This window comes from Osmerus eperlanus, chromosome 20 (assembly GCF_963692335.1).
Source record: "Osmerus eperlanus chromosome 20, fOsmEpe2.1, whole genome shotgun sequence".
Taxonomy (NCBI): Eukaryota; Metazoa; Chordata; class Actinopteri; order Osmeriformes; family Osmeridae; genus Osmerus; species Osmerus eperlanus.
In genome coordinates, this window is record NC_085037.1 from 11,506,495 (window position 1) to 11,576,415 (window position 69,921).

A 69,921-nucleotide genomic window follows, 5' to 3' on the forward strand; every position below is an offset into this window, starting at 1 on the left:
GATGTGTGCGCCTTCTCTCTCTTTCCTCTCTCTGTCCCTCCCTCTCTCTCTCTCTCTCTCTCTCTCTCTTTCTCTCTTCATCTCTCTCTTCCTCTCTTCATCTCTCTCTCTCTTTCTCTCTCTCTTGTTGTCTCTCTCCTTTCTCTTTCTCCATGTTTACTGTGGGGTCTGTTAACTACTCCTGCAGTGACCTGTTTTGTTCTTCTACATTAATGTGGTTTAAAGAGCAGGTAGAGGAAGTAGGAGCAGGGACAGGGAAGTATCTAGTATCTAGTATCAAGTATCTAGATGTGTGTGTGTGTGTGTGTGTGTGTGTGTGTGTGTGTGCGCTTGACCTTTTCACCATGCTCTAATTTGTGAGCATACTGACTTTATTTATGGAGCTACGAACCATCGCTAATGGATTAAACCCGGTTTCATAGCCCCACTTGCACTCACCCACACACACTCACCCACATACACACAAGCTCTCACACACACACACACACACACACACACACACGGGTATGGATTACTACAAGGTGTATTTTCTCCTTTTCAAGCAGCAATACTCATGTACACTCAAACACCTTCTAGCGATAAGAAGGGATCTACCATTGAAGCAGCAGTACAGGCCCAAAGCATGCTGGGTAATGGGATGTGTCACGGATGACCTCCCTGAGTGGTCTCTTGGTACGTGACAGATCTCACTAAGTCTGGACCCACTCCAAACAGGAGAATCCCAATCTTTCCTACACCCTCAGTGACCAGAGAAGGGAACTAGGGTTGTGGTAAATGTGACCGTCTGGCCTCGACTCCATTGCCTCTAGGCGGGTCAAGCATTTGCCGGCGAGACTCTTGTGTTTCCAGCTCGAGTTCTCGTTGTAAGAGCTGGTGATAAGAAACAGCCTTGTGTTCAATGTCACAAGGGCAACTATTCATCCAACACACACACACACACACACACACAGGGGTTACAGTGGCAGAGATTAGCTCATTAAACACTCTGAAGGTCTTCTCAGTCCTCTGCGTCTACAGGTGCTAGGAACAGGCCTTGAAGGGAGGAGAGATGGGGGAGGCGTCTTACTGCACAGTGGTTAGGTCACACACACATCATCCATCGCTAACATGTATCTCTTGGAACGTTTGACTGTGTGTGTGTGTCTGAACCCTGGTAAGGTCATTCATACACGCACACACCATCAATCCCAAACATTTATCTCGGGGAACGTTCGATGCTGCGCTCTTTCCGAGCTCCTCTAGAAGCAGAGTGCTCGTGTCAGAGGGGTTGCCAGATGTTTTAAGTTACTTTTTTTCCCCTCCGAGCACACTCTTTCTTCATCGTTAGACATAGCTTCCCACATACACAACTCTCTCCCTCCCCCTCTCTCCCCCTCTCACCCCTCTCTCCCCCTTCTGTCTGATCTTGGACAGTTCTCTCAGTGTGGTTTAGTGTGAGTCATTCTCAGCAGGGCTTCCCTCGGTCATGGGACTCTAAGTGGGATCCACTGGAGATAATTTATTAGATTTTTGTGTCTTTATCTGAGGCAGACAATGACCGAGTAGACGACAATAAAAATAAATTAATCCTCGAGTTCCGTCTTTTTCTCGAATAAAATTGTGCCAAACGAAAGAGAGAGGTGGCACAAACGTTCTAGAGAAGGACTGCGAAAGAGAGAGAGGGTATGTGTGTGAGAAAGAGAGAGTGAGATATTCCATATTTCATTATTGCTGCGGGCTAACACTTCTCTGGGCCCTTTAAGTTCTGTGCGTGGAGCCAAGACTCTCTCATTGGCTCCCGTCACCTTCCTGCTTTGAAGACATCGTTGACAGAACTTTTCTCCGCTGTCAGTAACTCCCTACATAGATGGTGGTATCATGCCAGCTTTCTCTGTTCTCTCTCTCCTCTCTGCTTCCTGGTATCTCTCTCTCCTCTCTGCTTACTGGTATCTCTCTCTCCTCTCTGCTTCCTGGTATCTCTCTCTCCTCTCTGCTTCCTGGTATCTCTACGTATCTACTTTCTCTTTTCCTCCACACTTCTCTCACATCTTCCCTCTCTCCCCTTCCCTCCTCGTCCCTGTCTTCCCGCCTCTCTCCTGGTCTCTCTCCTGGCCTCTCTCCTGGCCTCTCTCCTGGCCTCTCTCCTGGCCTCTCTCCTGGTCTCTCTCCTGGCCTCTCTCCTGGCCTCTCTCCTGGTCTCTCTCCTGGCCTCTCTCCTGGCCTCTCTCCTGGTCTCTCTCCTGGCCTCTCTCCTGGCCTCTCTCCTGGTCTCTCTCCTGGCCTCTCTCCTGGCCTCTCTCCTGGCCTCTCTCCTGGCCTCTCTCCTGGTCTCTCTCCTGGTATCTCTCCTGGCCTCTCTCCTGGCCTCTCTCCTGGCCTCTCTCCTGGCCTCTCTCCTGGTGGAACTCGTCTGCATGAACAACCCCAGAGTGGAAACCCGGTGTGTTCTCTACTTTAAGAAACAAATATGTGAGTGGGCACGAGTTGAGCAGAGAGGAGAACAGAGAAGCCTAAAACAGAGTAAAGCAGAGCAGAGTACAATTAACAAGATGTTAATACGAGAGTCCTCATCATGTACTCAGTAATGATGCAAACCAATTTGTTTATTTTGTTTAAACCTTGTTTTCAAACCTTTAAAAAAAAATAGTTTTTCAACCTTTCAAAACTTAAAAAAAAACTTTTCTTTTGGATTCTTTAAATTAAAACAATTAAGTTAAACTCACAACCACTCACGACAGCTTTGGCATCACAGTTACCGAATCACATACAGTTGTGCTACTGAGGTAACAACTGTAACAACTTGAGGATTTAAGATGGCTAGATGACCTTTACCCAGCTCATCTCCTAACCCTTTCTCCTGCAACTCTGCATAAGGACCTCAGTGTTTATCCCAGAAGCAGGGTTCACTACTTCCTGCATTAGCCCTCAAATTGAGTTAAAGCCTTAAAGATGAGACATAAAGCTACAGTCAGCCCTCTTCAGATACATCTGCTGTTCAGTCTCCTGTGTGTTACACACAGACACACACACACACACACACATATACAATGGATTCATAGTTGTGGGACGAACTTTCGACGGTATGACACAATGCAACTTCTTGCTCGTTAGGCGTTGACGTGTGACTGAGTACAGTAGTGTTGTGTGCCCGCACTAATGAGAGAGTAGTGACTTTCCAAACTAAACGTGTCCCTTCGCCGTGCAGAGAACCGGCCAAGTCAAGTCACCATGAGAGGCAGTAGAAGAGGCAGAGACGTTTTGACTGATAGAGCCGAGGTAAAGATGTTCTTTTTAGGACAACTTTATTCTTAAATTTAACAGACCGTTTGCCCCCAAAAAACTAAATTTGCATTTGTGTTGTCTTTGCAAGGACAGGAGCTGTTTGTTTATTGAGAAGACTTAGGTCACTAACCGTGCCTAACAGGATTTCACTGGCAGAGACCATGTGTTTCTGCTAGATTTAGTTCAGGCTCAGAATGATGTGGCAGAGCTGAGATTTGGTGCTGCTCTCTTTGGGCACAGATGTACATACCCAGTGCTCACACACACACACACACACACACACACACACACACACACACACACACACACACACACACACACACACACACACACAAGCCATCCATCTCCAGCAGATGGACATTTAATGCATTTACAGTGCTGATTGACAAACATGATGCTTTCTATCCTAAGTATGTGTGTGTGTGTGTGTGTGTGTGTGTGTGTGTGTGTGTGTGTGTGTGTGTGTGTGTGTGTGTGTGTGACTATTCCCCAGAACATAGGCAACCTCTGTTCCGACGTAATGTGTTTGGTGTGATTCAGATGGCACAGAGTCAAATGAACTTACCAGTTAAATCAAGGACATGATGGTTTTATTTTATTTTTTTTGCCTTCCCCTGTACCTCACTCTGGGGTAAACACAATCCCGAGTTCCTGAACATGGAAGCACAGAGCACATCTCAACCCTAAAGCCTGCAAAAGAGTGTGCTTCTTTGTAAACCTCAGACATGTTAATGCCGTCTGTGCCTTCAAGCAGTCTGACTGATGACCACATGAAGACATTTAATACAGACACGTTCGACGTAGTCATCTTAACTCAGGTAAATAAGTTGTTGTCTGAAAGGCCAATCTCGATCTAGGGAAGTCAGGGTCTCTTAAAGAGAGACAATTTTCAACGTGATTTCCTTGAAGAAATAATAAAAAATAATTTAGGTCTGTGGAAATTCACATTGGACGCACTTGTCTTCTGTTCTGAAAACAGTGTCCTCTATGTGGTTACCATACATTACGATGTCTGTTCCGCCCTGACAAAACTTTTCCCTTTTAGACCACAGGAACACTTTCTTATCAATTCCCCTACTTTTTTTTTATGCGAATAACTCAATAACAAATGCTTGTGTAATTACAAGATAGAACGTTCTAGGGGTACGGTTTGTGACCCCTGGTTCACCTCAGCATTAAGGGTCATTGGAGGACAAGCAGGAATGACCCTAATCGAGAGTTGAATCAAGGATATCTACCTTGCAATCTTTCTCTTGTCAACTCATCTCTCCACATGACTGGGACTCCGCACTGTTGCAGGATGTGTATTAGTGTCACAATCAATCATAAGCACATCTGCCTGTTAAGGCTTTTTTCTCATGGGGCTCGATTCCTTTACTGCTTCGTCCAACTCCCTTTTCCTTCTGTGATCCTCAGTCCCGCCTCCAGCCTGCCCTCTGATTCGTGGGTTTGGCTACGAGTCTGGCGCCTTTTACATTTACATTTAGTCATTTAGCAGACGCTCTTATCCACAGCGACTTACAGTAAGTACAGGGACATCTCCCCAAGTAGGCAAGTAGGGTGAAGTGCCTTGCCCAAGGCCACAACGTCAGTTGTCATGACCGGGAATCAAACTGGCAACCTTCGGATTACTAGCCCGCTTCCCTCACCGCTCAGCCACCTGACTCCCTTTTAGGATCTGAGAGATCCATGAGAATGTCCTCTGCTGCCGTGGTAACAAACTGATTTATTGGTCTGTTTTGAAAGTCTGTGTGAATGTGCCGGTTCACACCGAACACTCGCAGTTTCTGCTGCTTCTCTCAGGATCGTGGTGTGTATTTCTTTGTGTCGTGTTCGTCGCTGCCTCTTAGTATGCTTGACAAGTCATGCCACGAAACGACAGGCATGGATCCCCGACTTTAATCGTGCTGAGAAACGTAGAGAGAGGGGGAGAAAGTGGGGGCGAGGGAGGATGAGACGGGGCACAAGAGAGGGGTGAAAAGAGCAAGCAAGAGAGGAGAAAGAGAGAGAGAAGGAAAGAGAGTCTATTTATATCTGTCCTGGGTTCTGCAGTAACTATGTATAGGTTTGTGTGGCAGTGTTGCAATCAAAGGTACTTTTGTTTCCCTACAGTCAGCCTGGGCTATCACCCTCATGACTACCTAGGGTGTGAGGCACCAGCACCTGGAGACAATCCCTCTCTCTCTCTCTGTCTCTCTCTCTCTCTCTCTCTCTGCCTCTCTCTCTCTCTGCCTCTCTCTGCCTCTCTCTCTCTCCCTCTCTCCTCTCTCTCTCTCTCTCTCTCTCTCTCTCTCTCTCTCTCTCTCTCTCTCTCTCTCTCTCTCTCTCCCTCACTCTCTCCCTCTCTCTGCCTCTCTCTCTCTCTCTCTCTCTCTCTCTCTCTCTCTCTCTCTCTCTCTCTCTATCTCTCCCTCTCCCTCTCTCAGTCTCTCGCTCTTTAACACATGATAGAAAACAAATCACCAACCCCAATGCAAAGATCAATTTTAAAAATCATTATTTATGATAAGTAACACGTTGCATGAGTGAGTATGTGTACATGTATGTATCTCTGGGTGACTTGAGAAGGGCTTGGCGTGAAATTGTAAGGACCTGAAAAGGGTTCTGAGTGGAATTGGAGTTGTTGGACATGATTCTACTGTGCACCCTTTGGTTCTAAGAATGAGGAAGAGTAAAGAATGATTTGCAGTATGATAAATCTGTGATTTAGGACTAGTAATTAATGAGGGAATGATTGAATCATCCCCTGCAGTGGGAAACAGTCAAACTGTCACAGCACAGCAACCAAACGGGTTCAAGTGTGACCAGCAATAAAAAAAACAGTGTCACATGCACACAAACACACACTACACATGCACACACTAAACACACACACACACACTACACATGCACACACACACACACACTACACATTAACACACACACACACACACTACACATTAACACACACACTACACACACACATACTGAGTCTCGTTAATTCATTGCCATTCCCCTGCTTCGTATTCCATGGCTGCCACAGTGGGGCTGAGTTACGAGGTCGCCATCCAAAGAGAGACCGCTGGAGTGTTAACCAGGAAAACACTAACCAGGGGTGGGGGGGAGGGGGAGAGGGGGGGGTGGGGTGGGGGGAGGTGGGGGGAGGGGTCAGGATTCGTTACAGTTCCACCAACATCAGCTCCTGCATTAGCTTCCTTGGAATTCCATATCCGAGACGATATCATGATGCTGAGGGGATTGATACAAATTGTTCTTTTACAAGGGAGTCAGGTGGCTGAGCGGTTAGGGAATTGGGCTAGTAATCAGAAGGTTGCTGGTTCGATTCCTGGCCGTGAAAAATGACGTTGTGTCCTTGGGCAAGGCACTTCACCCTACTTGCCTCGGGGGGAATGTCCCTGTACTAACTGTAAGTCGCTCTGGATAAGAGCGTCTGCTAAATGACTAAATGCAATGTAAATGTACTTCATAATTCTCTGGTAGGATCTTGGTGCTCAGACATACAGGGGCCTATGGGTTCAGCAGAATCAGGCTCACTACCAGAAGGGTAGGTGATGAATGATAATGGTGGCGATGGTGCTATTAAAAGCCTTCCTTGCGCTGGTGTTTAAACATCTACCTCCTGGGGGATGAAGATGAGGAGGAGTGAGGGTTGTAGAGGAGGAAGGAGGAGGGCTGTCAGGGACGCACATAAATCAGCTGACACGGTGACTGCCATCGCCCACAGATCACCTCTCTTTCTCTCTGTCTCTGTCTCTCTCGCTCTCTCTCTCGGATTTCTTTTGGGTATACAGCATTGACGGAAAGAGAGGAGAAAGAGAGAGGGAGAAAGAGAGGACATTAAACAGTTGGAGTTAAGGAGAAGTGGGGGATTTTGAAAGATGGAGAGGATCTCCAGATATACAAACACCGATGTGTAAAAGAAAGAGGGGTCTATCCAGTGAAAGAGAACTGGATGGGTTTGTTCCAGCATGATGTTCACCAGGGTTGTGATGGGGAGGGCAGAGTGTCCTGTGGATATCACAGATCTAGGTCATCCTCATGCTTTGACCTGACATCTCTCTAGATGTGTACACCGATACAAGGAAGAACATAACAATGACCAGTCCAAATAAACCTCTCAGAATTCACGCTTGATTTTAAAGAGGTTTTTATACTTGGAGCAGGAGTAACAGGTTTTAAAAAGATAATTGAAGAGACATCGAAGTGTGGGTATGTGTGTCTGTCAAGCAGTTTGGAACGCAGGCTGTAAATCTCCCAAGACTTCAACCTTGAGTGTTTATCTTTTTTCTCTCTTGGTCCTCCTCTCCTTCCATCTACCCCCCCTCCCCTCCCCCCCGCCCTGCCCCGCCCCCTCTTCAGCTCTCTCCTCTGGTGTGTCGGTGAGGGGGGTGAGGGGGGGGGGGGCAGGGCAGGTTGTAGAGTTGCCGTGTAAGACGATCGGGGACACAGGCAGGGGGATCGATCGTCTCCCCGGCCCTGCAGCAGTCAGCAGCAGCAGGCTGCGCTCACCAGACAGAGAGGCCGAACGTTCAGGAGACCGCTACTCTAACACGATGATTCGTGTCTAATCAACTCCTGTTCGTCTCGCGTCCTCGCCGTCATCCTGAAGTTTGGCTCTTCGTCTGCCTTCTGTAGCTCTCTTTCTATCGTCATCCAGTTATCTCTCTCTCTCTCTCTCTCTCTTCTCTCTCTCTCTCTCTCTCTCTCTCTCTCTCTCTCTCTCTCTCTCTCTCTCTCTCTCTCTCTCTCTCTCTCTCATCTCTCTCTCTGTCTCTCTCTCTCTCTCTCTCTCCCTCTCTCTCTCTCTCTCTCTCTCTCTCTGTCTGTCTCTCTGTCTCTCTCTCTCTCTCCCTCTCTCTCTCTCTCTGTCTCTCTCTGTCTCTCTCTCTCTGTCACACACACACACACACACACACTGCGTGCAGCAGGCAGGAAGGGAGTATCCAGGCATGAAGTGGAACCATTTCTTTGTTCCTCTCATGGTTCACTGATCTCTGTTCTCTACCTGTTCTCGATAGAGGTCACGACTTGGCCATAAGAGAGTGGTACTGCTGTCAACAAACAAACTCTCCTTTTCATCCTTCCCCTCCTCCCTTTCTTCAGAAACAACATAGAAGAGGGGTGAGGAAACGAGACAAGCAGATATGAAACTTGCACTGGTGGTGTGCTTGTGTGTGTGTGCACAGCAAATTTCGAAATGTTAATTCAACCCCAGGAGTTTGATATAGGTCAATTTCATAAGGGTGGACCTACAGAAACACTCAACAAGTCAAATCAACACTGCTTGTGTTAAATGAACCCACTGGTGTGGATCTGATCACTCAGCTGTCTTTTGGGTGTCATACAGTCGATATCCAGCTGTTTTTTGTATTTTTTCCAGCAACTCAACAACTGGTTGGTAGCCAGGACATTCCAGTGTTCAACAATTGTCCACTCTGCTGTCTCATCACAAAGCTGAGGGCTTTGAGCACAGCACTCCCTGGTGGCAGTTGGGACATATTGCGCAGTTGGTTAAAAAAAAAAAAAACTGTGATTTGTTTTTTGTGTCAATGATTGTATTTGAGGGTCTGTGAGTGTGTGTTTATGTGTGTGTGTGTGAGAGAGAGAGAGACAGCGAGAAGGAGTGTTTGTGAGTGTGAGTGACAGAAAAAGGGTGTGTGTGTGTGTCAGTGTGCGTGAGAGAGAGACAGAGAAAGAGAATGTATGATCTTGTGTGTGTGGCCGTATCTGAGCCCTCCGCCCTCTCGCCCCCCCCCCCCCCCCCTCCAGGCCAGCTGGTGTCTCTATAGGTCTGCTAATGAATATTAATATGAGGGGCCGTGGTGAACAACAGGGGGGGGAGGGGCTTAATACTTAGAGACCCTGAGATTTGGCACACTGGAAAGGTCTGTCGTCCATTGTCGTGGGTCTTTTAGGAGTTTGGAAGAGTGCTTTGAGTTGGTGTCGCATGACACTGGAGTACACATGCAGAAGAGTGACACTGAGCGTGTGTGTCTCTCAGAGAGAGAGAGCAAGGGGATGACGTAGGAGTGAGCGTGAAAGCTAAAGACTAATGACAGGTGAGAAGATGCTAGGTTAAGCCATGGGATTAGTTTCCTGGCAGTGTGCCGACATCCAAATCTCCTCCCCTGGAGGCCTGGACCAAGCCTCCCACTCGACTAGACTCTTTACCCCACTGCCAGCACCCCAGGTTGGGAAGGTCACGTTTGGGCGTTGGGTATAGATTAGGATTGGCTTCTGGAGACCTTAGCTTTTCCCCTACTCACCAGCTGTAGACCCGAAGTGTTCGAGTCCAGGCTGGGCGGAGCACACCCAGCTGATGAGGAGACAGAAACAAGATCATTGTTTTAGGTTGTTCATCCAGTCGGCCAGGATGTAGCAGCCAGCTGCAGCCCCCTACTGTGGTGTCTCATCGTGGATTCACACAGCCTGTGCAGGGCAGGGAAATCAAAGCCCTGGTTCTCTACAGGGGGAAGAGAATCAGATGGAATCAGCAGACCAACATGGAGTGATTATTGTTCTGTTGGCACACAGTCTGTCATTTGTTTCTATGGTAATGTCGAGTCACAAACACAACACTGTGTGTTTACCGAGGGTTGGTAGATGGAGGGAAATGATGGCTATTTTTAACTCAGCACAAGACCGCAGCACCCACTGGCTGTTTTGGGAGAAAAGAGGGAGCAAGGAGAATTTGAAAACATTATAAGTAAGCGGGGACACACACACACACACAGGCAGTACCGACATGTGATGGCCTCTAGCTCTTATGTCACAATTTTCTGGGAGAGGGGAGAGGGGGGTCATGCTAGGGTCCTTTAACCATTATTAAGATGAAAGGCTACTTCAATTAGTCTATTTTAGTCTCTCTTTCTCTCTCTAGACAATCTCTTTTCTCTTTTTTTTCGTGTCACAGGATGTCAAGCCTGATGGAGAGGGTGGGTGGAGAGAGAGGGTGAGGGTGGAGGAGAGAGAGGGTGAGGGTGGAGGAGAGAGAGGGTGAGGGTGGGTGGAGAGAGAGGGCGAGGGGCTGGGGAAGGGTGAGAGTGGGTGGAAAAGGGGGGTGCAGGTTTGGAGAGAGAGGGTGAAGGTGGAGAGGAGGGACGGTGGGGGGTAATGTAGGTTAACGGCTTGACAAAATGCTTTCACCTGCATGGTGATAGCAGTGGAACACTCGCTTCTTCCTCAAAAGTGAATAGAGAGTTGCCAGGGGTAAAGAAAAGAGTGACTTTTAGAGAGTGACTCACAGAAGAGGAGGGGTGAGGAGGGGTGAGGAGGGGAGGAGAAGGCAGAGCAGATGCTGTGTATTTGCAGTAGTTTCCAGTCTTTCATACAGGGTTTTTTTTTTTTTGTCTGATAAGTTTGTATGTTTTTTTGTTCCTGGCAAGTGTGGAACTATATCCCCCTCAGTTCAGGACTCAGCTGTAGACGTGTGTGTGTGTGTGTGTGTGTGTGTGTGTGTGTGTGTGTGTGTGTGTGTGTGTGTGTATGTGCTTAGGTCTGAGAGGGGTGTCTCAAGCCAAAACACTGACAGTCCTCTTGCTCTGGGAGTTGTCCTTATCTGACAATAGAGGGGGAGTTTCAAAAGAGGTGGGGGTGGAGTGAGAGAGAGAGAGAGAGAGAGAGAGAGAGAGAGAGAGAGAGAGAGAGAGAGAGAGAGCATGGGAGGGAGAGAGGGATGGAAAGAGTGACAAGGAAGGACAGATTGCAGCCCTGAACACAGGGCGGAGGCAGCTGGTATGGGCTTGGACTTGGACCGCTCAAAGCAGATTTCTTTCAGCTCCGCGACTTATCTTTCTCCAGTAGCTCTAACCGCTTGGCCAGGGGAGAGACCTAGCTGCCGTGAGTGTCCAGGTGCCCTGTAAAAGAACGCCTGCTGTCCAACTTGTCTAGACTGTTGTTGCTGCGTCTGCAGCAGTTTGTGTAGCTCTCTCCTCTGCCATGATGCCAGTCTAGACATGGTGGTCTAGACATGGTGGTCTACCTGAGGAAAAACATTCGCTCTCTCTTCTCTGTCTTCAAGAAGAAAGGTGAGTAGAGCAGAGACTCACCGGGGGGTGGGACGGCTAGCGACAGCATGCAGAAGTCTTGGAGTTGTGCGCCGGTGGTAAACGTCTCAGGTTGTGGTTACTTCTGACTGCTGGGTTTGTTTGAATTACGGAATATCTGTATCTCAGGGAACTTGAGGGATTAAGTTTCATCATCCTGATACGGAGAAAGGGTTCGATTTATATCTTCTATCTCTACATACAAAGAGGTTATATATGTGTGTTCTTTCTCTCTCATTTTGGAGAGGGAGGGGTTCTCTAACAGGGTTTGTTGCGTAGTATCTGTCACAGCAAGGTGTCACTATACATAATTGCATTACTGCTACACTAACACACTGCAGAGTAGCAGCTAATGGTAGTGTGTGATAGTTGGAGCCTGGTCCAGTCAGGGATCTTGATGGGATGAGCGGTATAGTTGATCTCCCAGCGGGGGAGTTAACCATCTTAATCAACCAGAGCCCTACAGCTTTTAGAGGGGGGAGTGGACTTCACGGTTACTGGTAAATTAACCCGTTTACCCAGTGCTAACCCTGTGTTCTCCCCATCCTGTGTTGAAGCACATAGACACTGTTTATGTCTATGTGTGCTGTGTGTCTTTGGAGCCTGGGCTCAGTCGTATATTTCCGTCTGAGAAGAACTCTTAGCATCAGTTCACCGCAGAAGGTAGCCTATGGCGTCAGTATTAGACAAAACCCACACACCAGGGGGCATTGTGTCTGGACAAGCTAAGGATGATGGACTTACCCGTGTGTGAGGGGATTGGACCTGACACATACACACGTTCACACGTACACGCACGCCACATGCACACGCATGCATGCGAACACACACACGCGCACAGGTGATTACATCACCAGGAAAGACTGAGAGACAGTGTTATGTGGGACAAAAAGGAAGAAACGTGACACCATTCTGTGACATTCAGTTAGTCAGGGGACCTGGGGGAGTGACGGTGAAGGGTCTAACCAGTTCCCAAATGTTCCCTCGTGAGGCCCCTCATCCCAGGATCGCTGCCTGTACTCCGACCCGACCCCTCCTCTCGCTGGTCTCTCGAACCTCTTTCTTTGACGTTCCCCTCCGTTGCACCCGTACACACGAGAGCGGTATCAGATCAGGGCGTTGCCATGGTAAACGAGGCTCACGGCCGCGCTTCTACGGAGGTGCTGTGGCATCTTAATCTGAGGCCGATCCAAGTGAAGCAATCCCATTTGGACTACCTGGGGTGAGATATGCTAGGGATTAGTCAATCCAGGTTTATCTAATGAGTGGCCGAGGCACCGACGTCTGCTCTGCCTGTCTGATCTCGTCAGATTAAGAGCATGAGCAGTGTCATCAGTACACAGAAAGACACATTTATTGTATAACATATATATATATCTTCAAATCTATATTCACTGATATGATACACAAATACAGATATGTACGCAAAACTGCATAGTGTTGACAGACTTCTTACGTTAGCTGATTACATTGGGTGCCAGGTGGAATTCAAACTGATTCAAGTACAGCTTGAGGGTTCACCTCACCTCACCAAAACTCAGCAGTGCATCTGATGTGAGCTCCCCTGGCCATCCTTAGATGTGTGTGTGTGTGTGTGCGTGTGTGTGTGTGTGTGTGTGTGTGTGATGAGAAGCCAGATAAGTGAGAGAGAGACATGTAGATTGAGCAGGGGGAGAGAGAGCAGGGTGTAAGCTGCTCCTGAATAGAAAGAATCTGCACCCCTACAAGCGTTGTTGTGGATATCTGAACCTCTCTGTCTCTCTCTCTCTCTCTCTCTCTCTCTCTCTCTCTCTCTCTCTCTCTCTCTCTCTCTCTCTCTCTCTCTCTCTCTCTCTCTCTCTCTCTCTCTCTCTCTCTCTCTCTCTCTCTCTCTCTCTCTCTGTCTCTCTGTCTCTCTGTCTCTCTCTCGTCAGGTCCCAAGGGACAGGACGAACAGAAGCGTCTGACAGTGCACTACACGGCCTCCCAGCACTACCAGGAGAATGTGTTCATTGAGGGCAGCCGGCCTCAGTACCTGGAGGCCCTGCACACGGAGGCCCAGGAGGGCCTCAAGATCCAGCAACAGGAAGGTGTGGCTCTGACCCAAAGCCCTGCAGCAAAGTAGCCAAAATACAGACTTGTATACATTTAGTCATTTAGCAGACGCTCTTGTCCAGAGCGACTTACAGTAAGTACAGGGACATTCCCCCGAGACAAGTACATTTACATTTACATTTATTCATTTGGCAGACGCTTTTATCCAAAGCGACTTCCAAGAGAGAGCTTTACAAAGTGCATAGGTCACTGATCATAACAACGAGATAGCCACAAAACATTGCGAGTAGCCAAAACATGAAGCACACATTGTGAACAACCAAAATAAGTGCCAAAGGGAAGAACCATAAGAGCATGTAGTTAAACAAGTTACAATTAAACAACATGAACTGCTATAAGTGCAAGTGTACCTGTGGAAAAAAAGCAAGCAACAATAATAAAACAATATATCACAGCGAGTACAAAAATTTAAGTCAGTTACCACTAACCACAAGAGCAACAAGTCTCTAAGCAAGAGTCATTGTGATCCTTGAGGAAACTAACATCGGGTCAAGCGAACCATTCCTATGTACCGTTGTACTCCCGGAACAAGTGCGTCTTGAGTAGGGTGAAGTGCCTTTGCCCAAGGACACAACGTCATTTGACACGGCCGGGAAACGAACTGGCAACCTTCAGATTACTAGCCTGATTCCCTAACCGCTCAGCCATCTGACTCCCGATACACACTGCGGTACAAAGTCTGTAGGAAATCCCATACTGTAGCGTGTGAACCACAGGTAAAAGCTGCCGGGTGGACGAGCATTAAATGGACGACAGCTTCACCTTCTGTACACACACTCCAAATTTGTTGCCGTAAACAACGAAATAAATTTGACTGGTAAAACGCCTTCCCACTCCACCACCTCTCCAGCCCCACCCATACGACCGCTCCGTAGAGGACATAAGTAGCTACTAGGAAGAACAGCTGAGCTTAGTGCCCGACACCACTGTGGTTCCATCACTGGCACTGAACCTTTGATTTTCTCTCGCAGAGCACTTGAATGGAGAAGAAGTCCAAGATGACCAGAGCATTGCCGTAAGTGTTTTGGTTTGTCGACCTCAGCGACTGAGCCTTATCACTAGCCTTCCCGAACCCTAACGAACGCTCCCTTCTCTCTCTCTGGGCCTGTCCGTGCAGTCCACAAGCACTCTCCAGACGACGTCGGAATCCTCCGGCCCCAAAGACAAGGACGGATCTCCGGAACCCGGGAACACGACCGGGAATTCTGTTGCCGCGGCAACCTCATCCGCGCCAGCGGCGGCGTCCGACAGGCCTGTGCTCACGCGGCAAGGTAGAGCGATCGGACGAAAAGTCCAGTCGAAAAAAAAACAACAAATGCTTTTGGTTTGTGTTTTTGACGATGACGTGTTTTGGTTGCGTGTGATTGTAAGCGTGGGATGAACGAGACGGAGCCAGTGAGCTCAAGCCTCAGGGTCCGTACAGTAGTTTGATCTTTGTTTACGTATGGTCTGTTTTATCTGGAGTGAGAGGTGGGTGTTTCACATGCATACCTGACTCCCAGCAGCATGCTGTCTATGCTGTGGTTCAATTATGTTTCATCAAAGCCAGAAGAGTTTTCTACAGCCCTCACTTACTCACACACACAGACAGAATTGGAATTTCTTTCATATCTAAGGCCAGTGCCTGGTATGTCACAGCTGGAAGGCAAAGCGTGCCTGTGTGTGTGTGTATGTGTGTATGTGTGAGTGTGCGGTGTGTGTGTATCTGCCCAAACCGCACACACACACCGACATTTGCAATCACCATCATTTCACTCCCACTCCCAATCTGATTGTTATTCTCATCCATTCCTACAGAGCGTAACAGATTCACATCAAGAGTGTCTACAATCCTAATGTAGCACAACCGACTCTCGGTTCCTAGGCGCCACTCTCATCACCCCATCTCTTTCAACTTTCAGCCCCTGATCCCTCTCTCATATATCTCGCTCCTTTTGAAATCCTTCTCAAACCATCTCATTCTCCAGGCTCTACGTTCAAGCCTCTGAACCCGGTGAAGAGATTCGACAAGAACCGCAAGCGAGGCAGAAGGACAACCATCACGGGCATACCCCAACAGGTCCAGAGGGAACTAGGTACGCCCAGCACACACCGCATCACCAACTTCCCAGGACCCGAACATCAGGCCATGTCTGCCTGAACGCGTCATATTTGTCGATACCTTATTCTCCATCGTCGTTTCAGCTTTGCACCGAGGGTCTATGTACCAGCAGGGGGCGTCCTCCCAGCTCCCCAACGGTGGCAGACTGGTCAGCGAGGGCGTTGTTGTCATTCCCACCATCGATGGTGAGACTGCCGTGGGCAGTCCCGAGGGAGCGAGGGTGCACCTGTTAGATCTTGAGGTGAGATTTTCAGAAAAGAGTCACTTCTACCTCGAATTCCCTCTCTCTCTCGTTTCTTCCTTTTTCTAAAATAGAAGTTTACTTTTTCCGTTTCCTCTGCTGTGGTCTGAGCAGACGTCGAGAGAGGAGCAGCTACTGTGCCATCACCTCCAGGTGGTGTATAAGGACGAGCAGGACTTCAGCCACCATCGTTTTGGCTCCAGGCTCTCTCCTGCTTCCTCGAAGAGGCCCAAATCCCTGGCCGTTCCAGGCATGACATCGCCCTCCTCCTCCAACAGCTTCCCCTTCCTCCATGAGCCCTATGTATGTCCAGTAGGATGCACATTATATTGTACTATATATATATATATTATACTATATAGAACTTTACACTTGTTTTCTGTTACTCCATCTTATGTATTTTCTTCTGTATTGATGGATTTGTTATAATACATTTACCGTGAAAAAAACTTTTGTAATTGTAATTGCAGGGTCCAGTGATGTCCATCTCACCCCAGGCCACCTACCTTTCCAAGATCATCCCTAACGCCATCCTCCCAGCCTCCATTGACGTGATACAGATCGACCGCAGCAACATCCGAAACCGTGGCAACAGCGTCAACCACGGTGGATGCGGACGCGCAGTCAGCCGGAGCAGCCTGGGGTCTGGCGGGTCCTCCGCCAGCCCCGCATCATCACGGAGGCTGGGCGGCGATGGTTCCAACGCAGACAGTTTCCACAGCAACCCCACAGCGGCCCAACCTGCAGCCTCCGGTTCCAACTGGAACCAATCGCAATCCTCTGACACTATCATTTCAAACTCCTCCACCATCTCCTCTAAGGGGAGTCCCGGCAGGGGCAAGGCCCAGATGATGAGCCATGTCAGGGAAAGGAGTCAGTCCAAACTGACTGCCGGAGACCAGGACCTGGTGAGCCTTCAGAGCTCAGCTAGTTGGGTTAGTGGTACCAGCAGCATTGGCGGAAGTGGTCAGGGCTCGGAGCATGGTATATCAGGGTCTGCGAGTGCTGGGGAGAACTTAGGGGGGGACAGTGTTAGGAACAGCCGGTCTTTTACTCGCAGCCTGTCCATTATGAAGACCAAGTTACCCCCGGCTCCACCTCGTAGGACCAACTCACTGCATCATGACACGGTGATTAAGAGTCGGTCCGGAGAGCTGGCGGATGTCAAAGACCTCAGTGATTCTTTGTCTGGAGAGGTGGAGGCTGGGACACACAGTCCGGTCAGGGAAGAAAATCGCGTGGCATTGGATACGTCGCAGTGTCCGGCCCAAGTTTCGGACTCTCCGGATTCTAGATCTCTGGAGGAATCCAGGTCTTCAGCCTCGTCTGGTCTGAGCCCAACACAGACCTCCCCTGGAGCTGGGGAAGCACCAGAGCCCCGGGCTGTCTCCAGCAACTCCTCCCCAAAGAACACACCCTGCGAAGGGGGGAAATTTGAAAGGACCATGTCCCCTTCCAGTGGTTACTCCAGTCAGAGTGGCACCCCTACACTTTCCCCCAAAGGGATCTGCCCCACATCTCCCTGCCCAGGCAAGCAGAAGAAGAAGCCGGTGAAACCAGAGAGATCTGCTTCCAGAGCCTCCTCTGCGGCCTCGGCGTCGTCCTCTCTCACCTCGTTATCCTCCTCCACCTCTGAACCTGTCAATCACGAGGCACAGGCCAATAGTCCCAGTCCGCCTCAGCAGGAATCCCCGCCCCCTGTGGCTATGACAACCAAGAAGGCGATGGTGTCGAACCAGGCCCCTTCGCCTGGAACAGCAGTGATCCGAGAGCTGTTCAACATTCCACCACCCCCCAAGGTCAACGCCCCCTCCCCCCCTCCTCCAGACACCTGGGCACACAACAGACGGACTTTTGAGCTGTTGTGCGGTCCTTGCCCAAACGCCACCAGGCTAGCCCAGCTACAGACACAACACCAGTTGAAAGACACCAAAACAAAGGCAACGACTCAGACTGAAGTTAGCAACAAGTCCCAAGGTCCTCCAGCTGAACAGCGTTTAGTAGAGGAAGCTGTTTTGCCTTCATCGGAGAAAGCTGAACTACAGTTGGTGAAGGATCCCGAGCGTGTCAGTCAGGAAGGTAAAAGTGCTGAATGTCTGAGTAAAGAGCAAAGAAGTCTATCGGTATCTGAAAAAGACGAAGCAAGGGAGGTGATCCAGAGACAGGAGGACTGTAGCGGTCCAGTTAAGGAGAGTGAGAGACTAGAATGTTTGGCTGTAGCAAAGAAAGAACCTCCTCCTGTCATGAAGAAAAGTACCCAAATGTTGCTAAGAAAAGAACACGTTAAGTCCGCTGAGTGTCAACAACAGAAACAGGTTGACAACGTCACAACAACTGTGACTGTGCAGTCACCTGCAGGGAACGGATCTGCCTTAGTCCCTAAGGTCGAAGCAGATTGCAAGTGTAAGGAGGGTGAAGTGAATACTGAAAACACTCAAGAGAATCCTCCTGTATCTCGGCTAACCATGCAAACTCTGTCTGTGGATCCTCCTAAAACGGACAAGATCTCCCCTCCACCATCTCCACCTCCAGCCCACCACCCACCCCCTCCTCCCCTCAAAAAGACCCCTCCATCTTCAGTGTCCTCTTGCCCATCTGAAGAGAGTGTGGTGGTTGAGGAGGAGGGAGTCTCCATGATGGAAACCAGCTGGCCTCCTCCACCTCCGCCTTTGGACGCTGTCTTCGATGGACCAGAAGAGATGGATTTCCCACCTCCACCTCCTCCGTTAACGACGGAGTGCTTGCCAGATGTGGTGGAGAGTTGCTCCTCAATCATGACGGTCCCTGACGATGCCACTCAAGCTATAGATGAGGTTGGAGCCACAATGAACGGGGAATGTACAGATGTGTCCTCCATCGCGGTTCAGATTGGTATGGAACAGTCTAGACCGGAAGTAGCTGGTCAATCGAAGACTGCTACCATCATCTCTGAGGTCAGAGAATCAGACCATCAACTAACTTCACCAGGTTCACCAATTGTTGACTCAATTCTCAACAATGAGAGAGAGGAAGGTGTCACCAAAGAGCTAATGACAAACCAAGAAGAGACCGATCTCTTAATCAATACTTGCCATTTACAACATTTCCCACCACCTCCACCACTTGAGGCACCTCCCCCACCACCAACAATATCAGTGAAGGAGTTTTCTGGAAGTTATCCCCTGGTACCTCCACTTAGCATCCCCCTACCTCCCCCTATACCATTTGAAGATCAACCTCCCTCTCATCCTCCTGTGAGTGCTCCATGTCCTCCCCCGATCAATGTTCTGTCTCCGCCCCCTCTACCAGCCGAGAACCAATCAGGCCCCGGAGTGACTTTCAGGAGGCAGCCCAGTCTGATGAACCGGGAGACCAAGAACAAAGAGCTTCTGTCACAACACAAAAGTTCGCCCATCCCAAAAGAGGACGCCAACATTCCCCTGGTCACCCCCTCCCTGCTCCAGATGGTACGGCTCAGATCTGTCAATGTTGGAGAGGAGCAGGCCAACGTCCAATCAGAGGGCAGTTCGAGCAACGGATCGAGTCAGGAACAGAGTTTAAAGTCAACCCCAGGAGCCCAAATCATGCCTCAGAAACCCATTAGGAAGTCTCTGTCACTCAAATCCCCTCATCCATCACTAAAGTCTCCGTCTGTGATGCTTAACGCCCCATCCACGCGACTGCAGGAGGCTATCCGTATGAAAACAGCCGCCATGTCTTCCAGAAACGGCCTCCCTAGCCGCCTGAGAATGCATTCCTCCACATCATCCACTACCAGCAGCAGCGCTGGCGAACCTGGGGTGCAATCCCTGAAGTCACCTGAAGGGGGAGGGGACATACACAAGTCCCCTGCCTCCACCGCAAGCTTCATCTTCTCCAGGAGCGCAACCAAGGTAATCATTGAAACGCCAACTGCCTCTTCCCCAGAAGCTCAGGCAAGCCTCAGGCAAAGCCTGGCCGCCGAGCTCATGCAGGTCTCAGAACAGGCCACAGCTCCAGCCTCCAACGGTGTCAGCCAGAAATCTCAATTGTTACGAAAGCCTGGCAAAGTTCCGCCACCTGTTGCCAGGAAACCGTCCCCCGGAACCACCAACATGCAGGAGATGCCTGCGTGTTCTGAAGGGGAAGTGAAGATTGGAGCAGAAGCTACCAGAAGCACAGACGCTGTGCAGCCTGCTAGCCAGCTGGCGTCTCCAAACCAGCAGACAGAGTGTAAGAATCAAACCAATACTAACAACACTTCTTTCACCATGATATAATGTATAGAATGTATGCTTTCGAAGATGCACATTGAAAGAGGCATGTTACCTCAGATCAATAGCCATCATGTCTCACTGTTGAGTCATGAAATGGAAGAATGCAGGTGCTAGCACTATACCCAGATGCTGAGTAATGTACCTCTACATGGTTGACAGGACAGCACAATATTCTTAAGAGGCAGCACAAATGCCCCCCCTCTTCTCAGCAGTCCTGTCTCTCTGTTAATAGGGGGGAAATGATAGGCCTGCCTGCCTGCTTGTCTTATGTCCCAAGTCGAATTAACTAGCATGTGCTTCAAGATGCACTAACATAGTTAAGATCAGGATCACGTGGCACTGATTAAATTAGCTCTGAACACAGAACGCTGTAGTCCTTTCTGATACTGTAACTGAATGTAGAGAGGCCATCCAAGCCTTGTCTAACCTCCCCCCCCTCCTCCCCCCCCCTCCTCCCCCCCCCTCCTCCCCCCCCCCCCCCCCCCACCCTCAGGTAATGCAGAGGCTTCAGACTGTTGACTATTGCCATTTTGAGACATACGCTTATGTGGACTGAGCTGAAGCCAGAAGGATGAAGCCAAGACTAGGAATGACCGGATCCTTAATGAAAGAGAGAGAGACGAGAGGGAACTTCCAACATCCGAGTTTTGCAATGTGTCTACACAGTCTTCTGCACACCACAAGCCTTAGCCTATGACGGCCTATATTTATGCAACAACAACACAAAAATCGGTCTCCATTTATTTGATGTTATAGCTTTATTCTGGAGTATTTTTCTAGACTTTCATGTCTTCCAGTCCGCTCTGGCATTGTCCCTCCAGCACAACGGAAGTATTGCAGCAGGAGGTTTTGTAAATAAGGCAATCTAACGTAATGTTTAGGGAAGAGCGCCCTCTAAGGGCCGGAGTAGGTAGAAGTCACTGCAACCAGTTACTTCTCTGTTGTTATATTATCATTCAAAGCTGTCTGATTTTACTTTTACTGAACTAGGATTTCTTGGAAAAAAAATAAAACATGCATTTTTCTCATTTTGACTCCAACAATAGGCCACAACTACGATTGATATTCAAATTTCAAATATGATTGTATCCTTTGGATTCTTGTTGATCATTAGATTCTGAGAAGACAAATGATTCACTTCAATATAATTTGGTATAATTTTGTTGAAAAAGGTGTTTGTTGGTAAATGAGAAAAAGGGATGCTTAAAAAACCTTAGATTAAAGACCACTTTTCAGTTGTTAAGCACTTTTTGAGTCACATACAGTGAGATGTTGAAGGCTAAGTACAACAGTATTTCCAAAGTAACCATGGTAGTCTTTCTGGAAGCAATGTTAAAACAACAATAGTCGCTTCCAAGTTCTTGACCTCCAAATTTGGAGGGGCACAATATTTTTCTAGACTAGACTGCTTACACATTTAAATACACTATTTATGGACTCAATTCAGTTTTTTTTTTATTTATGTTTTCTTGTATTAGATCACATTCTTTGTCTATAAGCAATGTCCATTTCTGTAAAACGCATATTGTGGTTATGAATGCCATTGTTACAAAATATTGTAGATTTACATTTAGGAATGCAAATTTTATATTTTATTATCACACATTAAAATATTGATTGACACACTGGATTAAGGAAATCAATTGCGACAGCAGAAGTTGTCCTTGTTAAAACTACTTACATACCTTACCTGAATCATATTATCTACACCTCAGCCCTTTGTGGAACCATTTGCTCAACTTTGTACAATTTAATGCTACCCACGCACCCATCAAAGTTCCCTTAAATATTTTCTTTTGACTCTACCCACAAGTCTTAATGCCATGTATAAGTGATGATTTTAAATCATTTAGAATAATGTACAGCTGTTTCTTTGTTATGAAAAGAGTATACATGATTAAAGTGTATTACAAATCCCACCTTTTCCCTTGTGTGGTGTGTGGTTGAACACCTGGCCAGGTTGGTTTACGTCACACTGAGAGCAGGTGCGCCTTATGCACCCTACACACCAAACCCAGTCTCATACTTCTGCGTATCTATGACACGGGTTTACACTTTTATTTTACGTGCCATATATTCGTCAAATCCCTGTTTTACGTGCAGTTTATACGCAAATTCCTCCCGTTCATTTCTATCAACAGAAAACGCGGCTCTATCACACGCAGAACGTCATCAACTCTTTATCGATTATACGTCATCATCCAGACTCGGATTTTACGGAGATTCACAATCTCGAAGCTTCCAAATGTATACTTTTTTTAAATACTTTTTTGGAGGGGAGGAATTTTCACCTCAAACACCTTCAAATAACAAACGTAAATTATTACTTGCCACCAACATCAAGCAGCATTCTTGTAAATAAAAATAAGAAAAAAGATATAACACACACAGGCAACATAGGCCTATAGGCTTATACAGGCCCGGTTCTTGCCAGCTCTGGAAGGGCGGGCTGGCAGATATCTTGAGGGGGCAATTATGGTGATAAATTATCCAGAAATTAAACCAGTTCCAGTGGTGAAGCAATAAACCAAAATAGGGTGTAGTATTTGTCTTTGATACAACACCCCCCCCCCCCAAGCAGTGGCGCAAAAAGTGGGTATGGGCTATATGCTGCGCATAGGGCACCATGGGGCCGCCAAAGCGATGGTAAAACATAATACATTTAAAAATATAAAACATTATTTTGGGGGTATTTTCTATATGTACCTGCTGTTGTGCATTTCTGCATTTCCTCTATGTTATAAAACATTTTAGAGGAGTAACAGGTTAGAGTAGGCACCCTATCTCATAAGATTCCATCATAGAATTTTTGCCATCTCTGCTCATCTTTTCTTTGAGACAATGACATCATCAACCATGATCACAGCATGATCAGCTTTCAGCATCAGACACACTCGTGAGAGTGCACAATCCCAGAGTTTAACCAGCGTTTATTCATGTACAGATGACTCAATATTGTGTGACAGTTGACACGCTGACAGTGAGGCTAATTGTTTGTTTAAGAAGGTAAGAACCAAATGGAAAGATTTGATGGCATTGTAGTCTGATTTCCTTTACAGTGCACCTGATGCTAGATACAACCGTTAACTTGATCACTTGTTAAATAACACAAGACAACATCCTACTCAATCACAAAATGTTCCAGATCCTCAAGAATTTGCATATGCAACATCAACCTTCCTCAGTTTCCTGATATATCAAGAACAACCTTGACATTTACACAGGAAACAACCGACAGAGCTTCATTCCACTCCACATGAAAACACATTAGAGAATGCAGACTGTCAAGTGCTGTTCCCATGGTGACAAGTTTGTGGGGTTGTAACTTGGAGCAGCAAAGTAGGACAGTGTGTGGGTATGGAGAGAGCGTATTTGAGAGCACGAGAGAGAGAGAATGTGTGATTAGCTGATGTTTCCCCCCTTCAGTGTTTTGCAGGTGATCTGTCCTAGTTTTGTCATCAGGTTCTTGTCTTGCCACTGGGCCACACACTCCCCGGACACCTTCAGGTCAACCTGCAAAGGACAAACACACAAGTTCACCCGTCGTGTCACATATATAAGCTGTTTGTTCTTTATTCGTTTAATACATATAAATACACAACACATGAAAGACATATGGGTGGAGGGTGTGGTCGAAATTTATAAAATGGCATATAAAAATAAAATACTAGTGTTCCATATACATACATATAAAATACGTGTAGAAGTATAGTAAAATAACTGACAGGAATTAGGAAGTTGTCATACCTGGAGTTTCTCCCACACTTTCTTTTTCGGGTTCAGTTTGTCGCCTGGCTTGCCTGCCTCGTACCCTTCCACGAAGACCTGTTCCCCTGGCGACGACCCCTCCGGGGGGTCAAGAGGCTCCACCTTCCTGGGTTCTCCCTCACTGAGCACAGCCAATCAAAACAGCGAGAGCCACCAGCGAATCAGGATACAATGCACAGGGATTCGACTTTGCTGAGACAGTGTATGTACGTGTGTGAGCGAGTGTGTGAACGTGTGAGAGTGTGTGTGTGTGCGCGAGTGTGTGTGTTTGTTTGAGAGAGAAAGCCGACTCACATGGAGGCACAGAGCAGCATGGCTTGAGACTCCACCCCTCTCATCTTCTGTGGTTTTAGGTTGCACAGCAGCAACACCAGCCGGTCCTGCAGTGCCTCCTGGGAAACGTAGGCCACCAGCCCGCTCACCACCGTCCTGGGCTCCGCCTCCCCCACGTCGATCTTCTCCAGGTACAGCGAGTCAGCGTCTGGGTGCTGAGACGTGAAAGCAAGCCGGTCGGGTCAGGAACTACCAGTGAAATCTCATGACCAGGAGTGACAGGGACCACAATGATGAGTATCTGTCTACTGCCTTAAATCTTTTTTGAGGTACATGCAGATGATCCACCATCCTACCTTCTCCACGCTGATGATCTTCCCCACCCGGATGTCTAGTCTAGAGGGGACTAGGTCATCATCCTCCCCCCCTGCCTTGGGGTTCCCCTTGCCTGCGGCCTCTGGAGAGACACACACACACACACACACACACACGGGAGTTCAGGGTGAGGGGGATATAGCAGTGTGGTAGAGGGGAGTGTGTGAGAGGGGTGAGATAGGGGTGAGATAGGGGTTAGATAGAGGTGAGAGAGGGGTGAGAGGGGTGAGAGAGGGGTGAGAGAGGGGTGAGAGAGGGGTGAGAGAGGGGTGAGAGAGGGGTGAGAGGGGGGCGAGAGAGGGGTGAGAGAGGGGTGAGACAGAGTCTGATACTCACTGGTTTTGGAGGGGTCTGGGTAGGCCGTGTTGGTGAGTTTACGGAGCTCAGGAGACTCAAACTTCTTCCTGATGGGGTCCAGCAGCTTGTTGAGGGCCACTTCCACCGAGGCCTTCAGGTCACCAGGGTGGATCAGCTGACAGGTCAGAGGTGAGCGTGGGGTCACGACAAGGCATTGTGGGACAGTGAAGCATTTAGGCCAAAAATGCAGGAAAAAAAGTTTACAAAATAAAGGATTTCTACACTGTACCTCCGCTGCAAAGTCCTTCTCCACTTCCTCAAATACTGTGAAGACTTGATCTCCTCCAAACTTGGGATCTCTTTTAATGGTGAACTCTAAAATAAAAACACAATGACATTAGTTGACGTCACAAGATGGTTCTTTGGGGGGGAGAGGTGAGGCGGAGGAGAGGAAGAGGGGGGTGAAAGCTCACCTCCGTGCAGGGGGAAGAGGACGTGTTTAACGAAGGAAAGGACTCCGTTGTTTTGGATGTTCCCGGGCTCACAGAAGGCCTTCTTCAGCTTCTTCTTCACGTCTTCCTTCCTGTCCAACAGGTCAATCTTAGACTCCTGCAGGAACAGGAAATCGTTTGTAAGTGGTATCACTCGGCACAAGAAAAACTGGATGGATGGATGTTTGGATGGATGGATGGATGGAGGGTTCCTCACCTCTTCAGAGGAGCTCATTTTGCTGCCTGTCAGGCCTGGCACCATGGGGTTCATCAGATGAGCACGCTTGGCAAACCCCAGGGAGGGCAGGTACTGCAGAGAGACAGAGATAGAGAGTCGCACAGATAAACGATTAAAACGCCTTTCAAATGATAAAACACTTCACCCACAACCCCTTCTGAATGACAGCACAAAGTGGGATGGATCAGGAATAGGCGGGTTGAAGGTACCTTCTCAGCCAGGGTGAAGATCTTCCGCTGGTCCACTCCCCCAAACTGGGCATCCACCTTCAGATACTCCTCATCCAGGGCCTGGGAGACACAGACACCAACAGAGTCATCCAGGCGCTCACTTCATGCATCAGATCTAAGGCCCAGGTCCTGAGCGTGGTCGTACCTGCAGGCCGGGGTAGAGCAGGCCGCTCAGCAGGGGGTGCTCCACCTGCTTCACCACCTCCGCACCTGCCTTCTTAGCGTCGTGCTCCGTCACCATGGACGACAAGCGGTACACATCCAGAGTGTACTCCCTGAGAGAGAGAGAGAGAGAGAGAGAGAGAGAGAGAGAGAGAGAGAGAGAGAGAGAGAGAGAGAGAGAGAGAGAGAGAGAGAGAGAGAGAGATCAGCAATAGTTGCACACAAGAACACTACTTCATTGCAAGCAGATAAGTATGGTTTACAGAATTGCTCAAATAAATATATTGAAAGTAATCTATTGTATTATCGACATGATTTAAAAGTTGCGAAGTATGTATTGATATACGAAAGTATAAGGAAAATCAATGAAGCAGACAGATTTGTTTCAATCTGAACTTTTTGCTTTGTTATCTGTGCTGTTGTATCTGTTTTGAGTGGGTGAATTGTTTGGGCAGCAAGTAGAAGCAGACAAAGACAAATATAGCAAAGCTGCAAAAAATATATATTTTTTATACACATAACAATTGAATCACAGTAATTAAGCCTTTATACTTCATACCACTGACACTGGAAGCAAGTTCAGCAAATGTTACCGTGACTACCCGTCTTCTCAACACAGGACTTACAGTAACGGTCTTAACAGCACACCTCTGTGAATACACCTCTACTGGGAGAGCACACCACTCAGACTAGTGTGTACTGTGCGTGTGTGTGCGAGGCTGACCTGCTGAGCTGGAAGTCTGTCCCCTTGACAAACTTGAGCTTGTCCAGCGGCACCCCGATGCTCTCCAGCATGGCCTTGATCACCTGCTCGTAGTAGCGCACCCGGAGCTCCAGCAGCTCCCAGGGAGCCTTCATGTTGTCCAGGTACGCGTGCAGGTCTGCAAACAGGATGGTCACCTGAGGGAAACGGAGGAGGGAGGAGAGGGGTGAGGGAGGAGAGGGGTGAGGGATGCCCTTATGGGTAGGGAAACACACACAAATATTCAGACACACGCATGTCACATACACACACAGACACACACCAACACACACACACAAGTGGAGACGGACACAAGCCTTGTCTCTGTATGCCCACAGACAGAATGATCTCCTCACCTCACAGCCAGCCTTGAGGAAGTCCGCAATCTTGGACATGGGTACGAAGTAGGCTACATGGGGTTTCCCTGTTGTGGCTGTTCCCCAGTACACCTTCAGCTCTCTCTCCTGAAGAACCTGCTTAAGCTTATCCTCACCAAGAACCTCCTGCACATATCACAGACACCCACACGTATTAGGACAACAGTACAATGGGGGTCAGATGGCTGAGCGGTTAGGGAATCGGGCTACCAATCAGAAGGTTGCCGGTGTGATTCCCGGCCATGCCAATTGACGTTGTGTCCTTGGGCAAGGCACTTCACCCTACTTGCCTCGGGGGGAATACCCCTGTACTTTACTGTAAGTCGCTCTGGATAAGAGTGTTTGCTAAATGACTTAATGTCATGTAAATGTAATGTACAATAACCAATGTAGGCCTTGTGTTTGTGTGTGTGTGTATGTGTGTTGCTGTGACCCACCTGCAGGTTCCTGGTGATAAGGTGAAACTTGTCATCTGGGCTGAGCTGGTCTCCCATGGTGGTCTCCCAAATGTGTAGCCTGGAGACAGAAGGAATAGATGGACAACTTGTATTAAGACGTGCAATATATACACCCGTGGGGAGTCAGGTGGCTGAGCGGTGAGGGAATCGGGCTAGTAATCCGAAGGTTGCCAGTTCGATTCCCGGTCATGCCAACTGACATTGTGCCTTGGGCAAGGCACTTCACCCTACTTGCCTCGGGGGAATGTCCCTGTACTTACTGTAAGTCGCTCTGGATAAGAGCGTCTGCTAAATGACTAAATGTAAATACACCCACCAAAAGGAAGGAGCGCTGCTATCCGTCAACTAGCCCACGTTAGCTGACTTGCAAAATACAAAAGATCAGAACCAACTTCAGATAACTTAGCAACGAGCTACCTAACCGAATAATACTTGGTCGGTGTGACAGCAATCGTGTAACGTTTGTCAGGCAAGCTAAATCAGCTCGCCATTTAGATAACGGTACATGACTAACAACTCAGTTGTGTAAGAAAATTAAGAGCAGGGTGGGCAAATAAGACTATTCAACTTCAGCCCAAAAGTTATATACATAGTGCCGTGAATGGGTTTAACTTGCTAGCTAGTTGCCATATGGGTCACAGCTAGCACATCGAGGTTTATTAAATGAACCATCCCAACAGCAATTGCTAGCGAGTAGTGCCTAACTAACCATGTGTCACATTCGGTCTTGCTGTAATGTACTCCTACGGTTCTGCTGGTTAAACACTTCATGTAATGATTTTGTTTATAGGTACAGTAGTACACGAATGGCTTCTTACCTTACCTTGCGGAAACTGGTTTTAACTGATAAATGAAAGAAGCCGGATGGACCTGTCAATGTGTTGCATCAGCGCTGATTTTGCTCGTGCTGTGATCTACTCGTACACCTTACCATCGAGTCGTGAGGGAAAAGCAATCGAGTTTAGGATTGGTTGAACTCGGTTCAACTGCCATCGTTGACCGCTTGATGGCGAACTTACACCACTCTGGCACATACTAGGTCTGGCAGTAGCCATTATAAGTTCCGAACCTACGCTTACGATGCGTTATAACTTCACGCAAGAGCAGTTCCATGCTGTTTAAAATCAATGACATCCCCCTCACACATTTTATTTTCATGGTTGATTAATCAAAATATTGTCTCCGTGGTTTTGATCCTACTCCTCTTCACGTTATTTTATGTCATAGTAATGTGGGAAATGTTTGTCGAAGTGTGATAAAAACGAAAAACTCTGAAAAGCCACATTACAATATGAATTAGTATTTATTAACAAAATTCAAACACTTTAATCCTCAACATCTTGTTTAAATAACTAGCCTACATCGACGTACATAAGTACATAACATCACCTGCTTCACAAATAAAGATATTTACAAGTTTACATACAATATATACATATGCACAATAGTTTACAAGGCTAGAGTGAGTCAGAAGAGAACACGTCTCAAACACATTTATAACGACAAGATAAAAATGACACGTCACCATTAGATTATCATGTGTAGCCTATACCTTTTTTTTCTTTTAGAAACTTGGCATCGATCTTGTCGTCTCAAATTACTTTCTCGGGACAGTAACATGACATGGTTTAATGAAAATAGAAACTATCTGTTCAAACACAATACATGTCCCCCTACAACTTGGACACCTTGTCAACACATTTAGGAGATAACGGCATGTGTTACATATGGCACTGTATGAATATATTCCATATCTGGATCAGATATAAAATGCACATAGACTTTCTGTGGCACTATAATAGATATCCAGGTATAATCAAATGTTTCAATTTTCTTCACATCACTTTTCAATACACTTTTCAACCCATTGCGGTTTGTCACCATCCTCAAAATACTTTTTGGATCGTTTTGTGCTTTCCCTTTTCTGAACAGTGTTGGGGTGATATAATACCTACAAGCAAAGACATGCAACAAAATTCAGGACTTACACACAAACCGCTTCAAAACTGACTTTGATTCAAACCATTTGTCGATACACTCGTTTACTGACATTAGTCTTTTGAAAAAAAAAAAACATACTTCATTCATTGAACATCAACAGTGTTAAATCCTTAATGAGATAAATAACCAAGCATGACGATTCAGCAACCGTACACCCACTACCATTAAAACGAATAAATATGTAAATAAGAATCCATGCATGTCACTAGAAAGGTGTCATTATACCCAAGGTAGAGTCAAAGACTGAATTGTAAGGAAGACACTTTCTGTGGACACTTGTGGCTATGACAGCTTGTTAGCTAGCATGTATTTTTAGTGGTTCATGGAGGTTCGCAGGGGAACTAAGCATAAGGTCTTGGACCAATTAATGAAATACGATTACATTTCGTGAGAACATGGAAGCCTCTACAACGTTAAAACAAAAGACGTTTGACCAGTGGATGCGATTGAGGCAATGAACATAAAGTTCAGACAGAAATCAATTGTCAGCATAAAGTTGGTAGAAATATTCAAGTTGACAAAACATCTAAGCGTCTATGCTACTGTTCAGCTGTTGTGGTTTTGAAACCCTCCAGAAAAGTAAAGAAACACAGGTGTGATACCCTTTAAGGGTCATTCAAGTTTCTGATGACAGACACACACACACACACACCGCGGTGGGTTAGAGTGGAGACCAAGTGCAGTATACTAGATTAAAGGCCATTCAAGTCTGTCTATTGCAGCATATCTAACAGTTCTATTTCAGTATGAAGCACCCAAAGTTGGCAATAACCCAACAGGTACTACTGCACCAATCACATTTCTAGGGTTTTTTTTGTGCAACTTCAATAAAGACCAGAGTCTTCATCTCAAATGACCCACTTTCCCTCCTAACACAATGCCCTACTTTGTCTAAAAAGTAGCACACTATATAGAATAGTAGGATTCACTAGAGATTTAACCCAAAACACAATAACAACAACACAATGGGGTAAACTGGTCCATCGCACTTAAAGGCAAAACTTCAGCCAAGGAAGGTCTTGGTGTGTTCTTGGTCGTTGCCGTGGCGTTCGAGAACGTCGACGATGACCCTCGCCGTCGTCAGAGACGGGGGTCTGAGGAGAAGGAGCGGCAGCAGCCTCGTGATTGGACGCCAGGGTTCCCGTTAGGTTCAGTCTTTGTTGGTCCCACCCCTGGCATAAGCAGCCATCCAGCCCCCCGATTGGTCCCAGAGCTTTGCGCGACCTAAGCCAGGTTCGCCAGCTCAGTGGAGTCTGTTTCAGAGTCCGAGTTGTCCCTGAGAGAGGAGAAAGAGAGAGAGAGCACACACACACACACACAGGTCAGACTGACAGCGTAGGCCACTCGACACATGCCACTTCTTACTCAAACAAGCTCGTTGTCGCTTCAAACCTCGGTTCATTAGCTCTTACCGTTGCTCCTGCAGCAACTTGCGATTGCCCTGCCTCCTCTCCTCGTCGATTGGATAAAAGTAAAAGATGACCAGGCCAACCATGATGAGCGCTATGGGTGCCGCGGAGACCAGCAGCTTCAGGGTTAAATCTACCGCTGCTGGTTGGGTGCAGCCTCGAGTGATGTAGCCTGCAAAACTAAAGGAGGGAGCAGAATAAATCTAAATCAATCATCTACTTAAACTATCCTCTATTGGTCCAATGAACAGGATGCTTAATAATGATGAATGATTTCTCCAATCAATTTAAACCAGGGCAAAGTCAAAATGTACACCCATCATAAAATCTCATGTGATACACACACACACACACACATAATGGATAACTGGATCAGATAACAAGGTGCCATAATCTAACCCTTTGAAATGGGATTTGGCTTTGATATCTGATGAGATTATATTGTGCAGCAAGACTCACGGGAGTGAGTGAGTGCGTTCTGAACACTTACTCTAGACTGAGCGTGGAGACGCCCAGAGACATGCCGGATGCAAACTTGGTGAAGAAAACGTAAAAGGAGTAGAAGATGGCCTCATGGCCGTGGGAGTCGGGGTTCTGCACTTGGAAATCATCCACCACATCCGGGAGCATGGACCTAAACACACACACACACAGATACAGAGATAAGATACCAAAAGACCAATTGAAAGAGCAGGAGATTGAGGGTGAGAGGTGCCCGTGGATAAGAGTTGTTGTCGTCTGATATCGACAGTGTGTGTGTGTGTGTGTGTGTATGTGTGTGAGAGACTCACCAGGGCAGCAGAAAGGCAGCTGCAACTCCCACTCCGGCAGCAAAGGACACAACATAGCTGACAACCAGATTACTCTTCACACACACCACCAGGATCATGAAGGGAACCACCGACTGCCGGAGGGAAACACACACATTAGCCCAAACCATCACACACACACACACACACACACGACTTCAAAACCATCACACGAAACACACAACTTCTGTGATTCAGAGAGCAGCCAGAGGGTGGCGCTATATCTGATACCATAACTGTCTGCATCAATCTGTCGGCAAAATCTCACCGAGGTTCCAAAATACACTGCTGTCTTCTTTCCAAACTTGGTCAGGAACCACTGCCAGAAGGGAATAGCCAGGGTGGCTGCAAGCTGAAGGAGACAAAATACATGAGTTAATTATGTAAAGTCTATCCAGAAGTGTAGCCAAAAACATCCGTTCTGGAAGTTTGTTCAGGATTCATGGATGCAGGGAGAAAATCTTGTTCAATCAAAGTGTGTCTGCATGCAAAACACAAAAGCCTTGCTTCCTTGCAGCTGCAGCGCACACAATAACCCCTAACAGTTTCCTCTGAACCACAAAGCTGTCGATGAAAACTCACCCAAAGACAACAGGTCAAGTCCGGATAGCACATCAATGCTACACAGACAAACTCCCACAAACACCCACCTTGCTACAATCCAGCCCCCCCCCCCCCCCCCCCCCCCCCACACACACACACTTTCCCCTTGAAACTCCAGCCAGGAAAAACAACGTTCCTCCCCAACATACAAAACACAACAAGTCTCTGAGAGAACAGGCAAGGTTCTTTTTATTTGTTGCCATTCGATGGACTACCCGCTGTTCTCGGATACTGTTTCGTTTGTCCAGGTTCTGGACGCCCTATCCGTCCCCCCGTTGTTTAATCCACTGTAGCGATGATAACAAAGGCTCCTGTTACTCTGACCCCACCCCTGGCAGTCACACCTGACCTGGACACACAGAGCTGGGGTCAGACTGGAGACTTGCCTCTGTTGGTTGAGGCAAGTCTGGATGGTTCAAACTAGGGCTTGTTAAAGTTCCACTGAGACGATTCTACAGTGATTCTACGACCTCGAACCCTAATCCGAGTTTGTCTGACTTGGCTTCAAGCAAAGTTAATTTAAGTCAGTGAAACCATTAATGTAATTCCACAAGCTTGTTGGCTGTAATCCCTTGCGTAAAGTAAAGGATTTGAGCGTAATCTTTCCTCACTCGCTTGGAGAAACCAGGATTTGCCAGTTCTATACTGTACAGTGAAGATTTCACCACCAACCCCGACTCATGATGAAGACCAACCGAAATTCCTGGCTGGATTTTAAGTATTAGCATAATGACACATGACTTCTTCCTGACATTAAAGACCCCTCCACTGTCTGAATGTAGTCTTAAAGGGAGCATGAGGAGGAGAGAAGGAGAGCCATTTCTCTAGGACATGTATTACTGGTGACGGACAGAGAAGGAAGGGGGTGACCATGGGAACGGGCTGGCCTTTAGCGAGGCAGAGAGCCCGTCCACAGATAACAGCAACGATCAGTCTGAACGAGACATGAGGTCTCGCTGGGAGCGGCCAGCTCCTGAGAGTGGGAGATTTACGCCCTCTCACGGAGCCAGCAGTCTTTTGTGAGCTGAGGTATGGTAGGTCAAGATCGGACTTGTGAAAAATACTTATTTAAATCTCTATGGGAAAAGGTGTCTCATAAAGAACTGGTTGTATAAGAAACATTGGATAGCACTGTGTGTGTGTCCTCACCATAATGACTAGTAGAATGTTCTGGAAGTCGTTTCTGAAGCCCAGGGTGTAGCAGCAGAACAGGGCGAAATTCCCTTCCAGAAGCTGCAGAAAGAAGCAAACAGAAAAAAATTGAGGAAAAACTCACACACACACAGCAAGTTGAAAGCTCAGCAGTGTATATAGCTGCGCTACGGTTACTTTATTGTTGTAGTTAACGGCGTTACCGTGAGAAAACCCCTGAGGTTTGGGCACCCGTGTTCCACTCACCATGAAGGCCAGGGAGGTGAACAGGAAGCCCATCACCAGCTTGGCGTAGGGTCCGTGGCCCATCACCAGCCTGATGCCCTGGAAAAAGGACATGGGCTCTGACCTGGGACGACATGAGTCTGGGGGAGAGAGAGAGAGAGAGAGAGAGAGGGTGTAAAAAACTGTCTGGAGGTCCCATATGCCATCGGCTGTTTCCTACCATCTCTAAACCCTCTGAGTAGGCAGGTCTGAAGCGTGTTTCAGCCCCAGGTCTGCCCAGCTCAGGCAGGACAGACAGATAAACAAAGATCTTACCTTTCTTCTCTCTCACCCCGAGAGCAAGCACGATGGCGCAGAGGACGTAGATGCCACAGATGATGCCAGAAGCGATCATGTAGGCGGTTTTCTACAGCGGGAGAAGACAGAACAGGCAGCAGGGTCAGCGATACAGGATCTCAAAAGACCGCAAACGAGTGTGTGTGCACGTGTGGCCCAAAGAGAGGGAGAGAAAGAGAAAAGGAGTGAGTGTGCGTGTGTGCCCTACCGTGTGGTCCAGAGAGATGACGGGGTGAGTGACGTTGACCTCTGACCCCGTCAGAAGGGACGTGGCGTTGGAATCGTTTCCGTTTAGGGTGACATCACCAAGTACGGGGACGCAGGGCGCGTTAGCCATGCCCACGATCTGCCCCTGGATGGCTGTACCAATCACAGTGCCCAGAACCTCCACAGTCATCCCTGATTGGACGAAAAGCAGGAAAATCTATCAAACCTAAAAACAACAGCCCTTCCCCCCTTCATGCAAAAACATCCATTGCATCCCAGTGTCGACCGTGCCATCCTAATAAAGTTGGGTGGGTTTGGATGGGAGCGGGGCTTACGGTATGCTGTGGCGGAATCCCTCTCCTTCTGTTCGTCGCTGATGAACATGGTGAGGGCCGAGTAGGGAACGTGGAAACACTGCAGGGGAACAGCAAGGAAACAGGGTGAGAACAGACCTCATGCACAGCTGGTTGGTCAGCATCTGCACTGTGTGCGGTACTCACTGTCTGCATGGTCTGGAAGAGGCAGTAGAAGACCAGGTACCAGATGACCTTGCCATCTTCAAACGGGGGCACGTACCAGATGAGGAAGTAGCACAGGACAGCCAGGGGGGTGGAGAACAGGATCCTGGGAGGGAGGGAGGGAGGGACAGGTCAGTCTGTGAAAACATGAGGGTACTCAAGCGAGTAACTACACAGAACAACAACAACAACAACAACAACATCATCATCATCAACAACGTGTTTTGCTTCACTCCTGGCAAGAGATGATTCATTAATGAAGTTCACTAAAGTGCCTTTGTCTGCCGCGTCACCCTCCGTCACCCGGCTAATGCCGACTTTGTGCCAGGCGACAACTGCAGCCGGGCCAAAACAGGGACAGCAATTATTATGTTCCTTCCAGGGAGCCAAAAGCGGCCTCAAACAGCAGGGAACTGCCTGTCCTGGACCAGGATTGGAACATTTGTCATCGTTTCCCTCTCTCTCTCTCCTCGTCATTGTCATTGTCTCTCTCTCTCTCTCCTCGTCATTGTCTCTCTCTCTCCTTGCTCAAGTCTAAGGAATGCTGCTTCACAGGAGCAGTTTTCCGCCTCCATCTAAGGAGAGTATTATGATGATACAGGTTTAGTAGCTGTGAAAGGAAAGCCTGTCAGGAGTTATGCAAAAGTGCTCCTGTCTATATGACGCATGAGACAGTCCGATACTCCTTTTTGACTGAAGCACTTGAAGCTTTCTCCACCAGGACATAGTCACACCTTAACTACCCCCCCCCCCCCTCAAACCCAAACGCAACACAACCATCACAGGAAAAAGGAGTGGCATATACTAAATTACACTAATTTCTAAACTGGGGAATGTCTTTGGTCACTTCCTGTCCAGATACCATCCCCAAACGCCACCCACAAAACGAGGAAGAGTGTTCTTTCCCAGACAGGAAGCAGCCACTATGCTGCCAGTCATTGGTGAAACAGGAAAGAATATCAGGTGATCTTGCAGAACCCTCCAGATCAGGATATGATGATGTCATAAAACGACATCACCCGTACCTCTGAAGACCACTGCACATGGCTTCCTATTAGCTCACTCCACAAATACTAATTTACTTGCACAATGACTCAATCCCAGCATCTCTCTGCTGTATACATGACTCACCCAGATCGTCAGAACGATGTAATGTGTTACTATACTTTTGATCAAATAGGTCAACCACTTCCTGGCCACATTCATTCGCAGTTACTTTGACAATGCAGAAAAAAAGACAACTTGCAGATCCCTTACAACAGAGAGCTGCTTTAATCTAACGGTATCGAGGAGACGAGAAAAAAGAGAGGAGGGGAGGGAGAAGATGGGAGGGAGGGAGAGAGAAGATGGGAGGGAGGGAGAGAAGAAGGGAGAGAGGGAGGGAGAGAGAGAGGGGGGGAGGGAAAGAGAGAGAGCGGGGGAGAGAGAGAGAGAGGGGCGGAGAGAGAGAGAGAAAGAGAGGGGAAGGGAGAGAAAGAGAGGGGGAGAGAGAGAGAAAGGGAGAGAAAGGAGAGGGGAAGGGAGAGAAGCGTGAGATGACTGCTGGCTTCCTCCTGCGAATGAGGTGACTTTGGGGGAGGGGGGGGAGTGATCCGGAGCCAGAAGGTGTCACGATGGCATGTTCCCACGAACCCTGGCCTGCTTTGATGAGCGTTTCGAGCGAAGCTTCAGGAATGCTGCAGCCATGCCCATATGAACATGGGGTTGGTCAAACACTGGTCACCTCAGCCCGTCCACTTATGATCAGACTTTAAACCTTTTGTCTCATGTAACAGGCAAACACACACTCTCGCCCAGGTTCCATAGAAGAGAACACGCACACGGCGCAAAGGTTGCGTGTGTGTGTGTGTGTGTGTGTGTGCCGAACTGCACGTCGCCAAATACAGACTGCAATCAGATGTGATAGGTTCCCACCCTGCTGCCTGCCCTGAGCCATCCCAGCTCTGCTAGGCAACCCTGTAGCACCACACTGAGACTGTAAACCAGCAGCATGTGACTGACAAGGCCCAGCCTGAAATATCGTATTACAGCGTCCTCTAAAATAGCTATGCTAACTGGTAGCCTACTTGAAAAGGAAAAAAAAGAAACAGGGCATGTCGTGACAGGTTGAGAGAGAGAGAGAGAGAGAGAGAGAGAGAGAGAGAGAGAGAGAAGATTGAATAGGAAATGAGTAAAGCAGATAACATGATGGTGGCCATTTTGTCCTCCAATGCACCCATTGTGGGTCTGTATACACAAAAACAATGCAAACCCAGCCTATATTTGTGCTGTCTTAAGCCTAGCCTGTATACACCTCTTCAGACGCTAATATGCATCATGTCACAATGTCTTACAACCCCATTGACAAGTTAAGTCTGTTTATTTTTTGAGTGAATGTGGCTGGTGGGATAAACCTGACGGAGTAGACTTTTGCAAATTCAATGAACATTAACTTTAAGACAGGTTCTCCAATCCTGGCCCTCGAGGGCCGCTGTCCTGCATGTTTTAGATGTTTCTCTGCTCCAGCACACCTGATTCAAATGAATGATCGTTACCTGGCTTCCACAGAGCTTGATAACAACCCATTCATTTGAATCAGGTGTGCTGGAGCAGAGAAACATCTAAAACATGCAGGACAGCGGCCCTCGAGGGCCAGGATTGGAGAATCCTGCAAAGATAACGATTTATATCCAAAGCAATACATGCAAAAAGAATGAACAGCCAACAAAAGTTTTAAAAAAAAAATCAAAATTTTACATGGTTTAAAAAGCAACTAGAGTGAAATTTACAACACAAACACACCATTAGTATTACTAGTTACTCAAAGCAACAGTCAGGCCTTTTCTCACCACCACACATCTCTTGAACTATAGTAACCTCCCGGATTCCTCAGTCAGCCTTCAAAAATGTCTATACAGTCACGCAGCCGCTCTGCCATTGGCTGCAGCAGGTGGTGTGTTTTGGGCTGGACCAATGGGGGCCTCTCTCCTGCTCCACCCCTCCCCCCACCCTTAGGCATCCCCATAACACGCTAGACCGGAATCTGAAACAGGCCGCCCCCTTTTCCTTTATTTTCTGCCTGCACAAGTTGAATTGAGATATCAAGTTGACACTTGTCTGATCTACGTCACTAAATTCTATAATTCAGATCATTCGGATCTAGATACGGTATAGGCTGAAAGCAGAGCACAATTAGAAGATGCTGGTGTTTTAAATTCCGACAGTCGACCATAGCTGCACTATTGACAGAAACTCTGCCAATAGATTATTAATACGCACCACAATGCTTGTTTAAAAGCTCCCATCCTACCTCCAGACTTCCTGGAGGAATTTTCAGACAATGTGCTTGATTGAAGGTTTTGCTAGTTGTTAAATCTCATACAGTAAGGTGCTTTGTGTGATGAAACAGGCCACACAATACCAGGAAAAGGAAAAAACACCCACTGGTCAAAGCATTTCCTCCATTACGTCTCTCCATTTGGACATGACATTAAAAGCACATCCACTGAGAGTGGAATCAATAATTCAGCTCATTTAGGTGCGCGCTCACTGTAATTGTCCACAGGGAAACAAATAAAGGAACTGATCATGCCAGAACCACCATGGTCCTTGTGCTGCCATGGTTTATACCCAGCCCCCCCTCACCCTGTCACCCTCCTTCCCCCTGACTCACCCTGTCACCCTCCTTCCCCCTGTCACCCTCCTTCCCCCTGTCACCCTCCTTCCCCCTGTCACCCTCCCTCACCCTGTCACCCTCCTTCACCCTGTCACCCTCCCTCACCCTGTCACCCTCCTTCCCCCTGTCACCCTCCTTCCCCCTGTCACCCTCCCTCACCCTGTCACCCTCCCTCACCCTGTCACCCTCCTTCCCCCTGTCACCCTCCCTCCCCCTGTCACCCTCCCTCACCCTGTCACCCTCCCTCACCCTGTCACCCTCCTTCCCCCTGTCACCCTCCCTCACCCTGTCACCCTCCCTCACCCTGTCACCCTTCCATGGTCCTTCTCAGAGGACTGTACCAGACAAATGCCAAAACCCCCCCCGCCTCCTACTCTGTTCTAGATACCACTACCTTCAACCACAGATATTTTAATATGCAAACACACACACACAAACACGCACACACACACGTGTCTTTTCCAGCCTTCTCACCCTCCCTCGACTGACCCAAGCCTAGTCAGCATCTGGTTTGTACACCCATCACGCCCACCCTAGTTTCTTCTCCCTCCTGTCAATCTCCACCTCAGGTTTCCCCAGCAGGTCTGGCAAGGAGCAGAGGGCGCGAGTCCCTCCGTCTCTGAGTACAGCCTCTGTGGAAGGTACACCAGCCACTTACGCAACTCCCAAAACACTCTGTGCTGTACCTCCCTCACAGAGGGGGCCATTGAGGCCCACAGCCCGGCCGTCAGGCTCGGCCCGTGGGGAGCTTGCTTAGCATGGGCTCGTGGCTGACAGGGTCAACTGCGAACTGAAACGCGTCTGATTTGTACATGCGTAGAAAACGGAATGATTAGGATTAAGTTGAGTGCTCGATTGGCGAGAGAGAGAGAGAGAGAGAGAGAGAGAGAGAGAGAGAGGTGTGTGTGAGGGGCGCTAGGTGACTGGGTCATCGGCCGTGACAAGCAATCCTTTGCAGCATCGGGATTGTGTCCTTCACACTCTTCCAGGGACACGGAGAATGAGGCTGTGTGAGGCTGTCACTGTCGATCTGGGGACTGTGTTTGGAAACATGAACACATGTGTTGCCCCACCCGGCCATAGTAAATGAGTGGTTTCCGCAGTCAGAGGTCAAAAAATAAGATTGCTTCAACACAGACCCGGGGGGGAGGGGGTTACGAGAAGCCCACATTAACGACATGAAGGACTTTTCCAATGTACATGGCATGCAAGACTGGGCCTCCTAGCAGCCATCAGTTATATTTACCAAGAACATGCCAGCAGTTCTTGTAAGAAACTGCATGTCAGGTAAAACATTTTTTTTTTTAATACCTTAATCACCTGACTTTCTCTACTTTTCAATCCTTCTTAATCTTATTTTGGTCCAAAAATGGAAAATAAAAGTGTGTTTTTAATCCAGAAGCAATAAAAAAAACTTTATAGTCTTCCATTTGAACGTTGAACTATAGTAACCCTACGCACCCAACCCTCTGCTTCGAGCAACATGCAAGCAATCACACCACCAGACTCCACCCCACTTAAGCTGTGAGTCACTGACTCCACCCCACTTAAGCTGTGAGTCGCTCAATGAAACCTTCATGCTTTAGCTTGCGACCAAACTTGTGGAGAGCTAAGCTAACCACTGTTAGCTGACAGGAAGTGGACCTACCAGGGTAGCATGCGTCCGAAGCGAGTCCAGGGGCTCCGGGAGACCAGGAATCCCACCGTGGGGTCAGTCACCGCGTCCCAGGCCCGGCCCACAAACAGGATGATGGAGGCGTAGAAGGGGTCCAGCTGAAGAGGAGAAACAGAACCGGATGTGTTAAGACCTGGGCTGCGTTTCCAGATAACGATGGATCGTATCAACGATCGAGCCAAAAAACGAAACCATCGATATTTCTTACGTGCGTTTCCCAAATACGCTCGTAAGGAGTAGGCTAATCTATGCGCTTTCAATAGCTACGAATTTTAAAGAGACACTTTAGCTACGGTGTCTTTGGGAAAGGCCCGTAAAACTACGATTTGTCGTACGGTGGATTGGGCTTACGACGCTTTCGGGAAACGCAGCCCTGGTCGGCCCCGTCAACAATGACCTAGTGTTTGGTTGAAATCACGTGGCCTGATCATTTCTGGGGATGCCCTTGTCCAGTCATCTGTCCGTCCCCGTAGAATACCACACATACAAGCACTAAGCCACGAGAACAACCCCTGCTTTCGGAGAATTACTTTGCAACACTGAGATCACCGAGACTGTGGCTGATGTTCAGATAGCTACAAAGAGATTACTGTATAAATCCTAGCCCCTTAGAGTAGGCAGCCTACATAATATGTAAACCCATATATTTCAACGCAAACAGACAGCCATTCGATTTTTGTTAAAAAGATCACATGATTATACGTCTGTATAACGGTTAAGGACTCTAGCATTTACATTTACATTTAGTCATTTAGCAGACGCCCTTATCCAGAGCGACTTAAAGTAAGTACAGGGACATTCCCCCCAAAGCAAGTAAGGTGAAGTGCCTTGCCCAAGGACACAACATCATTTGTCACGGCTGGGAATCGAACTGGCAACCTTCAGGTTACTATCCCGACTCCCTCACCGCTCAGCCATCTGACTCTAGCAGAGGTGACACAGCAAAATCCCACAGCGGACAAATGAGTCTGAACTGTCCGACCGTGGTCTTGGCCTGTGGCCCCCACGCTGTGCCGGCTGGACGCTGTGCCGGCTGCATGACTCTTAGCAACAGAACAAAGCCGGCCCTGGGAAGCTGTCCACTTGCGCACCATCTTACAAGATAAACGTCAAAACCCATTAAAGCCAGACCCTCGGCCTCCTCTCTCCTCTGCCCTGGTTGGGATAAGCCTCAGTTAGCTTTCTGGCGATACAGTGGCCCCCCCAGAGTGGCCCCCACAGAGTTAATTACACACACAAAAAAAAAAGAAAATAAATGTTTCAACCTCTTCATTTTCCTGAACAATGGTTCCATTCTTGGCGAGCAATGGAGTCACTCAGCACACAGTTCCTGTGTGTGTGGCGAGAGGAGGGGGGATCATTCAGTGCCCCGAGCCCAAGAACCATGCATACCAGCCAATACATAATAAATGCCGATGTGCAGGTCACACTGCTATGGGGTCTTCTAGGGATAGGTGCAAGGTTCCATCAGGTCTTAAAGTAATCAAGTGTGGATGGTCAGGTGATTCCCCACAGAAGGCTGTGAGGGTTTGAAACGGGACCAGGCCGATGACTCACCTGGGCCACGTCCAGAAGGTAGATCTGGAGGAAGAAGCCGAGAGCGCATCCTGTGATCTGGTAGGGGGCTCCGCCGACAGCGTAGCACAACTTGTTGCACACCGACAACCGGTTCCTCGTCTCATGCTGGGAAGGAGGGAGAAGAGTTACATTTAGTCATTTAGCAGACACTCTTATCCAGAGCGACTTACAGTAAGTACAGGGACATTCCCCCCTGAGGAAAGTAGGGTGAAGTGCCTTGCCCAAGGATACAACGTCATTTTGCACGGCTGGGAATCGAACCGGCAACCTTTTGATTAATAGCCCGATTCCCTAACCACTCCAGCCATCTGACTCCCACAGAACGGCAGGGAAAGGGTCAAAATTCTGTCTTATCCAGGAACATGTGATATCGTTAAAAACCCCATCTGGGAGAACTTTGGAGGTTCGGTTTGCAAGGGCTGATCCGTTTTCAGTCTGGGGCCTTTTTGCGGGCTAGCTAATAGCTGAAGGCATTTTACGCCATCCGCAGGCTTACCCCAGTTCTTGAAATGACTACTCTGAAACCACATCTCACATTTGCTAGCCTGTGCTGACCTAAACTTACACCAAGGTTCTCACCTCAGTCTTCTACAAACAACACTAACGTGAAGCAATGTTGAGAAAAGAGAGAAACTGAGAAAAACGACTGGGTTTCATGGAAAAGAACAGATCAGTCCTGTTAAAACCACAATCAGAAATGGCTTCAAACCAGCAGTACAAGCTATTGATAATGAATATTGATTAAGCTGATTATCTTTGCCATTGATTATCTTTGCCAGCAAGGCAAGCCCATGCCAGGGCCCAAGTTACCACAGAACAATCACTGCCTGTCCTCTAACAGAGCAGTTACACACAAACACACACCTGTTGGCCGGGGAAGTTCTCACTCGGATGTTGTTTCCCCTCACAGGTACGGCTTGTAACCGACAGTTTGAGAACTCAATACGGCTTACCGGCCAATGGGTGGTCAGGGGCAAACACTCACACCTTCCCTCCACGGCCAATCAAAATGCTGTTTTCCGACAAACAACAAATCAGACTGTCACTTAGGGTACATGTTTAATCCTAGAAGTGGATGCATAAAGGATAAAGTACTAACTAACGCTACGGAACGATGGCGTTCGGATCTAGGCTACGTTGAGTGTTGACGCTAGGCCACAGACAGAGTCCAATGCTGCCGTGTCACCTACTGATGGAGCCTGAGATGCAGAACACCTATATGATTATCACATCAGGTGATATATATGATTATCACATCAGGTGATATATATGATTATCACATCAGGTGATATATATGATTATCACATCAGGTGATATATATGATTATCACATCAGGTGATGACAGGACACATCGCCGTCACTTGGTCTAATGATACGACCCACTGTTCCCTGAACGTTTGTTCGACATGAAACACGGTCCCCTTTATAACCCTGGTAGAGAAGGACATATTCAATGTACAGATTGACCTTGACAATAGTGAACCCTGGTCTGTGGTATAACCCTGGTCATAGGGAAGGGTGGAAGACAGGTCTGGACGAGGACTTAATGTAAAGCATTTCTTCCATAGACTGGTATCTAAAAAACGTAAGTCAATGGCAAGAAAATGTGTCTGTCAAGCTTGACTTGTCAGGCAGCTGATCCAGGGTGAGCAATAAATAAAGTGTGCAAGTGACAGGAAGATTTTCCAATCATATTCACCTTTCAAACACCCTCATTCCAAAACGTCGCCCCCTAAAGAATAGGACACCAACTCAAGCTGTCGTCCCATATAGCCTAGTCTAAAAATAAATAAGCCACACGTGCCTTTTTACATATAAGAAACTAATATGTGTTTAAGTGATTAAGTCTTACTGAATTTATGACCCCAGACAAAATGTATAATGTTTTTATATTTGGTTATTGACGATCAAAATTGGAAGGGCAACTGATAGATTACACTTTTTAGCTCACTATGGCGCTCGTGACGCCGTCTGAATGACACGTAGCTCTACCGGCAACACAAGCATCCCCCAACCAGAGATCCCGAGGAAAAAATAGAAGAAATGTACATCAAAGAAAAAAAAGAAAACAAAATGCCATAAAAAATACTATTTCAATGAGAATTTTAAATCCATGTAAAAAAAAACGTATGTATGAAGTTAATGTGAAAAACGATGAAATGATAGGGCGGGGTAACAGCCAACCATGAATGTTACAGCGTTATATCACTGAAAAGAAATGATGATGATACGTCGCACATAAACGATGTTCTACAACAACATAGAACGATACTCATTTGTTGCTGTTGTTGTTTTGGAAACTAATCCTTAGTTGGAGAAGAGTGATTCAGAGCTATAGTACATCAGCTAACGTTGCCGTTCCAGTTCCATGCATTTGCATTCTCCACCCCATTTCAGTGGGTCTTTTACGATATAACTACTACTACTACCACCACCAGTAGCCTACACACGCCCACGAGACGTGAACTCGCCGGTTAGATGACACGTTCTCTATTCAGTATTTACTTTCACACGTTTCCCCCCCTGTAATATCATGGTGGATCAAATGCAACAATATTTTAATTCATTGACAACAAAATGAATAAAGAATGAATGAGCGTACCTTGCCGGCTAGTTTAATGCCATCTGGACTGCCAGGTTTGCTCAGCAGACTCGCGTTGGAATAGTGCTCCGCACCTTCGCCTTTGGCCATATCAGTAAACAAATAAATAGTCTCAGAAAATGCTTTCAAACTGAAATAATAATCTTCGACAAGAGATCCGCGCAACACACAATAAATTTCTCTACTGACGATGAGAGAACTGCCATTCAAATATGTACTTGGACATGCTCCCGCCCCTTTTTAACGGACCATCGTCTACCAATTGCTTACCCCGCCCTTTTTGGGCGGGCTTGGCTAGAACAACGGAAAGCACGGTGTCCTATAGTATAGTTTATTTTGAAATTGAATAGCATACAAACATTTCTGCTAGAAGTGTTTGTGTCTGTCTGTCTGTGTGTGTGAAAGAGAAAAATAAGGTATTTAATCACAATCATTGTTGTCACCGTGTTGCAGTATATGTCCTCTAAATCATTATCATGCTATACAATAATAACAAATATAACAACAAGTCGCTGCACAGTATTTCTCATAAAGATTTGCGATGAACAATGAAGCTAAAAAATCTTCATTTTAGCTGCAGTCTCCACTGACATTTTTCACTTGCAGTCAAGCACACAGAAGGGCCAATGTCTCTTGTAATGGTTCTAGGTAGGCCCATAGGTCTGGGAAATGTGTTTGCTGAGTGGCTTACAGTGTGTGGGTATGAACGTATGTTCCAGTTGAGCTGTGTAGCAAAGTATGTACAGCACACAGATGGACAGCATGGACCCTGAATACCTGTCTGTGTGTGTGAAGGTTGTGGAGATTGCCACGTGGAGACTTGCATGCACACACACATTTTCCACCTCAGAAAGGGACTCTCCCACTTACCAAAAAACTAAACTCTGAAACCTCTAGTGTCACAGTGTCAAGTTCAGACTGTCAGACCACACACACATACACACACATATACACACATGCACACACATGTACACACATTGGGGCAATACACACACAGATCAATGAGGGTCAAATGTAGATAAGATAAAACTTTACTGCTAGTGTTAGTAAATAAAGCTTTATCTCTGCTACTAGGCCAAACCAGAGGACACACAGGTCAATTTAGAAGGTGACATCAACTTTGATCGCTCCATTTTAAGGATGAATTAATCAACGCATTCAATTATATGCAATGAATCACCCAAATGTCAATCCGTCTGTTGTCTCAGCTTCAACAACCTTGTTGAGTGTCATCAGAGTTTAGGATGTGAAGCAAGCGATGCCTTGTGCATGTTGAAATCTAGCGTTTACCGTCATTGCCAATGCTGATAGCTGTAACCTTGTACGCAAACTGAACATCTTTGTAAGGTAATTCTAGGTATTCCTTCTTTCTAGACAGTGCAAGGCCAATAATGTGTCTGTCTGTCTAAACGAGCAGACACACTAAGAGGAATCGGATGTGTGTTGCTTGAGTGCAGTTTTCCTTCTACTTCTCTGTACTCCTTCTCCGAACACATACTACGCGAACTTTCAGGAAAACCTCTTTCAATGGTGCATAATCCTGCCCAAGGGCCAGCACACATTCACATAATGTATTATTCATTCAACTGACACTTAAATCCAAAGCGACATGCAAATAGTGCATGTGAAAAGTGCAGTAGAAAATCAAGGATCAGAAGGGCATAGTTCGAACAGTATTTCGGAGCTCACACTCAAGGAACGTTCTGCATTTCCCACGAGACGACCTCATTTCACCTAGCCAAGCGCTCGAGTCGCTGCATGCAGCTGGATGATGTCCTGTAGGTATAACTGAATTCTTGGCGGATTTAAACCCGCACGCACACCTGCTGTGTTTCATAAACATGCTGTTGGGGAGCTGGCAGAAGGAAGATGTTCCCAGGCTGTTGTGAACAGTGAACAGAGGGGGTTGACAGTGAGGGCCCAGGAGCGGGCGTCCCACCTGCTGCTCCAGGGTGAGCTAACACAGGCGGCAGCCAAGGAAAACTCCCAAGGTGTGGTTAGAGACACTGTTTCTTTCTCAGAGCTGGGCCAAACCCAGGGGTCCGGTCCTATTTCAGTGAAACAGATCAAACCTTCTCTTACATGATCACAAAGAGCTCCATGTAGCATCTATCTTGTCTCCTTGGAGACAGGTCTCCTTGGAGACCCAAGCTTGATCCTGGGTTTTTCCCAGTGTCTCGTTTTACCGAGGAGGGCTCCTCTCTCTCCTCTGAACAGTCGGACTGGCTGTGGGCTGGATTAAGAGCTATCTATGAATGGCCTTCTAACAACAAGAAAGGACAAATGAAGATCTTCACACACACACACACAAACACACACACATATACATGCACCTGCATGCACACGCAGGGAGTGTGTGTGTTTTATGGTCTTTTACCTTTCTCACAGTCCTTATGTCACTCATGATCGAATGCGTCACACAAGTGTGCCCGTGTGCCTGTCAAAACATGGTTTCTGACTTTAGCTTCTGTCTCATGTGTCTGTGCTTGTGTGTGTGTGTTTGTGAGGGAGAGAGAGAGAGAGAGAGAGAGGACAAAAGAGGAAGAGTTTGCGGGAACACATTGCGTGTGAGTGGAACACTATGCGGTGCATGCTAAAGTCTGTGAGGTCAAGCCAGCTGTGCGTCATGGCAAAAGAGCCACAGGTGGAAGTCACGAGGTCTTGGTACTTTATGTACCGTATATATAATACAGCCATATATCACAGAGCTGAGAAGGTAGGACTGTAGGGAGGAGAGCAGGGGAGAGAGCAGGGGAGAGAGGGGGGAGAGCAGGGGGCAGAGCAGGGGAGAGAGCAGGGGGGAGAGCAGGGGAGAGAGCAGGGGGGAGAGGGGGGAGAGCAGGGGGCAGAGCAGGGGAGAGAGCAGGGGGGAGAGGGGGGAGAGCAGGGGACAGAGCAGGGGAGAGAGCAGGGGGGAGAGCAGGGGGGAGAGCAGGGGAGAGAGCAAGGGGGAGAGCAGGGGAGAGAGCAAGGGGGGAGAGCAGGGGGCAGAGGGGGGAGAGAGCGGGGGAGAGAGCAGGGGGGAGAGCAGGGGAGAGAGCAGGGGAGAGAGGGGGGGAGAGCAGGAGGGAGAGAGCAGGGGAGAGAGCAGGGGGGAGAGCAGGGGAGAGAGCGGGGGAGAGAGGGGGGGAGAGCAGGAGGGAGAGAGCAGGGGAGAGAGCAGGGGGGAGAGCAGGGGAGAGAGCGGGGGAGAGAGGGGGGGAGAGAGGGGGGGAGAGCAGGGGAGAGAGCAGGGGGGAGAGCAGGGGGGAGAGCAGGGGGGAGAGCAGGGGGGAGAGAGCAGGGGGGGAGTTGTCCAGCTCTGTGCATTGTGTTCTGTGGAGTGGAACCTTTGTGGACACACAGTTCACAGACGCAAACACATTCTCTCTCTCTCTTTCTCCCTCTCACTTTTCCTCTTGTCTTTCTCTCCCTTGTCGAACACTGACCAGATTGACCATGCATTTCTATTTCTGTTTTTTTGGGCTTTGCTGAAGGTAAAAGATGAATGAGAGTTAACTGTGATCACAACACTGTTTATTCAAGGCTTTGCTGTAGGTATATAATAAGTCAAACCGTAGGAATGTTTGATCAGAGTGGTGTGACGTTGGTGACATTACGTTGTCACGAGTGAGAAGGAACACAATTCTCAAGTGTAAGAGACTCGTGTAAGATTGTCATGTGTAGAGTTATCATGTGTAAGAACCCAGTGTCCCATGCCACCACAGTCCTCATGTCTAGTGTCATTTCGGAGTGCCTTTACAATTGCAGTTGTCATGTGTCGGCCTCAAATCCTGTGATATAAAGATACATTCATGCAACTAATTGTTTGCCACTTGACCTTTGCATAATTATAAAAACATAAGCATTTCCACATGAAACTAAGGATCAAAGTCGAGATGGGGCCCAGAGGGGCGTCTTTGTAATGTTTGTATCCTTTCCTGCAGGCTTTGTTTGAACTCGATCGAGCCTCAGAATTCTCGATCACTTGGTAGGATTCAGAGAAGACTCAACAAACCAGGGCAGGCCATCTCTCTCCTTCTCTCTATTTTTCTCTCTTTCTCGCTCTCTGTCTGTCTGTCTCTCTCTCTCTCAAACTTTTTCTATTTCTCTGTCTCTCTCTAGTTCCCTATTTGGGTCTCTCTCACTTTCTGTCTCTCTCTCTCTTTCCCTCTTTCACTCTCACTCTTTCACTCTCTCACCCTCTCTCTCTGCAACTTGTACAGATTGTTTTGGCTTGTACCGTTGAAACTGGTGCCAGCATTGGCTCGCTCTTAGATTCGCACATGTGTGTGTGTGTGTGAGGGGTGGGTCAGTGGAAGATTAAGTAACAGTAACAGCTGATTGGAGGGGTACCAGTATATTTTTACAGTAGTATTTAAAATCTAGACACACTGTACACTAGGGTCCATTTACATATCAAACCTCAGCACTGTTTCTAATGGTCATACACTCATTCGACTCTTCCAATTCTCAGAAAGCTGTATGTAAGACGATTAAGAAAATCAGGAAAGATTGAGGGTGGGGGGCTCTGAAAAAATCCCTTTCATGTCATCGTTCTCTCCAACTTCAGACATGCCAGCCAGATGCCATGGGTTCATGTTTAATTCTTCGGGCTTATCTCCTGGAAGTCAAGGAAGCTGATATGAAGCCTTCAGATGTGTTGGGTGCGCTGTTTAGAGAACTCAGCTCAGAGGACCGAAGTCCACAGCAATGGTGTCAATGTGGCCCAGGGGCAGTGAGACTCCAACAGCCTCTGACTTTCTGACCTCCATGACAACACTGTAACCATGACCATGAACGGTGATGTCACTGTGTACATTGGAGAGCTCACGTCCCGAGCGTGATGTAACAGCTGGTGACGTCCTCTGCATTTCGATCGTCCATAAACGTCTAGATTTCTCCACCTTGCAACAGGGCAAGGTGCAACTCTGGATCATTTCAAAACCAGAAAGGGTAACGTTAGGTTTGGAGTTATTCAAACAAATCATGTTGAGCCATAAACACAGATTAAAGAAAGCATGTGGTGTTTATCTTTGTCACTTATCTGCTGTGTCTGGATGCAGTACTGCATCAAGTTCAGCTGCCGCCTGCCTGAGAGGAAGGATTAAATAACAATAGAATAACAGGGAGTGAATTCAGTGTGACACCATATCACCCCACCCTCTCACTAAGGTCCACACACACGCACACACACAATCAAACCCACACACAATCAGGCGCACACACACATTACATTCAACCACATGGTCATGCGCACAAGTGTGTGTGTGGTGCGCATACCTGTGTGTTAATCTCATTTAATATCTAGCTTTTACAGTATATGATCTTGGTAATTAAATACATACCAAGCACAGTTCACTCCAATATTATAACCCCCGCCCTAGCCTCGAGAGCTGAACTCTGCCTGGCCTCGTCCAATCATAATCGTCTTGTAACATCATCATGAATTTAACCATTCATTAATGGGCTCTCGGGAGACCGTTCTTTACCAGCATTCAGCTACAAACTCAGCACCAGCTTGTGAGTAGAATCATGGAATGATGATATGTTTGAAACCTCCTCAATAGGCAGTGGATGGATCATTTACATTTAGTCATTTAGCAGACGCTCTTATCCAGAGCGACGTACAGTAAATACAGGGACATTTCCCCTGAGGCAAGTAGGATGTAGTGCCTTGCCCAAGGACAAAACTTCATTTTGCACCATTAACCTTCTGATTATTAGCCCGACTCCTTAACCGCTCAGCCATCTGACCCACATCATCATCATCTGAAAATACAAATCTGGGAAACAGAATTCCAGAGTGTCGGCTCTCCACCTTAGATCCCGCATATCAGCCAGTCTCTCTGTAACTGATCTGGTGTCTGAACTACTATCCCATGAACTCAGTTTAGGGTTGAAAAGGTGACAAGGTCAGCCATGGGAATGGTTCACACTACTCTGAACATGACAACTAAAGCAGGTCTCGAACCAAAGAACATTCCAGTGGAACATACGGGCGTCAAACTCATGAACGGTTCATGTAGAGAACCGTCCATGGCTTCACCTCAGAGCGAGCTGCCATATAGCTGGGTAATGATTTAGCCGGAGGTAAACATAGAGGTTACATGGGTGAGATTGGCTCAGCCTGTCTAGACGTGATTTCGAAAATATTGTCATTTTGCCCTGATATCTTATTGAGGTTTAAATCACTATAACCATGGAGATTTGTACTGCTTCTAAGGATCAGGTGTATTCATGCTCCGAATGGAAGCTGTAATGTGTGTTTTACGTGAATTCAGAATGTTTCTGTAAAGCCACTTAGACAAGCAATATGTCACAAAGGGTCAGAGACCAGCGCAGATAAAGCATGTATGTGTGTGTGTGTGTGTGTGTGTGTGTGTGTGTGTGTGTGTTTGTTCCCCAGGTACAGGGGATGAAGTAGACAAGGACAGTCAGAGACATGTCACTGGCAGTTCTGGGAGTATTGTTATTTTGACTTTGATACCTGATGTTGTTTATAGATCTAGAACACTCCTGCTGCTTCTACGGACCTTGGTTTGTTTAGGTTTGGAGAGGAAACTGTGTGTGTGTGTGACAGTGTGTGTGTGAGTGTGTGTGTCTGTGTGAGTGTATATGTAATGTGCGCGTTTGTGTTCGGGGGGGGGGGTGCGCGTGTCTGTAGGCGCGTGTTTGAGAAACAAATATAACCAATGATATAAATACGATCAAAATGGAAATAACACAAGAACACACACACAATCTCAAACAATGACTTTATTTCAATGGTTAAAACAATATTTGTTTCCCAGGCGTTCCTTCATCTTTCCTCATTCCCTAGAACAATATTTGGTTTACCGGAGATTTGTGCGTTAGCATGCGATGTCAAACCTGTTGCCCTTTTCGCTCAATAATCTGAAGGGTTCACTCACGCTGTACGAGCGCCATCTAGCGGTCAACTACTGAAACAGGCGAACACAGGCTGTAGTACACCACATCTCCAGAAAGGGGCGACGCGAGGTCCCTTTTGAATGGATTGTCAAAAATGAAAGTCGGGATCTTTTTCAATGACCGGATAAATAAATGGAGATACATATAAAAACGTCAAACCTACATTAAAACTAACATTTGAATATGAACATCTCACAGCTATAGGTGTGGTCAGGGTAAGGGTCGTGACCTTCGTAACAAGGCAGGCAGCCAGTAAAAACAGTTGGGCCGCACCCAGACAGACAGGGCTGCTGACACGGAGACTGGGTGGATGTTTGGGAGGATTTCACCTTTGAATATGTGGAGGTGCCTTTTTAATAATCCTAATTCTCACCATCTGTGTGAAGATGTGAAGGATACGTTGCGGATGAGGTTGGACGTCGAGGATCGAGTGAAACTTAAAGCTCGATGATGTGGCCAGGACACTAGTTCTCCACACGTGTAGATTTCAACCATTGCATTCGGCCGACCGCTCGTCTGAACCTCTGTGGTTGGTCAGCGGCTGTCAGGATCTGGGCCGGAGCGGGCTAAAGAGCTGGCCTCAGGGCCCAGGGGGGCTAAAGAGCCGGCCTCAGGGCCCAGGGGGGCTAAAGAGCCGGCCTCAGGGCCCAGGGGGGCTAAAGAGCCGGCCTCAGGGCCCAGGGGGGCTAAAGAGCCGGCCTCAGGGCCCAGGGGGGCTAAAGAGCCGGCCTCAGGGCCCAGGGGGGCTAAAGAGCCGGCCTCAGGGCCCAGGGGGGCTAAAGAGCCGGCCTCAGGGCCCAGGGGGGCTAAAGAGCCGGCCTCAGGGCCCAGGGGGGCTAAAGAGCCGGCCTCAGGGCCCAGGGGGGCTAAAGAGCCGGCCTCAGGGCCCAGGGGGGCTAAAGAGCCGGCCTCAGGGCCCAGGGGGGCTAAAGAGCCGGCCTCAGGGCCCAGGGGGGCTAAAGAGCCGGCCTCAGGGCCCAGGGGGGCTAAAGAGCCGGCCTCAGGGCCCAGGGGGGCTAAAGAGCCGGCCTCAGGGCCCAGGGGGGCTAAAGAGCCGGCCTCAGGGCCCAGGGGGGCTAAAGAGCCGGCCTCAGGGCCCAGGGGGGCTAAAGAGCCGGCCTCAGGGCCCAGGGGACGAAGGTCCTCCATCAGTTTGACCGAGGCGGCCCTCATCCTGGAGGTGGGGGGGCAGGGGGGTGATGGACGACGGCCTACCTGTCGGGCTGACGGATGAAGCGCAGGGAGGGCGGGTCGCGGTCGGGGGTCAGGGGTGTGGGGGAGGGGGGGTCGGGATCTGATTGGCACAGGGGTGGGAGGGGCGCTGAGGGGAAGATCTATTATGTTGATTGACAACTGTGATCTGACGGGGGGGGGGGGGGGTGGGAACCCCCCTGAGAGCTACTGAGCGCGCTCCTCTGCACCGCATCGAGCATGTGTCTACACACACACACAAACACACACAGACAGACTCATGAAAGCATCATACACACACACACACTATGGCCTGATTGCTGTCTCAGCACAACCCCCCCCCCCCCCTCCCCCCGTCACGCTGAGGTGTGTCAGCACAGCAGAAGCAGGCCGTGATGGAGACCTCATGACCTGCTCACCACTCAGCTGCACATGGATTTACTGTCTCTCCTGTAGCTGCTCACACTGAGAGAGAGAGAGAGAGAGAGAGAGAGAGAGAGAGAGAGAGAGAGAGAGAGAGAGAGAGAGAGAGAGAGAGAGAGAGAGAGAGAGAGAGAGAGAGAGAGAGAGAGAGAGAGAGAGAGAGACAGAGATTTGGTAACATTAATAGTATACCGCCTTCCATAGTCATGGTATGAATACTGTTTCTGTGGTTCCACCATTGCTTTGGCAATATGAACATTTGTTTCTTAATGCTAAAGAAGCCAATTGAATTGAATTGAGAGAGAGAGAAAGACAGGGAAAGAGCAAGATGCATGATCTCACCCACCCCCTCCCCACGTCTTCCCTCGCCTCACCCCTACACCACCTCCTCCACCTCCCTCACTTCCCTCACCTCACCCCTACACCACCTCCTCCACCTCCCTCATGCCCTCCCCCAACTCACACAGCACCTCATCCCTCCCCCACGTCACCCACCTCCCCCACACCCTCCAGCACCTCTCCCTCCCCCACACCCTCCCCCACACCCTCCCCCACTTAGTAGCATCAATAGAACCAGTGTCCCCCCCCCACACACACACACACACACTCACACACTCACCTCCCCCACTTCTGGTAGTAGATCATCCTCAAAGAACAATCTGCTACTGATTATATCTGTGATGAGCAAGGATGGTTGTGTGTGTGTGCGTGCATGTCCCTTTGTGTGTGTGTGCCTGTGTAAGAGTGTGTACGCGTGTGTGTAAGAGTGTCTGTAAGAGTGTGTACGTGTGTGTGCATGTCCCTTTGTGTGTGTGTTTGTGTGTGCCTGTGTAAGAGTGTGTATGCATGTGTGTAAGAGTGTGTGTAAGAGTGTGTATATGTGTGTGTGTGTGTGTGAAGAGAGGGTAAATGGGGGTAATGGGGGAGGAGTCTGTGTTTCTTATCAATGAAGAAGATTCTCTGAATGACTCAAATTCTTGCAGTGGCCACTTACCCTGCAGTGTCTCACTGCCATACGCCCTAAAGACACCATAAAGAATAGAGACTGCTTCTTCAGCCTGTGTTCTCTGAAGAGAGAGCAGGGGGCAGGGGAGGGGAAGGGGCTATTGTTGAAGTTACCATTGTAGCCTCCTCAACAAGAAAGACAATCACTGAGTATAGGAGAGGGGGGGGGGAGGAGAGGGAGGAGAAGGAGGTGGATCTGGAGGGATGTTTCAGTGTTGAGAAGCCCTTCTGGTTGAAGAACTTAAAAGAACCATGAATATGTGGTTTTGAGAAACAGATTGTGTGTGGGCTCTGAACGGGTGGACCCCTCACACAGGACACAGAAAGTGGGAAGGTACAGAATGAAGCAAGGGTTATGCCTTCTCTCCACACACACACACACACACACACACACACACACATAATCCAGACATGTATACTTAATAGATAGACACAAAGATAATACATTGTCACACAATAGAATGAACCTGCCTTGGCATCCGTGGCATACACAAACTCATGCTTGAAATCAAGATAAACTGCGGTTGGTGATGAAAATCACTCATCTTCTCCTTCATGAAAGAATTCCCAATGGGAAAACTCCAAAGTGCCCCCGAAAGTCCCACAAAATGATTATCTTCCTCAATAATGGTCCTCCTGTCCTCCAGATCTTTTTTTCACACAGTGATAGTCTGACCCAGATGAATAGTGAGAGGTTTTCTTTTTAGTTAAAAGATTTACCAAATTGTTTTTGACTGTATGAGGTCAGACACTGGGCTTCTCTGTTTTAAACACCTCCTACTCATTACATTAGGAATTCTAGAGAAAAAAACTGATGTTTAAAATCGTCTTCTTTTGCTGTAAGAAGTGGAGACACGACCCTCTAGGAGCAAGACTCTCTTCTCTTTACACCAAAAAGCAATCCTCACACAATGAGAAACTTTTCCCCGTCTGTGTAAAGTGTGTGTTTGTGTGACAATTTCCTCACAACTTCAAGTGTTATTTCTGGGGTGTTTAGGACTGGGGTTAAAGATATTGGGTCATAATTACTGAAGGGTTAAGGTTAGTAAATAATAGGAAAACAAACATGTGTGTTTGTGTGTGAGTATGTGTGTGCACACACTGGAGGCTAGTAGACATACTTAGATTCCAGTTTGGTCCAAAAGGCAATTAGTTGTAGTTAGAAATAATTATGTGTTGAAGTGGACTGCTCTCTGTTCCTTTGATCTATCACTGTCAGCATGTTTGCCTCACACACACACACACACACGCACACACACACACACACACACACAGTACAGAAGGAGGACACACAGACACACACAGACACACACAGTGGGAAGGTCTGACAGAAGGGCCATCGTCTTAATAGCTTGTGAAAACCTGACAGATGTTCTTTCTCAGCTCATCTCCACAGTCGCCTCCAACATGAATAACAAAGTCTGTCAGAGAGCGCATACTGTTCAGACACACAGGCAGAATGAATAAAGAGATGGACAAACAGACAGACAGCAATCTATAAAGAGGAGTGTCAGAGGATTAACATGAACCCATTCAAAGAGATGCAGTTCTATGGGCATATGTGAAACCTGCTGTGTCACTGCTGGTAAAAAGTACCACAAAAATAAAACTTTTTCCTTTTTTATTTGATTTAAGAAGGAAACTCTGACTCAGCAATGTTGTTGAAGGTTAGGACTGGTTCTAGAACCCTAGGACTGGTTGTAGAACGCTAGGATTGGTTCTAGAGAGGAATCACGGAGGACAGCTCAGTGTCTGATCAGACATGAGTCAGTCCTGAAGCCCGGGATCAAATCAAAGGGAGGAACAGATTGAAGAAAAACCTGGGTTTAATACTGGTCAAAGCTTCACGATGGCAACAAAAGAACACAATCTGTTTTAATGTGTGTGTACGTGGACATGTGTATGCACATGTGTATGTGTGTGTGTAAGTGTGTATGTGTGTGTATGTGTGTGTGTGTATGTGTGTGTATGTGTGTGTAAGTGTATGTGTGTGTGTGTGTGTGTGTGTGTGTGTGTGTGTGTGGGGGGGGGGGTTTACAGGGTCTTCTTCTCGACTTACCGCAGGCTGCGTTCTCACCCTGACCCCAGACCCAGGCCAGCTACCTGCCAGCGTAGAGAACCTGCTCAAGTTCCTCATTCAACAGCAGCTGTTACATTTCAAAAGGTTCTACTGCTGAAAGATCCGTACTGCCACCAGGAAGGCAGAACATTCCGTGAAGAACACTGAAGAACAGCCCATGCTCCGTCTCCTTGGTAACCGTGTACCAGAGCTATTATTTTCATGTGTTTTCGTACTGTCGAAGAAGTATTCCGCTGTGTTAATAGAGCTTTGCTTTCAAAACTGTTTTCTCAGGGACGAAAGGTTTGGACCTTGCAACAGAATGTGTGGTGTAGTACTGGGGTCACACCACTAGGTGTCTCTCTCTCTGGGATATCAGCTCTGCTGTTCGCTTGCTGCTGTTAGATCTGTCTGTCTGCCTGTCTGTCTGTCTCGTGGCTGCCTGTCTGTCTGTATGTCTGCCTGTCTCGGTAGCTGCCTGTCTGTCTGTCTTGGTGGCTGCCTGTCTGTCTGTTTGTCTGCCTGTCTGTCTCGGTAGCTGCCTGTCTGTCTGACCATCTCTTCATTCATCCAGTCTGTGTGAACAGTGGCTGAGTGGCAGAACTGCGATAAGAGAGCTGAACACAAACAGAGATGTGCAGCAGAGCAGAAGTGTCCAGCCTGCCACAGACACCAACCCTCAACACAAAGCAGCCAATGAGGTTGCACACACACATACACACACACATGCTGACGATAACTTGGAGAGCGGTAATATGATCCGAAGAGGATGTTTGACCAGAGGAATTGCATCTGGTGCTGGACAGTGGTGCGTGTGTGTGTGTTCACAGGGATTTGTTTGACAAAGTGTGTCGCGGGCCTGTTGTGTCATGGATGTGTTTGTGTTTACACTCCTCTGCTCTTCCAAACATGCGAGATGTGTTGGTCCTGCCAAGCAGGAGTTACGCAACACTCCTGTCTTCAAGTCTGTTCCTGTGAAGAGCTATTTCTTCACCTCCCTAAATCTCCATACTGTCATCTTTCTCTCTCCTCCCTGCATCTATGTTCCTCATTTCTTTCCATGCTTCCATTCTCTCTCTCTCTCTCTCTCTCTCTCTCTCTCTCTCTCTCTCTCTCTCTCTCTCTCTCTCTCTCTCTCTCTCTCTCTCTCTCTTCTCACCCCGTTCCATCGATTCCTCTCTCTGCTCCCTCTTGTCTTTCCCATTTCTTCAGTGAGGACAATCTGTGCTGGTTCTCTCTGCTGACAATCTGTTCTCTGTAGAACGGATTCTTCCCAGAATGCAGTGCAAAGCCGCGATCGGCATGCGGGGGCGGGTGACTAACGACAGCTTGTCAATCACCTGAGCTGACAGGGAGGTCAGAGGGGTTCGCATCACATCACAACACGCGTGCACGCGCACACGCACAAACACACGTGCACTTGCACACACACGTGCACACACACGACAAAGCCACACAACACCCATACTACAGGGGGGGGGCATTGGTGTACACAGTCTGAACACCATCATCTCTGTCTCTCATCATGGTCACACACACACACACACACACAAAGCCTCCATGTTCCCCTGAATGGAGTCACAGCCACACAAACAAAGAGAGACTCACCCCCTTACCAGAACCCCAAATTACCATTTCAACTCAGCAGGCAATCAAAGGGAACCGATTGGCCAAGCATGCATGCATCTTTCAAACTGCGTCCAATAGCGTGCGAGCCGGGAGGGTCTTTGGATCACCCCAATATCCCAACAAAGACACACACAGACAAGCTCACAAAATTGCCATCAATTGGCATGTTACTTTGATTAAATGAGCTACTTGCAGGCCAGCTCTACACAACAGCAGGGGCAGGAAGTCAACTCATGATGTTCTGGTAATGCAGTATTTACTTCTGTCATTATCCAAACCGACAGAAGATACAAGCATTGATTCTTCATTGACAGACAATGGGACACATTGATTGGCTTGGTAACGTGTAGCTGAGAATGTGCTTGCTCAGCATGTGTGCGTGTATGTATGTGTGTGTGTGTGACAGAGCTCAGTGTAAGTGAGAGGGTACTTGCTGGTAAAGGTAGCAGCTGTTGGCTTCCACACATATAGATTGAATTAAACAAACACACTCAGATACACACACTGAGGGTGTGTGTTCCAGACCGTGCGTCCAGTGATCTGTCTGGCTGGACCTCGCTGACATGTTTGGCTGGACAAGGCGTGTTCTCATCGGGGTGACAGACACGAAGGATTGCCTTCACATCTTTACATCTCCTGTCCATCCATGACCTTTTACATTTACATTTAGTCATTTAGCAGACGCTCTTATCCAGAGCGTCTTTTCCACCTCGTCTTTAACAGTCCAATGCAGCCTCATCCATCAACGAAAACTCTAATCCCTCTCCTCACCCCCTCCTCACCCCCTTCTCACCCCCCTTTCACTCGTGCCCTGGACTCCAAACAGATATCACTTTTGTTCTGTTTTTGCATTCAATTGTGTTAACCACTTATGCTAATTTGAGCACTTGAACCCTTAAAAAGGCAAATTGGACTGGCCTGTTTTGGGGTGAGTTTGGGTGACAGTAGGCCGGAGGTAATGCAAACTATGACATGCCAGCATGATGATATTCAGGGTCGGACTGGCCGTTGGAAGAGTCTGGATATTTCCCGAATATCTGGACAAACGGCCGCAGCATAATGCAATAATATATATATATATATAATAAAAATACACGGCCGTGGTCCGGTCTCTGTTTCAAAATCCCGGGCCGTTTTTTAGTCCCAGACCTGATGATATTATATATTGATGTGCGCAGCATACATTTTCGCCAGCTCTTCTTCTATTCTGGGCACCAAAAGCGCTTAATTGGCACCTTGTATGTTATAACAGCCTGCTAATCCCCTAGCACTGTCTGGTCTTCACCACCTGCATGAGAGAGAGAGAGAGAGAGAGAGAGAGAGAGAGAGAGAGGGGGGGGGGGGGGAGTAAAAAGGCGGGGTTCAATGGATCAGTGCATTTCTCCAGTTATCCCTCCTATTTGCATGCAAAGAGGAGGATCTAATCCATGGAAGAATTAGCCTAAATTAACAGTTCATGCATTGCTCGTCAAAGAGGGAATGTCAGGGACATCAAGTCAGGACCATCTTTTTAAACTGTGCTCTTATCTTATTCGTACTCTCTCTCACACACACTCACACGCAAAGCGGTAAATTGAGTTGTAGGTCTTTGCTTCTCGTTGATTGGCTTTAACAAGAATCATCCCTAAATCATCGGCTTTTATCAGAATTCTAGCACTGAGGTTGCGAGCACTGCACTGGAAATCAATGTGCTTACTGACCTATCCATACTTTGTGTGGCTACAAGATGCTTTGAAACAGCTGAGGAGTCTGTCGGCAAGGACATTTCTCTCTTTTCATTAAACTGTGATTCATACTGTCTATGCTCTTGTGCTACTTCACAGATGAGGCAGGGTAAACTGAGGCCAAGAGAGAGAAAGAGAGAGAGACAGAAAGAGGGAGAGAGAGAGAGAGGGAGAGAAAGAGGGAGAGAGAGAGCGCAAGACAGAGAGAGAGAGAGAGAGAGAGAGAGAGAGAGAGAGAGAGAGAGAGAGAGAGAGAGAGAGAGAGAGAGAGAGAGGAGAGGGGGCACACAACAAGATTGAGGAAGAGAACAGTCCATCTATCAGGTCCCTCTGTGACTGTAGAAGGTGTTCCCTGGGGGGCAACAGAAAAGATGAGTCTGTGAAAGATCAAGATCTCTGTTATCTTGAGAGAGGGAGATGGGGGTGGGGGAGATGGGGGTGGGGGAGATGGGGGTGGGGGAGATGGGGGTGGTGGGGGAGGGTTGCAGTCTGAGTTAGAGGGTGAGACACCATGGAGATGGAGGTATGATGACCTACTGAGAGAGGCAGTCAGTGGGTCATTTCATCTGTTTACTTAGAATCAGAGTAAGAGTGAGCAGATATGTGAAGCTGGAGAACCTTTAAAGTAGATATTGCATTCATAATATGCATCTGCAGACAGTATATCACATATATATCTATAAATGTACACAATACACATAATAAATTGCTGCATTTCACTTCCTTAAAGGACTACTGATAGATCGACCGATAGGTAGAGAGAGAGAGACAGACAGATAAATAGATAAAGATGAAAGATAGAAACACGGATCAGTGAATGAGTGTGTGTGTGTGTGTATTCCTCAACAGATGTTAGGTGGGAACACATGGCACAGCAGGTTGAGGACTACGCCTCAGTATCGACTCAGTCCAACAGGGCTTTACATCAGCACAGTTATTGATCCCAGACAAACGGAGATGCACTGAGGACATCAGATATTCAGCCATGTGTCTGATCACACACGACTCCCCCACTCACACAACACACACACATATGTACTAACACACACACAAACACACTCAAAATACACACTCACATTTACACCCAGGACAGTCTGATATGCATATTATCTATGATTCATTGTTACTTAATTGGTGTTGGTAAATTCGTATTTTAACTAGAGCTATGTCTTCCTTTAATAACCACAAACATCTCTGTTACGCGTGATAAGCTTGAAAATGTTGTTTGGGTAATCCTGTTTCTTTAAATGATGGGCGTGGCTTTCCTACGCTACCCCGCCTTTTATGCAGATAGTCAGTTCTCCCTCCTGGAACAGTGCAGAAAGCTGCTTGTAAAGTCTCCATAGCCAAACCAATTTAGCTGTGGCTTAGTGGAGTATAGTAACGTTGCTACGAAAAGGACTCACTTTTCCCAACAGTTTGAAAGCTGTGGAGATACACGGTGAAAGCAAATTTGAATGCGAATGTGATTTAGCAATCGTTTATCGGAAGAACATTGACGCTGGCCAATTAACGCTCGACGAATCGATGAAGACGAAGGGAACTTCTTCGTTCTCAACGGGTATGGATAATCTCAATAGTTCAAATGCTTACAACTTGTAGGTGCTTTAAAAAAAAAATGTTTACATATTTTTACAAAAATTAGTAGATAGGTCTGTCGACGACCATCCATTACAAATAAGACACCTATAGTCGCTATTGTCTTCTCATAGGAAGTTCAGAACACGCTTGATAATTAATTGTTTAGGGTCTAGGACTGTGAAACATTGCATGTCTTGCTAAAAGGAAATTAATGTTAATTTGCCACACTTGAATTAATGTTTTATTGTTTAGATGAGAAATTAATAAGGTAACCCCATTTGAAACGCAAATGCGGACAAACAAATTGTATTTTGTTGGCAGCCTATTAAAAGTTGGGCAATGTAAATCTACGTAGTTGTAAATACAGACGGGTGCCTTTAGAAAAGGTTCTCACAGGTTCCCTGTTATGTAATGCATTGGTGTTGCGAAACTTTTAGCGTTTTGATTCTATGCAGTGAAAGACTGGACTATTACAAGGTCCATGCAAAGAAAACTTTGTTCCTCGTTGCAAGTGTAGGCTAGGCTACATTAATCAGACGGTAGCAATTATGTTCGGTTTCGACGTGTTTGGCTAATCATGGATTGCAGAGCACACCTCCTAAACGTTAATCACGGTGGTCTTTCATTCCTCAGATAAAGGACAACCATTTCCATTCTGGGAGTAAACTCTCTCTCGCCTGCAACACTCATGCCGGGCATCAACTCTACCGGTTCTCGATATGAGGACTGGGAGATGGAATACGACCACTACCAACACTATTTTTACGACGACCACGACCCCGATGAGGATTTTTTCAAATCAACTGCACCCAGCGAGGATATTTGGAAAAAATTCGAGCTGGTGCCGACCCCACCCATGTCACCTATCCGGACTTTGGAAGGGTCAAGCAGGGTTGGCTTGGTCTGCCCTTCGCTTGGGGACAAACTCGAATGGGTGTCACAAGACTTTCCGTGCAAGTTAAGCTCGGCGGAGGAAACTTTTGGAAACTTAAGTTCCATCATTATCCAGGACTGCATGTGGAGTGGCTTCTCACCTAGTCAGCAATTGGAGAAAGTTGTCGGAGAGCGACTCGCCCCTTGCCCTACGCCAGGAGGGACAAAACTTGCCCTCCAAACGGGACCCGGTATCGTCTCATCGGGAAGAACGCAGTGCGTTCCGGCTGACTTGCCAGTTCTTAGCAGCCTAGCGGCTGATTGTGTGGACCCGGCCGCTGTGCTCACCTTCCCGTTACCCGGTGCCTGCAAGAAACAGGTGTCTTCTGGTTCAGAGTCGCACACTGATTCATCAGGTACGTGAATAAACGACGTGGTAAACTGAAATGTAACGTGTGGGGATTGATCCCGAGGTTCTGGCGGCTAGGGTGGATGTTTGCTGGTGACTGCATTGCGATACCTTATTCATTACTGAACGACCCGCCCATTTCCACATCTGCTTATTGGCGACGGTCCAGTAGACCAGCTGTGAAGACAGCGCCCATAGCTGCAGGGAAACACGCGAATCACTTATCTTTACTCCGTGCCCCCTAATATTTTACATGCATTATCATTTGAATTTCAGTTAGTATAACAATGGCATGACCTTGTATCCAATAGATAACCTCCAGTTTGAAGAGGACAGGGCTGTTTCTACGTGTAAAATATGCTCCTGCATGGTCCTTAGTTGTGGACGTAAATACTTTCTATGCCCCCTTATGATGTTGGTATTTGAGCTGGCATGTGATGCAGTTCCATAATGTGTTTGGAATATGACAATGAGGACTTGTTGCAATGCAGCCCCTCAGCATTCCTTCATATAACAAGTTTACAGCACACAATTGTGTCAGTGGGATGGTTTAGTTCCTTTCACAAAGCAAGTGAGGCCATTCAGTGAATAGAACAGAATAGTGCATTTGTGAGGCTGACAACTGACTTGTCTGGCATTGGAGTCTGGAAAAAAAGCCCACACTCAGTTGCTTCAATAACGGAACTCAATAACTGCTACGTGACATCTCTCTTATTCACAAACCTGGAAAGTACAAATGAGTAACTCCCAAATCCAACTTCCCTCACTAAATGCTTCTTACTACCAGAGTTTGGGAAACGTTGGTCATTACGGGACCTGTATTCATTATAGGAGGAACTGGTCTATGCCTCAGACTGTATGCATGTTAAAAGAACTGTCTCCTCTTGCTGTTGTTGTCATCAGCCTATTGATGTCCCATTGAAATGTTAGCTCTGCCATTAGCACTTCAGAGCAGGAGAATCCACAGGGATGTAATTACTTTGAAGAAGCCAAAGAATTTTAATTTACAGCAACCTGAGCGGGCTCCCTGGAGTCTAGTCAGTTGGTGGGAATGAAGTTTACGGCATTATGTTAATTCACAGCATTTACGCGTGGTTCAAAACCTAATTTCCTCTGGAACAGAGCCCAAAGATCCACACAGTGAGGGGTTTAAATGCTTATTATGGCATTTGACTTGCATGCCCTAGTAACTTTGGTCTTTTTTTGTTTTGAGGGAGATTGTCTCTCTCTCTTTCTTTCTTTCTTTCTTTCTTTCTTCCCCCCCCCCCCCCCACATGACTGAACGAGGGACTTTCCACTAAGGGGACTGAGCAAATGGCAATTACGTGTGTGTTGAAGCAGTGTGAGTGTAACCCGTGTGTGTTTGCTTTCAAGTGTATGAGAGGGAGAGCGTGTGTATTTGCTGAGGTTGTGTAGAGTTCAGTGTTACAGAAGCATTTACTCAGCACTCTGGATGCACCAGGCAGTGTGTGTGGATAGCACAGTCACTTTTTACTTGATGATCTAATTTTCCCACTCTCTCTTTCTCTTCCTCCTCTCTTTTTCTCTTCCTCCTCCTTTCTCTTCCCCACCCCACACTCACTCACATCCACACCACTCCACTAACATTCCCCGTCTTGCGTTGCAGACGATGACGAGGACGATGATGATGATGAGGAGGAGGAGGAAGAGATCGACGTGGTGACGGTGGAGCAGCAGAACAAGCCCCGTCGACTCCTTAGCGCCCGGCAGCCCGTCACCATCACGGTGCAGGCCGACCCGCTGGACCCCTGCATGAAGCGCTTCCACATCTCCATCCACCAGCAGCAGCACAACTACGCCGCCCCCTCCCCCGACACGCTGACCCCCTGCCAGCCCCCCCGCAAGAGGGTCCGCCACGAGCCGTCCCGCCCCGACGAGGACGATGATGATGACGACGACGAAGATGATGATGATGCTCTTCCGGAAGCTCCGCCCCACCCTCGCCTCGCGTCGGCCCCCCCTAACCCCCGGAACTATGACAGCGGCAAACCTCACGTCTCCGCCGCCTACGGCCGGCCAGAGCCGCCCGACGCCGGCCTGGCCGCCGCCTCTCCCTCCCTAGGCGCCGCCTCCTCCCCCCCCCCCTCGTCCTCGTACTCGTTCAAGTCCCGACCCCAGTCCCATCCCTCCAGCCCCCAGTCGTCCGACGGCGAGGACACGGACAAGCGCAAGACGCACAACTTCCTGGAGCGCAAGCGACGCAACGACCTCCGCTCACGCTTCCTGTCGCTGCGCGACGAGATCCCGGGGCTGGCCGAGTGCCCCAAGACGCCCAAGGTGGCCATCTTGACCCAGGCCACTGAGTACCTGCGGCAGCTGCACGCCAGCGAGCGTGTGCGGGCGCAGGAGAGGAGGCAGCTGAAGGCCAGGCAGCAGCAGCTGCTGCGGCGGCTGGCGCAGCTTAAACGCTCTTGAGCGGCCAGTCAGCGGGGGGGGTGGGGGGGTGGAGCTCCGGACACGCCATCTCTCGATCTGCCCTGGGTTTAGAGTTCAGTCTCCCCTGGTCTCCACTCTCCCAGACCACGCACATGCTCGCGCACAAACACAATTTACTTTTTTCCCAAAACGGAATGGAATACGATGCAGGAGAGACACTAATGTTCACTTTCTGGGTGGGGGAGGGGAGGGGGGCTGTGTGTTTTGCGTCCGTTTCTGTTCTAAGTTTGTTGTTTGCACATTTTTAGCTTCTGAGTGATTGACTGGGAAATCAGCCGGCCAGGACAGAAGACGGGGGGGGACTGTATAAGTCACAGATATTTCAGATAGTTGTTGACATTTGTGAGGGGATAGTATACATTAAATACTTTATACAATTTAACATACTGTCCCCCTGCAAACGTAATTGTTAATAACCGGATTCATGTTGAAACGGTTATTTATTCAGAATGTAAACTGGGATATGTGTTAAGTTAGAATGCCATGTAGGCAGTGTGTGAGACTTAATGATTATTATGCATGTGTAATGTACTGGTATACATCTTAACCCAATGCCTGAGCAACAACTGCTACAGTTTCATTGCTGCCAAGGTATAGTCTTGAAGAACAACAGTTTAAAACCGCACCATTGCGACCAGTGAATTCCAATAAACAAATTAGTTCCTGTCCAGTCCTGATCACTCCCGATAAGTATCATAAGGTAAATTTATGAAATGGTAAACTTTTGATTTGTGGTAGTGTGATAAAAATGCTAAATGCCAATGTTGAAATAACTCATCATTTAATTTTTCCGTAGTTTGGTGCGTTTTTTTTGTCCGAGCCGTGTGTGTTTGTGTGTACATAGATCATGTCTGATCGTGTGTGTTTGTACATAGATCATGTGTGTGTACATAGATCATGCTCGGATGTTTGTACATAGTATCCTGGATGTACAGATCTGTCGACACCAAAACCAGAGTTGTCAAATGGACTTTCTAATTTTGTTTTCCAGGCGTGTATCTCCCAAAATGGGGTTTGGCCACGCTGGCCATTCAAATATATCTCAGAAGCTTCTATTTTTGTTATTAAAAGGACTATGGGGAGAAAATAATGAAACAAACTAATGGACTTGACGTCAATCACACTAGCCACTTTTTGTGACACTTTTCGATGCCTGTCGGTTTATTTACTTTTGTGTTTTTGTTGTTGTATCCAAGGTTTGTTGTCAAGAGATGCAAAGCAGAAAAAAGCAGATCATTTTTGTACTATATTTTCCTACAGAGTTGTGTTTTGGTGTGAACTAAAGACTAAAGTTTTTTTACGTTCGTAAGGGGCTACTGATGGTATGTGCTGCTGCCACCAGCTGACTTGAACCCCCCCCCCCCCCCCCACCTACACACACCCTCTTTCCTGCTCCGCCCTTCTGAAGGTGATACCACCTTTTAAATGCTCCTCCTATTCAAATGCTCCTCCTATTCAATCTAATCACTGGATCTGGCACTCTCTAAAATCTGTCAGGAGGGGCAAACTAAGAGGATCCAGAGCTTAAATCTCTGGCTGGTTTCTAGTCTCAAGTAGACTCCCTGTCGCCACCCCCTCACAGTCTTAGAGGCCACAGCCTCAGGGCTCAGACTGCCGGCACTGTACCGTCCAAGACCCCATGTTGACAACATGGCCCCCGGCCTTACAGTGCCACCCTTTAACCAGGGACCTCAGGAAATCCCAGGTAGTCTAGAGATGGCACAGCTCTTGAGTGGTGGTTGAGTTTGAGGAGAAAATACCCACTGGGACGTGTAATCCCAAAAGCTTGGGATTACTTCACTCGCTTCCCGCCAAGCCGCGTGAAGTGGAGGAGGGAGGGAGCAAAGGGGAGGTTAAGATGAGGAGGGGTGGAAAGAACAGGAGGGCCGGGGGGGGGGGGGGGGAGCAGAAGGAGGGGGGAGGGGCACCTGGCACCGTGCGCAGTGCCAGGTGGAAGATCGGCCTTGTGTGTCAGATGCCTCACTGCCACCTAGCTTCTCAACTCTTTTCTTCCTCTTGTTCTTCTTCTTCTCTACCTCCCGGTGTCTTCCCTGGCCCTGTTTGTTCAGCACATACCACCGTTGGCCTACTTCAATCCGTTCTTTGAATCATTTCTCAGCTGCTCGTTAGGAGTGGACGGAGCCCACTGGTTCTCTGTGTTTGTTTTGACTACCGGCCTCCGCGGTCGGTTCGGTCTTGTTAGCAGGTGACCTCGCTTGCTTTGGGAAGTTTAAAGTATGACAGGCAGCCTTGTTTTCCGAGCACTTTGTTTTCAGTACCTCCATGAGCCGCAACGTTATGGGTGAATCAGTCAAAAAATAATAAATTTACTGTAAAACACGATCCTGGTCTGCGTTCTCTTTCCGATAGGACGTTTCATGTCATGAATGTTTCTTGTGGAGGATGAGAAGAAAACTCATCACACATGATGACTCAGAGTCCACAGGACACACAGTTCTTCCCCTGTTTACACTCTTGGATGAACATGAGTGAGCTCCACACAGATACTCTTTCCTCCCGACAAGACGTGTTCCACAGTCTCTAAGACTAACACGCCGTGGCTTCTCTGCCATGGCAACAAGCATCCTCACTTACACACAGCTTGGCGCTCTCAGTTTCCATAGTAACCACGCTAGCTATTATCAGGTGCCCAGTTTCCGCGGTAGTAGCAAGAGTCAAGAGCAAATTATTTTCATTGAAATATAAAATGCAAAGTTGATAGAAAGGAGACATTTTCCAAATCAAACAGTCAGATGAGAACACATGGGGATATAAAAAATCATGCTATTGTTAAGGTTATAGGCTATTCTTGTAATTCTATGACTAGCACACACTTGTTAAAGAAGAATGGCAGCATTAATCACATTGTCTTCCTTCTAATCAAGTTGACCTTTTGTCAGTCTTCTTAATTAGAGATACATACAATTGTACATTTTGAATCCATCTATGGACACCCCCATTACGTGTTTAGCCTACTTTGCTAACTAGCAACACATTGAGGTTATAGTATAATAATTTTCCCGGACAAAAGATCCTTCCAGACAACATAATCCTTTATCCATACACGGTACCATGGGAACCACTTTCTGTTGCTTAGTTACAAATCTAACCTCGCATCCCTTCGTCACTGCGCATGGTGCGCAGGCGCAAGACTATCAGCTGGAAAACCAGAGAAGCAACATGGCAGCCTCCGTTCAAGGCGTGCAGTGTGCCTTCAAAAGTATGGTACCTCCTTTAGTTGTCATTTTAGGAGCTACAGGTACTGGGAAGTCGAAACTGGCCATTGAACTTGGAAAACGACTTCAAGGCGAGATAATCAGCGCAGATTCTATGCAGGTAAGAAAGATATGTTGCAGAAATCTTGACAGGAATGTTGTGCATCACACGAGGCTGTGGATTGTAAATTGCATCAAAAGTTGACAACAAAGTGCATATTTTGACAATATTGCGAGGAATGACAGTTTTAAACAGTTATGCCAAAGAGAATTATCCATTTAACGAATAACAACTAGGTTGTTATTCGGCTGCCACTGAGGTATGCTAAAAACGGCTAGCTATTGACTAGCTAGCTAGAATCCTATTTTCGTATTTTTGTTGTCCTGTTTCATTCCGACTCGAAGGTATTGGCTACGAGTATCATTCAGCACTTTATACCCAGTCGAAAGAGATTGAACATAGATGGACTGGGCTGCAGGACACAGAATCAAAACGGCTACACAAAACCTATAGAACCATTTCTCAAATATGAGCCCATGGCTGCTGTACCTACGATTATTCATGTTCCACATCGACGCGATATTACGTGTAGAAAACTGGTGCCATGTGTGCATGTCAGCTCGTTCTATTGAGAAAATATTGACTTTGCGAGTCTGTGTTGTGTAACGAAATAGGATAGCGATACACACCAGGGATGGAGTAGGAAAACGCAGTACTTTGGACTTGGACCCAATTTAAAAAGTCATAACGTCTTGGTGTTTACATTTAAAAGGGATGCGGTGGTTTTTAGACTATTCAGTTTAAAATTGGATGACAATCCAGGCGGTCTCAGTAAGGACGCTGTGCTGTCACCCAGACCAAAATACCCCGTGTGACCGCGGTAGTTATGACGTCAACCAAGACCGAGACCGAGAATGTGAGTGGAGTGGACAGTTAAGAAAATGCAGCCTGACAGTTATTTTGTGTTGTTACAGACAGAATCAGAAACACAGACTCACACACAGACACTCACACGACCATCTATTTGAGAATGTGCATATAGGCCATGGTCAACGTTTCAATAGCACTGACTCTATCTCTGATCTGCAAGCAAGTTTCTCTCTAACACTGCCTCTCTCTCTCTCTCTCTCTCTCTCTCTCTCTCTCTCTCTCTCTCTCTCTCTCTCTCTCTCTCTCTCTCTCGCGCGCGCACAAGTAAGTAAGCCCACACAACGGATATAGGCTTTGACATCTGTGGGGTGGATGTGTGTTGATCCAGGCTTGCCATTTGTGGGTATTGAAGCTGTGGTCTGTGAATGTGCTGCTTTCTTTCTGCATCCTGAGCGTCCTTGAAGCTTTCTCCACTGGGAGCTAGACTTCCAGCAAGACAGTCACCTGGTGTTGCTAACTGGGTTAATAACATTTCAGCCCAGAATATCTCTCCACTATCACAGTTCTTGGAGAAAACACAGTGGCCTAGTTGCAGTGTGTCTGTGTGTGTGTGTGTGTTAGGAAGAGATGGTGAATCACATTTACAGGGAGGCCTAATTTATTTTTTACTGTCAGTCTTTCATGGTACACTAGGAGAGAGAAAGAGACAGAGGGAGAGAGAGAACGAGGAAGGGTCAGAGGAGTACGAGGAAGGGTCAGTGTGTGAAGCCCACCCGTTGTCTTTGAGAGAGGAAACAGTCTAGTCCTGTCACAGAGAAGCCTGGCTTTGTGCTAAGCGGGTGCATATTTAGCGCGGCACGATGCTAGCTACGCTCGCAGCTGATTGTCAATGGCCACTCTGTGGTCACTGGGAAGTGCCCATTGTCCTCAGTAGAATCGGTTCCCACACTCCAACTCGAGCCATTGTGTTCTCTCCCCAGACTCAGCATGGGTGTCCCTTGCCCCCCTCTCTCTCCCCCCCCCCCTCAGTATTCTGGACATGCAAGGGTTATTATTTTCAGCTGGTAACTGTAGAAGCCGTTTCACTCATTTGAGTTTTACATTTACATGTAGTCATTTAGCAGATGCTCCTATCCAGAGCGACTTACAGTAAGTACAGGGACATTCCCCCGAGGCAAGTAGGGTGAAGTGCCTTGCCCAAGAACCCAACGTCATTTGGCTCAGCTGGGAATCAAACCGGCAACCTTCTGATTAGTAGCCTGCTTCCCTAACCGCTCAGCCACCAGATGGAGAAAAATCACACAGATTTAACCATGTTTTTGTTTGTCAGATTAATGGATTAAACCTTCAGAAAAATATCCAGCCAAAACAGCCAGTCTTATACACTGCCCCAGTGGTGTTGATAAGTGGAACA

The 69,921-nt window shown here is 47.6% G+C and overlaps 4 protein-coding genes and 1 long non-coding RNA gene across 7 annotated transcripts; 2 read left to right on the forward strand and 3 right to left on the reverse strand.

Moving 5' to 3' along the window:
* The first annotated feature begins 10,928 nt into the window (after positions 1-10,928).
* nhsl3 (NHS like 3) lies at positions 10,929-21,896 on the forward strand. Its single transcript, XM_062486456.1, has 9 exons — positions 10,929-11,288; positions 13,220-13,375; positions 14,372-14,415; positions 14,518-14,671; positions 15,368-15,475; positions 15,585-15,742; positions 15,857-16,045; positions 16,213-19,933; positions 20,471-21,896. The coding sequence occupies exons 1-9, from the start codon at positions 11,231-11,233 to the stop codon at positions 20,494-20,496; spliced, it is 4,614 nt and encodes a 1,537-aa protein (XP_062342440.1). The 5' UTR covers positions 10,929-11,230; the 3' UTR covers positions 20,497-21,896.
* A 991-nt stretch (positions 21,897-22,887) lies between these two features.
* Positions 22,888-28,363, reverse strand: yars1 (tyrosyl-tRNA synthetase 1). Of its 2 annotated transcripts, none has more exons than XM_062486457.1 (14): positions 28,212-28,363; positions 27,368-27,446; positions 26,910-27,056; positions 26,536-26,711; positions 25,795-25,924; positions 25,629-25,709; positions 25,399-25,491; positions 25,164-25,299; positions 24,980-25,065; positions 24,730-24,865; positions 24,375-24,475; positions 24,040-24,233; positions 23,725-23,866; positions 22,888-23,490 (listed from the first exon to the last, which is right to left on the reverse strand). In XM_062486457.1, the coding sequence occupies exons 2-14, from the start codon at positions 27,422-27,424 to the stop codon at positions 23,380-23,382; spliced, it is 1,590 nt and encodes a 529-aa protein (XP_062342441.1). In that variant the 5' UTR covers positions 27,425-27,446; positions 28,212-28,363; the 3' UTR covers positions 22,888-23,379. The 2 variants fall into 2 exon arrangements, with proteins under 2 accessions (XP_062342441.1, XP_062342442.1); XM_062486458.1 differs by having other exon boundaries at positions 28,207-28,291.
* Positions 28,364-28,672: 309 nt separating this feature from the next.
* On the reverse strand, positions 28,673-44,374 carry mfsd2ab (MFSD2 lysolipid transporter A, lysophospholipid b). The gene is made up of 14 exons (XM_062486947.1): positions 44,159-44,374; positions 41,536-41,661; positions 39,952-40,076; positions 34,631-34,754; positions 34,466-34,544; positions 34,132-34,322; positions 33,903-33,993; positions 33,609-33,727; positions 33,360-33,443; positions 31,876-31,959; positions 31,590-31,702; positions 31,289-31,432; positions 30,802-30,978; positions 28,673-30,665 (listed from the first exon to the last, which is right to left on the reverse strand). The coding sequence occupies exons 1-14, from the start codon at positions 44,246-44,248 to the stop codon at positions 30,614-30,616; spliced, it is 1,599 nt and encodes a 532-aa protein (XP_062342931.1). The 5' UTR covers positions 44,249-44,374; the 3' UTR covers positions 28,673-30,613.
* Positions 44,375-48,481: 4,107 nt separating this feature from the next.
* Positions 48,482-56,045, reverse strand: LOC134040531 (uncharacterized). Its single transcript, XR_009932886.1, has 2 exons — positions 55,749-56,045; positions 48,482-49,068 (listed from the first exon to the last, which is right to left on the reverse strand). It is a non-coding gene; the product is annotated as an uncharacterized LOC134040531 (long non-coding RNA).
* A 4,349-nt stretch (positions 56,046-60,394) lies between these two features.
* Positions 60,395-65,498, forward strand: myclb (MYCL proto-oncogene, bHLH transcription factor b). 2 transcript variants are annotated; one of them, XM_062486449.1, is made up of 3 exons: positions 60,395-60,699; positions 61,316-61,971; positions 63,592-65,498. In XM_062486449.1, exons 2-3 carry the CDS (start codon positions 61,371-61,373, stop codon positions 64,398-64,400), a joined length of 1,410 nt encoding a protein of 469 aa, XP_062342433.1. In that variant the 5' UTR covers positions 60,395-60,699; positions 61,316-61,370; the 3' UTR covers positions 64,401-65,498. The 2 variants fall into 2 exon arrangements, with proteins under 2 accessions (XP_062342433.1, XP_062342432.1); XM_062486448.1 differs by having other exon boundaries at positions 60,395-60,662.
* Positions 65,499-69,921: the final 4,423 nt, after the last annotated feature.

Excerpts from the sequence above, each read along its gene's own strand:
- nhsl3 (XM_062486456.1), top strand. The coding sequence starts at position 11,231 with ATGGTGGTCTACCTGAGGAAAAACATTCGCTCTCTCTTCTCTGTCTTC. Across the intron at positions 13,376-14,371 it reads CAAGATCCAGCAACAGGAAG|AGCACTTGAATGGAGAAGAA; the intron begins GTGTGGCTCTGA and ends TTTCTCTCGCAG. Across the intron at positions 16,046-16,212 it reads CCTTCCTCCATGAGCCCTAT|GGTCCAGTGATGTCCATCTC; the intron begins GTATGTCCAGTA and ends TTGTAATTGCAG.
- yars1 (XM_062486457.1), bottom strand. The coding sequence starts at position 27,424 with ATGGGAGACCAGCTCAGCCCAGATGACAAGTTTCACCTTATCACCAGG. Across the intron at positions 24,476-24,729 it reads CCCAGACCCCTCCAAAACCA|AGGCCGCAGGCAAGGGGAAC; the intron begins GTGAGTATCAGA and ends GTGTCTCTCCAG. Across the intron at positions 23,491-23,724 it reads AAGTGTGGGAGAAACTCCAG|GTTGACCTGAAGGTGTCCGG; the intron begins GTATGACAACTT and ends TGTCCTTTGCAG.
- mfsd2ab (XM_062486947.1), bottom strand. The coding sequence starts at position 44,248 with ATGGCCAAAGGCGAAGGTGCGGAGCACTATTCCAACGCGAGTCTGCTG. Across the intron at positions 31,960-33,359 it reads ACATTCTACTAGTCATTATG|CTTGCAGCCACCCTGGCTAT; the intron begins GTGAGGACACAC and ends TGTCTCCTTCAG. Across the intron at positions 31,433-31,589 it reads GCTGCCTTTCTGCTGCCCTG|GTCCATGCTCCCGGATGTGG; the intron begins GTGAGTCTCTCA and ends GTGTGTGTTTAG.
- myclb (XM_062486449.1), top strand. The coding sequence starts at position 61,371 with ATGCCGGGCATCAACTCTACCGGTTCTCGATATGAGGACTGGGAGATG. Across the intron at positions 61,972-63,591 it reads GTCGCACACTGATTCATCAG|ACGATGACGAGGACGATGAT; the intron begins GTACGTGAATAA and ends CTTGCGTTGCAG.